This window comes from Camellia sinensis, chromosome 4 (genome assembly GCF_055761805.1).
Source record: "Camellia sinensis isolate YWXY chromosome 4, ASM5576180v1, whole genome shotgun sequence".
In the NCBI taxonomy this organism is placed as follows: domain Eukaryota; kingdom Viridiplantae; phylum Streptophyta; class Magnoliopsida; order Ericales; family Theaceae; genus Camellia; species Camellia sinensis.
In genome coordinates, this window is record NC_138964.1 from 55,981,355 (window position 1) to 56,053,443 (window position 72,089).

The 72,089-nt window shown below is 34.5% G+C and overlaps 2 protein-coding genes, 2 long non-coding RNA genes, 1 other non-coding gene and 1 pseudogene across 10 annotated transcripts in view; 5 read left to right on the plus strand and 1 right to left on the minus strand.

The window, feature by feature from the left end:
• Positions 1–11,256: 11,256 nt before the first annotated feature.
• On the plus strand, positions 11,257–38,693 carry LOC114293376 (Cytochrome c oxidase, subunit Vib family protein). Of its 6 annotated transcripts, XR_003640038.2 has the most exons (6): positions 11,257–11,406; positions 11,540–11,677; positions 11,784–11,859; positions 12,646–12,732; positions 18,266–18,370; positions 34,794–34,902. XR_003640038.2 is itself a non-coding variant. In XM_028237438.2 (5 exons), exons 1-5 carry the CDS (start codon positions 11,317–11,319, stop codon positions 18,271–18,273), a joined length of 399 nt encoding a protein of 132 aa, XP_028093239.1. In that variant the 5' UTR covers positions 11,257–11,316; the 3' UTR covers positions 18,274–18,569. The 6 variants fall into 6 exon arrangements, 5 of the variants coding, with proteins under 5 accessions (XP_028093239.1, XP_028093234.2, XP_028093236.2 ...); XM_028237438.2 differs by lacking the exon at positions 34,794–34,902 and having other exon boundaries at positions 18,266–18,569; XM_028237433.2 differs by lacking the exons at positions 12,646–12,732; positions 18,266–18,370; positions 34,794–34,902 and adding an exon at positions 38,220–38,693.
• LOC114293400 (U6 spliceosomal RNA) lies at positions 13,843–13,945 on the plus strand. Its single transcript, XR_003640046.2, has one exon. It is a non-coding gene; the product is annotated as a U6 spliceosomal RNA (small nuclear RNA).
• On the minus strand, positions 24,080–24,814 carry LOC114262175 (3-dehydroquinate synthase, chloroplastic pseudogene; annotated as a pseudogene).
• A 23,582-nt stretch (positions 38,694–62,275) lies between the features above and the next one.
• On the plus strand, positions 62,276–63,708 carry LOC145823337 (uncharacterized). The gene is made up of 3 exons (XR_014365617.1): positions 62,276–62,400; positions 62,696–62,822; positions 63,551–63,708. It is a non-coding gene; the product is annotated as an uncharacterized LOC145823337 (long non-coding RNA).
• A 270-nt stretch (positions 63,709–63,978) lies between these two features.
• LOC145823339 (uncharacterized) lies at positions 63,979–66,209 on the plus strand. The gene is made up of 2 exons (XR_014365618.1): positions 63,979–64,064; positions 65,962–66,209. It is a non-coding gene; the product is annotated as an uncharacterized LOC145823339 (long non-coding RNA).
• Positions 66,210–70,640: 4,431 nt separating this feature from the next.
• LOC114293388 (uncharacterized) overlaps positions 70,641–72,089 on the plus strand; it is a 1,883-nt gene continuing 434 nt past the window's right edge. The window contains exons 1-2 of the mRNA XM_082922902.1: positions 70,641–71,448; positions 71,529–72,089. The exon at positions 71,529–72,089 is cut by the window's right edge and continues 434 nt beyond it. Of these exons, the coding sequence (XP_082779028.1) occupies positions 70,975–71,448; positions 71,529–71,888 (834 nt within the window). The 5' untranslated portion in view covers positions 70,641–70,974 and the 3' untranslated portion in view covers positions 71,889–72,089. The remainder of the gene's footprint in view (positions 71,449–71,528) is intronic.

Here is a 72,089-nt window from a genome sequence, read left to right on the forward strand (position 1 = left end):
TATTGTAGTGAGTTGGTTGGTTGTGTTGTTGATTGTCTAATTTAAGATAAAGGATTATCAAAGACAAAATTAAAGAGAATCATTTTTTTTTCCTGTATAAATAAATAAATATAGTAGAAATAAAATGATAGCATAAGATATCTCATACATCATGCATGCCATGGCCTAATAAGTAATCTATAGATGCCACATGAATCTAAACATTTGAAATTGAAGCACCCATGTTCTTTCTATATCAGAAATATAATAGAAGAGTGTCATCATTGTCATGTGCAATGTCGGTGAACTGTAATACATCTGTGATTAATATTATGAGTAATGTTAGAGATACTAAATTTTTTATTAAATAAATAATTAAATGTTTTATATGGGTGTAGGGTTCATAAAAATGTGGGGTCCACAAAAATATAGGATTCACACTCATGTGAGACATTTGATCATTTATTTAATAAAAAATTTGGAACATGTAGCATTTTCTTAGTGTTATGGTATATCATTTTATCTCCCACCCCCTTTCTCTAAACAAGTCTTTTTTTTTCTTTTTTTTTTATTAAGAAAATTACAAAAAAATTTAAAATTTGACCCTTATAATAAAATAAAATTTTAATTTTTAATTTTATTAATTTAAATTTTAAACTTTGCTTTGTTTTCAATCTAAAATATTTGTTTATTTTCATTAAGTACAATCGATGATAAAATATGTATTTTAGTCATTAAACTCAATAAAAATGATATTTTAGATTTTTTTTTATACATATTTACATTAAATTTAATAACTAAAATATTTTTTCCCGTCGATTTTACTTAACAAAAATATATAAATTGTTTACATTGAAAACAAATCAAAATAAAATTTTAAAATTTGTTTTGTTAGAAGACTCAAACTCTAGGGGTTTTTTTTTTTTTTTGTAACTGCCCATTTTTTTCTTTTTACTCAAAATTTTAAATTATTGATAAAGTGAAACGCTAAAACTCAAATTCAAGAGGCTGTTTAGAATGTTCTAAAAAGGTCAACTTTTTTAAGCTAATAAACTAAAACTTCAAAGAGTAAAAAAGTTAAAAATATATTCAATGAATTAGTTTTTGAACACTAATTTATTTGTGAGCTTATTTTAAACCAATAAAAATTAACCTATAAGATGAGTACCAAAAAAAATCACTGAAAAATATTAAAGTAGTTTTAATTTTTAAAGACAAATGGCTTTTAGACATTAAAAAAAACAAAGGGTACAAAGAGTTTGAAAAAGAAACTTTGTTTAGTATCAAAAAAAAAAAAAAAAAAAGAGGAAACATCACAACGGATGTTGGTAGTGGATAATAGCATAGATTGGACCAGTCATTCAAATTCTAAAATACACACATATATATATATATATATATATATTGAAATGTTTAAATTTGAATTTTTTCTTTTTTTTGATAATTACTTCCCAGTGGGACAAAAAGTTTTTTACATAAATATGGACGAGTACAAGTCATACTTGCATCCACACAACATTTCACTTACACCCTACATATTTTTTGATAATTTTTTTTTCTTTTTTCTATCCTACTATATACTGTAATTCCCTTCTTCTTCTTTTTTTTTTTATTTTTTTATTACCGCAATGTGAAGAAAATTGAAAATTTGACCAAACGTCTCACATGGTTGTGGGGTCCACAAAAATGTGGGGTCCACACTTTGATCGTTTATTTGATAGAAAATTTAGGACCTATTGCATTTTCCTAATGTTATTGTATATCATTTTACCTCCCATCCTCTTTCTCTAAACAACTCTTCTTCTTTTTTTCTTTTTCTTTTTTTGAGAAAATCACAAAAAAAAATTATAATTTGACCCTTATAATAAAATAAATCATGAATTTTTAATTTTATCAATTTAAATTTTAAACTTTTGCTTTTTTTTTCAATCTAAAATATTTGTCTATTTTCGTTAAGTAAAATCGATGAAAAAATATGTACTTTAGTCATTACACTCAATGAAAATGGTATTTTAGATATTTTATATATATATATATATATATTTACATTAAATTTAATAACTAAAATACTTTTCCCCGTTGATTTTACTTAACAAAAATAAACAAATTGTTTACATTGAAAACAAATCAAAATATTATATTTAAATTGACAAAATTAAAATTACATCAATAAACATAATCATTACTTTATTTAATATAAGTAAGAGTCACAAAATAGGAAAGCAATAAACATCTAAAGAAATACAACAGGATAAATAATAAATAATCAACATTTGTATTTAATAATGATTAATTACCTAATCTCTCAATGAAGAATATGTAAGAGCCAACTAAACTGTCCCAACTAATTAAAAACTTCAAGTACCAAATAACATAATTAGTTCTTAAAATTATAACAATGTAATATGCAAAGTTTACTACAATAATATAAAGATTTAAAAATAAAATTTTTAAAAAAATACTAAAAATTACTATAAGTAAAAGATCTATACAATGTTCGATTGCTTAAATTGATACTAATAATTAACTAATTAGAATAGTTCAATAATCATTCCTATATATTTCCAATTGAAAGGTCAGAAAGTTAGTTATTATCAAACACAAAATTAATTATTTCTTACTTATTAAAATGTTACTCTTTGTATCAATATTGTAGTGAGTTGTTTGGTTGTATTGGTGATGGTCTAATTTAAGATAAAGGATAATAAAAGACAAAATTAAAGAGAATCACCATTTTTTTTTCCTGTATAAATAAATATATATATATATAATAGAAACAAAATGATAGGATAAGATATCTCATACATCATGCATGCCATGGCCTAATAACATGAGTAATCTATAGATGCCTCGTGAATCTAAACATTTGAAATTGAAGCCCCCAATGTTCTTTCTATATCATATACACAATAGGAGAGTGCCATCATTGTCATGCGCAATGTCCGTGAACTGTAATACATCTGTGATTAATGTTATGATACTAAATTTTTTCCTAAATAAATGATCAAATGTCTTATATAGGTGTGAGGTCCACAAAAATGTGAGATCCACATTCATATGAGATATTTGATCATTTATTTAATAGAAAATTTAAAACCTATACCATATTCCTAATGTTATTGTATATCATTTTATCTCCCACCCTCTTTCTCTAAACAACTCTTTCTTTTTTCTTTTTTCTTTTTCTTTTTTTTTGAGTAAATTACAAACAAAAAAAAAATTAAAAATTTGACCCTTATAATAAAATAAATTCTAAATTTTTAATTATATCAATTTAAATTTTAAACTTTTGCTTTGTTTTCAATCTAAAATATTTGTCTATTTTCGTTAAGTAAAATCAATTAAAAAAAATGTACTTTAGTCATTACACTCAATGAAAATGGTATTTTAGATATTTATATATATATATTTACATTAAATTTAATAATTAAAATATTTTTTTCCCGTCCATTTTACTTAAAAAAAATTAAAAAATTGTTTACATTGAAAACAAATCAAAATATTAAGTTTAAATTGACAAAATTAAAATTACATCAATAAACATAATCACTACTTTATTTTATATAAGTTAGAGTCCCATAATAGAAAAGCAATACACATCTAAAGAAATACAACAGGATAAAGAATAAATGATCAACATTTGTATTTAATAATGATTAATTCCCTAATCTCTCAATGAAGAATATGCAAGAGTGGCCAACTAAACTATCCAACTAATTAAAAACTTCAAGCACCAAATAACATTAGTTCTTAAAATTATAACAATGTAATATGCAAAGTTTTGTACAATACTATAAAGATATAAAAAATAAAATAAAAAATACTAAAAATTACTATAAGTAAAAGATCTATACAATGTTCGATTGCTTAAATTGATACTAATAATTAACTAATTAGAACAATTCAATAGTCACTTCTGTATATTTTCAATTGAAAGGTCAGAAGATCAATTATTATCAAACGTAAAATTAATTATTTCTTAGTTATTAAAATGCTACTCTTTGTATCAATAGTGTAGTGAGTTGGTTGGTTGTATTGTTGATTGTCTAATTTAAGATAAAGGATTATCAAAGACAAAATTAAAGAGAATCATTTTTTTTTTCTGTATAAATAAATAAATATATATAGTAGAAATAAAATGATAGCATAATATACCTCATACATCATGCATGCCATGGCCTAACAACATAAGTAATATGCCTCATGAATCTAAACATTTGAACTTGAAGCCCCCATTGTTCTTTCCATATCATAAATATAAGGAAAATGATTGGTGGCCCTAAAAAAATTGCCCCTAATACCCCTAATTTCCATTTTTGGAAACTGTTTTTTTTTTCTTTCTTTTTTCCTTTTTTTTTTTTTTTTTTTTTACTTGAAATGGAATTTCGGGGCATTCGAGCCCCGAAATCTCGGGCCCTCAAGCATGACCGTAAATATAATGGATGAGTGTCATCATTGTCATGTGCAATGTCAGTGAACTGTAATACATCTGTGCTTACTGTTATGGGTAATGTTAGAGATATTAAATTTTTTACTAAATAAATGACTAAATATTCCATATGAATGTGAGGTCTACAAAAATGTAAGGTTTACATTCATGTGAGACATTTAATCATTTATTTAATAGCAAAATTTAGGAGTTATAGCATTTTCCTAGTGTAATTGTATATCATTTTATCTCCCACCCCCTTTATCTAAACAACTTCTTTTTTTTTTTAGAAAACTACCAAAAAAAATTTAAAATTTGACTCTTATAATAAAATAAATCATGAATTTTAAATTTTATCAATTTAAATTTTAAACTTTTGCTTTGTTTTTAATCTAACATATTTGTCTATTTTCGTTAAGTAAAATCAACGAAAAAATATGTATTTTTGTCATTAAACTCAATGAAAATGGTATTTTAAATATTATATATATATATATTTACATTAAATTTAATAACTAAATACTTTTTTTCCATCGATTTTACTTAACAAAAATAAACAAATTGTTTACATTGAAAACAAATCAAAATATTAGGTTTAAATTGACAATTAAAATTTTAAAATTTATTTTGTTAGAAGACTCAAACTCTAGGATTTTTTTTTTTTTTTTTGTAATCGTCCATTTTTTTTCTTTTTACTCAAAATTTTATGTTATTGATAAAGTGAAACACTGAAACTCAAATTTGAGAGGTTTTTTGGAATGTTGTAGAAAAGTCAACTTTTTTAGCTAAATAAACTAAAACTTCAAAGAGTAAAAAAGTAAAAAATATATTCAATGAATTAGTTTTTGAAATACTGATTTATTTGCGAGCTTATTTTAAACCAATAAAAATTAGCCTATAAGATGAGTACCAAAAAAAATGGCTGAAAAATATTAGAGTAGTTTTAGTTTTTAAAGATAGCAGGCTTTTAGAAATTAAAAAAAAAGGTGCACAGAGTTTCAAAAAGAAACTTTGTTTAGGTCTCCTTTAGCAATATTACTTTTTAGTTTAAAAGTTAAAAAGTTACTAAAAAAATTAAAAAGTCAACAATTTATATCAAAAAATTAAAGATTCTATTTTCTCTCTACTTTTTACATATATTTTCGTAAAAAATTAAAAAGTTATCTCAAATATACTAATTTTTTTACATCATATTTTAGTCAAAAATTTAAAAAATTATTAATAAAGTCTATTCCCAAACGAGATTTTAGTATCCAAAAAAAGGAAGAAAAAAAAACATCACAAGGGATGTTGGTAGTGGATAATAGTATAGATTGGACCACTCATTCAAATTCTAAATATATATATATTGGAATGTTTAAATTTGAATTTTTTCTCCTTTTTTTTGAGAACTACTTCCCAGTGGGACAAAAAGTTCTTTTTACATAAACATCACAGCATATTCTTTCATACTTTTTTTTTTTCCCTATCCCACTGTAACTCCCTCTTTTTTTTTTCTTTCTTTTTTTTCCAATGTAAAGAAAATTGAAAATTTGACTCTTTATTGGGTATTGTTATTTATCATCGGTATTATTTCATCACTTTATTTCATTTCTTAAATTTATTGATCCATTAAAAGATTTTGTTAGTTATGGTGAACTATTCTCGTAATATATACAACACTCTCCTTTATGTTGTGTTTGAATTTTAAATTTGTAAAAGAAAAATAGAAGAAAGAAATTATTTTAAAAAAATTATGTATCATTCAGTTATTTCTCTACAAACCTCTCTATAAATTGAATCCAAATTAGGAATGTAAGAAAAATCAAAAAAATTGATCAAACTAATTGAATCGGATCGAACCCGCCATGTTTGGTTTGATTTTTAACAAAAATTGATTTGTGCGATTTTTCAATTTGATTTTTTCGGTTTGATATTAGTTTTTAAGTATCTTATGTACCAAACTAAAACGAAACCGATTGGTTCAATATATATTGCATTTACAATATATAATTTAATAATATAATGATATTAATAACTATAATAAATTATTAATCTCAATTAATTAACCTTATCATCCCTTTAACGTAGGTTATACCCTCATTATATATAATTTTAACTAACTTGCTATTCTTGAAGCCTTAGTATTTATTAATATTTTTTGTCTATATTTTTGTTAATATAGAAATTGTAAAGCATTTATTAAACAGATGTATTAGATATGTCTAAAATGGTTGACAAATGGCTAATTCAATATTTTTACATAAATGAGTAACTATACTAAAAAATGGCTTAAATTTGAAATATCCAAAATTGAACCATTTCAATTGGTGCAGTTCAATGCGGTTTGATGGGAAAAACAATTTAGTGTGTTTGGTTTGAGTTTTCTGGATTAAGTTTTTTGAAAATTGAGTTTTTTGGTATTCGTATTTTTTTGTTTTTAGTAAATATTTTTAAAATTTCAAACATTTTTTTTTACTTGTTTAGATGTACCTTACTTAGATGTATCTAAAAAGTAAAAAAAATGTGAAAAAATATTTTAAAAAATTAAGAAATAAATAAAAATACAAAAAATATACTGAATTCTTGTATTTTTTATATTTTTGGTATTTAGTGAATTTTTAAAAGATTTTTTTTACAATTTTTTTACTTTTAAGGTGTATTTATGTTAGATGTGTCTAAAAAGTAAAAAAATTACATAAAATATTAAAAAAATTCAGTAAAAACAAAAAAACACGAAAAATAAGATAGTAGAATTTTCTGAAAACTGTTTTTAGAAAAATGGAACCAAACATAGCCATTGTACCAGTACTGAAAATAATAAAACCGACATTATTAATTTGATAAAATTTTTATCTAAATACTGACTATATCGAACCGATTACATTCTTAATCCAAACACAGCCTATTTAGAAAGATATATGGTAGAGAATTCAAAAAAGGGATATGGGCTTTGTAAGATTGGGTCGGGCTTTTGTTGTCAAGAATCCGACGCACCTAAACTAAAAATTGATTGATTTTTCTTTTATTTCATTATGATTTGGGAAGCCAAAAGAATTCACTTTTTTTTTTTATAATTATTTTGTCTCTAATGAAATATTTTTAAATTTTGGTCAATATTATTTATTTTTTAAAGAAGACCCAAAAAGTAAAAAAAAAAAAATCAAAAAATAAACTTACTAAAGATTAAAAAAAAAAAGTTCAAAGAAAGTTGATTTTTTAAGCTCTTTTTAGCTCATTTTTTTCAGTGATTTTTTTTATTATTTTAATTATTATTTGTCAATCCATAGAATCTATAAATGTAGAGTTTTTAAAAATTTTAATAAAAATTCAGTAAAACTTTTATTAAAAATATCCAACAAAAAAGCTAATAAAAAGATAATTCCCAAACTCTACTCATCAACTCAAACGACGGGCTTATTTTATGTTATAGTAACAAGTTTACGTTAAATTAAAGAAAAAAGTTTAGGCACACAAAAATCAATAAGAGAATTGGATATAATCCTATCACATAAGGTCGGTCTTATCTTTTTGTGTATCCTACACCTATGTGAGAAAATTACATCTAATTTTGTAATTATTAGTTTACAAATAGAAGAGTTGTAAATTAAATTAAATTCAACCGCGAGTAAAATTAAATTAAGGGTGTGCAATTTATCCACTAATCTATCAACCCATCCTGACCTAACCCGATCTGCTACTCACGGTTTGAGAGAGGTGATGGGTTTGGATTGGATGGACTATAAGATGAAAATACATCGGTTAATTTGTTTGTAGTTTATAATTTTTCAACTCCCTTATTTTGACCCAACCCACATAGTTAGGTAGCATACTAATATAATAGAGCTTACCCACATTATATCCATAACTCAGGTGATGTTTGAGATGATTTAAATAAGTATATTTTTTAATTTTTTATAAAAAAATATATAGAAAAATAAAGAGATGATATGAGTCAAATAAGTGTACTTATCCACTAAATAAATGTACTTATTTAATTTATGCTAAATAATACCTCAGTACTTATATCTATTTAACCATAGTCATTAACAGTGTTATTTATATATGTTACTTTATTTCATTTATTTATTTAGTAGTTGTGATTTGATATTTGGATAATGATATGGTATACACAAAAGGTTGTGTACCATATGCAAGTTAAGTCATTTGTGGGTTTAATTTAATATTATGAAAGTCATAACTTAAAAAAAAAAAAAAATTATAATCAAACACCATATAAGATATAACAAATAACTCTTGGATCATAACAAAAATAGTATCATAATCAACATCACAATAAGTCATAACTAACAATGTAATATGTCATAATTAAAGATACAAAAATCATAACTAAGAGTGCATATAGTAAAGATGTGTATCATAGAATTTCTCAATTAAATTTTTAGTTTATATATTTAAAACTTGCAAGGTCAACTCGCTAATTCAAAAAAACCTGTTGGTTCAAAACTACCATAAATGTCAATCAATCCATCAGTTTTGAATATAAGTGGGTTGGTTACGGGTTAAAAATTTGTCAATCCACTAAGAATGATTTGATTGAGATTATTTCTCCTAAACCGCCCAACTCAACCCCTACAAACCCCTAAATTAAATTCCAAGACACTGGCCTACTTCACAAAAGAGTTGGCAATATTAAATTATAGAAAAGCCCACCATCAAGTCTTCGTGCATGCCAGAAATTAGAGTGTGGTCTAATAATCTAATAGTCATACCTTTTGAATCAGGACCGGTCCTGAACTTTTCGAGGCCCAAAGTGAATTTTCAAGTTGAAACCCTTGATATAACCCCCAAAAAAAAAAAAATTGTTAATGAAATAGTAAATATTCACAATTTTTTTTCTTCTAGTATCTACACAAAATTTGTTGAATATAATTTACAAAATTTAAAATTTGATTTTGTTGGTTTATTATTTAGCAAAATTTAATTTACAAAAAATTAAAAGTAAAACAAAATATAAAGCTATAATACCAAAAATAATTTATCCAAATGCAGCAAAGTGATTTCTCATTTCACGACAAAGCACAAAGAGAAGAATTTTGGAATGTTATTACTGATGTTGTTTGCTGATAGTGGGCCCTCTCTTATTGCTTTCAGTTGCTCAGAAGACGAAAAATTTCGGCCTTTGCTTATGGTTTGGGCCCTTTTGCCTTTAGTTTGGGCCTTTCTTGTCATATTTTAATTTTGTACTATGTATAAGTGCTGCAAATATTTGGGACCCTAATTTTGGGCTATTTTCTGGCGGCCCAAAACAGTTGCTTTGTCGACTTATGCCTACAGTCGGCCATGCTTCGAATGTAGTAAGTAGGAGGTCAAAAGTTTAAACTGATAGAGCAGTGACAAACCGTTCAATTATAATCTATTGTACTAATGCTATTTTTGACACACAAAAAAAGAAAAAGAAAAAAGAGAAAGTCTTCATGGATGCCAATGTGGCTCATGCACAAGTTTGATGGAGTGAGACGAATACTTCTTTTTAGATTTCTATTTCTGCAAATGTTTATAATTTTTTGAGGACGTGCATTTAACACTTTTGATCATGAAATTTGATCAAAAAATTTGGGTGATCGCAAGTTTTATTAAAGGGTTTGGCTTCTCTCAAGTTGTCATCTCAATTTTAGAAAATATTTGGATTTAGTAAGCCTATTTTTTGACCAATTTTAATAATTTGAATTGTTCACTTTTTAAAACTCATTAAAATGTCTTCTTAACTTTTCAAGACGTTTAATGAACTTTTGATGATTGTAAAAAATTTATTCAAAATTGCCCAAACACTTTCATAAACCCAATGGTTGGGTATTTCTCTAATTATACATGGTTGCTTGTTATTTTATTTTATTTTTTTTTATAAAAAAAAAAGCCCCTCAACCGTCTTTCCAACTAAACTCTAGTGTCTAGAAACATCTAAAATTTTAAATATTATTGAATTTTGAGTTTGAGTAAGAGTAAGTAGAAAGAAAGGAGATAGGGAAAGGAATTAAACTTAAACTTTTCTTTCATCAACAACTCCCTTCTCAAAGGATGTTGCTAAATGTCTTAGTCTTTTTCTTTGGTCCTTCATATTATAATATATATACATATACATATATATATTATTTTTCCTTCATTCCTAACTTTCCAAACCTTAACCTTTATCCTACTCCACCACCCATCACCACCAACTTCGGCTACAACCACCAGCTCTATGCGACCCGTCAACCCTTCCCCAACTACCTTGCTTCTTTCCAGCCTTGCACAACCTCTCTTTGCTCTTTTCTAGCCTGTTTACCTTTTGTTGTGATCACTACACTTACATCTCCTTACCCCCTAACAACTATCATCGCAACCTCTACACTCTTTACAATCTCTTTTTCTCCTGTCTCTCTTTGTTACGATCTCTATTTGTTCCGTTCTTTGTTAGTAGTGTCTAAGTGGTTAAAAGGGATTGGGCTAGTTATGGAAAGGAGTAGGGGAGTTACCAGTGGAAGATGGGGGCTAGAGGAGGCTAATCGGAGGTACGGATGAGGGTTACCTAAGGAAGGTTCGGATGATGGTGGATGCTTATAGAAAAAAAGAAAAAGAAAAAGAAAAAGAAAGGAAAGGGAAACTTTTTTGCATGTGCGAGTCAAAAGAAAAAGTGTGACGATACTTAGCAATATCTTTTTAAATTCATAACCCGAATATAGCCGCTTTTCAAATTCATGACCCAAACATAGCTGGTTAAGAGGATCATATTGCCACATTGGGTAAGGGTAGATTTATGATCTTGAAGAAGGAATGACAATGCATTCAATTCAGCCCAAGGATCACATTAAACCGTCAGGCCCAACAAGCTAAGTGGGCCACCAGCCCAATTAACAGACCTAGTTCATCACGCCATTCCTGTTTCTCATTTTCAAACAATTCTGAACACCTGAGCGCTCTCTCTCTCCATGGTGATGGCACTAGAACCCCACGCATCACAGAACCCTGATAAAATTCACACAGACGTCCTCTTAGAAGCAAGACAAGCTTGCTACAAGGTATTCACTCAATTTTCTTCAACAATTTATATATATATACACATATTTGTGTGTACATGTATGCATATGTGAATGTGCATTCTTAAACAAACTTCCAAGGCTTAATAATCTTTGAATGTTCCAAACCCACAAGGCTCGTGATGCATTCTATGCATGTTTGGAGATGGAATCGAACAAGAAACCAACCGAAATCGCTTCAGTTGGACTACTGTACCCTATTGAATGCAAGAAATCTAGGGATCAATTTGTGAAACAATGTCGACCCACTTGGGTAATTTATTTAATTTTGAATTAATATTTGTGGGTTTGCATTTTGTTTCATTGTTATGTTTTGGGTTTTGATTTTTGAGAGTGGTGTGTTGTGAATTTTTGTACAGGTGAAGCATTTTGATAGGCAGTACGCTTCGAAGAAGAGGCTTCAAAGGCTTTTGGATGACAGTGAGTCCAGGAGAGGTCCGTTGTCACTTCCACAGCCTTACACTTTCAAGCCCACTAATTGATTTTTCACATATATAGGTCATCTTGAAAATTTGTTTTTATGGTTGAGAGTGATGAATTTGCAATTGTATAGCGATTACTTTACAGTCAAGGATTTTGGGTTGAATGGGTCTTCTTATAATAGAATTTTCATTGCCTGTCTTACTGAGTAGTTATTATGGTTTCATGTGTACTTGGTGAAAGCAATTGTGGGGTTTTGTTATTGCTGAACTCACCATTATGCAAATATAAGTTTCAAAATTTGAGCAATCATGGTAATGACTTATTTTTGAACTGTTTGGGAAGTGGGATTTTAGCCCAATTTAGGCTAAAATCCACAAAAAGATAAAATAGGTTAAAATAGCTAATAAGACAAACTGTCACATCAAATCTATAATCATTTCATTTTTTTTCTCACAAACATTACATCAAACTATAAAAAAATCTAATCTTCCCAAATACAAAAATTTTAGCCTATTAAAATAGCCTATTAAAATAGTAACTTTCCAAACACCCACTTTGTATTTTGATTGCTCTTACTATTTCAATTCCAAGTGAATGTTTGGAGATATACATTTTCTTGTTGAATGTAACTCACTCAGTTTTGGCGATCAGTTTTTTGTTTTGTTTTTTAAAATTTTTAAAGGAGTAATTGAGTAAATTATGGCCTCATTGGGCTGGGTTGATCCATTTTGGCAGGGGTGTGAAGCTTGGCCCCTGTGGAAGAGGGAATTGAAATCTTTTTGTTGGTTACCCTTGTAGTGTATTGGGTGACTCTTGCTTTGATTCTTCCACAATCTTTGGGTTCTAGCAAAAAGAGTTATTATGTGATTCAGACTGCAGAATCAGGCAATTTACTTATTCCATGGATTTTGTTACTTTTGCATTTATGGTTAGATTCATTTCATGTATTTGGACTTGGTAAAATGTACTTCTAGAATCAACATAATTTTAACCTCGATGGTATTGTGCTTACTTGAATGATCAAGTGTTTTTTTTTATTAGCAACAAAGAAATTTAATTAAAAAATGAGAGAGAGAAAATGCAGAGAGTATAATAGGGAAAAAAGTTCCACGAAGAAAAAAATTTGCATATTACACACTATAGGTCTCCAATATCTACTAATTAAAAACACAGGATCAAGTTGTTTTTTTATTTTTATTTTTTATGTATGTTTTCAGATTTTTGTATAGTTTTAGGTTGATTTGTGTGTCTGTGCATATGCCTTGTGAACAGAAAGGTATATGCATTTTTATGGAAGTGGATTTCCTCCATATGCCTTTTAATATATATATATATATATACAAATTATATTAAATTACAAATTTGAGCACATACCAACCCTGTTCTGACCCTTATATGGCTGGGGTATTCAAACCAATAATAACACATTGGGATAGTGAAGGATGTAAGATAGGTGAGTAATAGTATGTTCTCACAAAAATGCAATGAGATGACAACTATATTGAAGAGCTTTGTGATAGTACTTTCTTGCATGAACTGTGGCACTTAAGATTTGATTATTAATAAGTTAACGCATTGGGAAAAGGTAATCAACAAGTGGTGTTATGATGAGGAATGGGAACAATGAAAGGACAAATTTAGAATTTCACAAGGACTACTTTTTGGATGTTTTATAAACTACTTTGAAGTTAAATTGAGTTTTATTTAAATATTTTATAGGTTAGAATGTTTCTAGGTGGATTCTTTTAATTAGGTTTTAGCTATGAAGCACGGGTACAAGTATGGGTACCGATGTTGGTACTGGTAGGTCATTAGCAAATCGGTATGGCCAAACCTTAAAAAAAAAGGATACGATTAAGTAAGGGGTACGTCCATAATTTTATTTTTATCTTTAATAATACTTAGTATTGCATGATATATAACAATTAGAAAATCAAATGCAAAAAGCAGTTAAAACAAGGTACAAAGTTTAATGACAAAATCAGTTTAGATTGAGTCCCTTTGGGGACATTCGTTAAGATTGGAAGGATATAGAGAAGATTAGCATGGCTCCTGCGTAAGGATGGCATGCACAAATGGAGAAATCAATTTAGATTGAATCTACAAATCAAAGTTTACTTCCAAAACCAAAAGCAAGGTTGATGTAACTAGTTTAATCAATGCCAATACATAAGAAAACTACAAACCAAAGTATAATTCTAAAAAGAAAACTAAGCATAAATAAATGGAAGTCCTACAAAACTAAGAATCTACACTTCCATCAACTTCATCACTTAATAATATAGCTTCCATTTATGGCTCATCAAGTGAAATATTTGCGAGAGAGATAGATGCTCGGTAATTGCAAAAGAATGACCTTAAAGTATTTCTCAAATTTGTGGTAATTGAATAAATACCCTTTATTTTATGAGTTCTAAACATAGACATAACATATTTATTTTGGTACCCCCTTATATTTAAAAAAAGGATATTTATGCATCAATGTGTCCACAAAAGTGCCCCATACCTACCCATGCTATACTCAAGCCAGACTCAATACCAAACCAAACCAAACCAAACCAAATCAAGCCTTAAGTCCCATCAAATGGGGTCGGCTACATGAATCCTTCTTCTCCACGCGGCCCTATCAAAGGCCATTTCGTTAGTCAAATTAAGTAGATCCATATCTCTATTTACAACGTTAGCCAACGTTAATCTAGGCCTACCCTGTCCCCTAACACTCCTCTCTACCGTTACAGTATCGCATCTCTTCACTACTGTCTCTGTTGGTCTCTGTTGAATGTGACCAAACCATCTCAATCGATTCTCTCTCAACTTATCTTTTAGCGGTGCTACTCCTACCCATTCCCGAATACACTCATTTCTAATTCTGTCTTGTCTAGTCTTGCCACACATCCACCTTAGCATCCTCATCTCAGCCACACTCATCTTATCTACATGTTGTTTCTTGGTTGCTCAACACTCCGTCCCATATAACATTGCTGGTCTAATAGCCATTCTATAGAACTTACCTTTTAGTCTAGTGGGTATTCGTTTATCGTACAATACCCCAGACGCATTTCTCCACTTACACCATCCCGCCTTAATCCTATGGGCCACATTCACATCAATCTTCCCTGCTGTTGTAATAATTGACCCTAAATAACGAAAATGTTGACTCTTAGGCAATTCTTGGCTCTCAGTCTTCACTTCTCCTCTGTTTTCATTGTTACTGTTACTAAATTTGCACTCCATGTATTCTGTCTTATTTCTGCTTATCCGGAAACCTTTAGATTCATGAGCTTTTTTTCAAATCTCCAACTTTGTATTAACTCCTCTCTAGTCTCATCCACTAGTACGATATCGTCTGTAAAAAGTATACACCATGGCACGTCATCCTGAATTTTTCTCGTCAACTCATCCATAACTAAAACAAAAAGATAAGGGTTTAAGGTAGATCCTTGGTGTAACCCAACAGTGATAGGAAATTCATTTGTCTCTCTGGCAGGCGATCTTATAGTGGTCACCACCCCTTCATACATGTCCCTAATCATATCAATGTAACATTTTGTCACCTCTTTCTTCTCTAACACCAACCATATTATATCTCGGGACACTCTGTCATATGCTTTCTCAAGGTTGATAAACACTATATGAATGTCTCTTGTCTTTTCTCTATACTTTTCTAGTACTCTCCTCAAAAGATAAATCGCTTCCATTGTTGACCTGCCGGGCATAAACCCAAATTGATTCTCTGACACCTCTGTTATATCTCGTAATCGGCGTTCAATCACCCTCTTCCACACTTTCATTATATGGCACATTAGCTTGATTCCTCTATAGTTACAATTCTGGACATCTCCTTTATTCTTATATATTGGCACTAAAATACTCTTCCTCCACTCATCTGGCATGTTTCTAGTCAATAAAATTTTGCTAAACAACCTAGTCAACCAAACAATCCCTTTTTTACCCAAGCACTTCCAAGCTTCAATAGGGATATCATCGGGTCCTAAAGTCTTATTTGATTTCATCTTCTTAAGTGCAATCTCCACTTCAAAGTTCCTAATCTTACGATAAAACCTATAGTCTTGGTTTATCGTATTATTAGCCATTTCTTCCTCTATTTCCGTACCTCCATATTCCTCATTTAATAGTTTCTCAAAATAGTTCTTTCATCTTTCCTTAATCTCTTCATCCTTCACTAATACCTTAGAATCCTCACTCTTGATGTACTTAACTTGATTAAAATCTCTTGTTTTCCTCTCTCGTATCTTAGCAAAGTTGTATACCCTCTTCTCTCCTTTTTTACTATCTAGTCTAGTGTATAGGTCATTATAAGCTTTCAACTTGGCCTCTTTCACTACTTTTTTGACCTCCTTATTAGTCAATCTATAGCTCTTAAGGTTTCCTTAGTTTTATCCTTCTGTCTCTTTTTAAAACACTCTTTCTTTGCCTTAACTACCACTTGAACCTCTTCCCTCCACCACCAAGTTTCCCTAGCGTTGGGTCCCGTCCCTTTCGACTCTCCAAGCACTTCCCTTGAGATTCTCCTCATACAATTGGCCATCGAGTTCCATATAGCGTTAGTATCATCTTCCAAGTCTCAAGTACCTTCCTTATTCATTCTATTCTTAAATATTTCTAGTTTATCTCCTTTTAGGTCCCGCCATCTCGTCCTACGACGCCCACCATCTTTCCTAGCTCGGTATTGCCCTCTAAAACATAAATCTAGTACCAAAATTCTATGTTGAGAGGCCAGGCTCTCTCCAGAAATCACCTTACAATCATTGCATTTTAGGCGGTCCACTTTTTTCACTAAGAAGTAATCTATTTGGCTCTTAACTGACCCACTCTTAAAAGTTATCAAATGCTCCTCCCTTTTCTTATATATAGTATTGGCCACCACAAGGTCAGAAGCCAACGCAAAATCTAAGATACTCTCTCCAGTCTCATTTTTGCCACCAAAACTGTATCCACCATGCACCCTTTCATAGCCTAGTTTATCTATGCAGCCTACACGGCCATTAAAATCTCCACATATAACCAGGTCCTCTCCTACGGGCATCTCCTGTAAGATCTCATCCATTTGCTCCCAAAAAACCCTCTTAGTCTGATCATCTAATCCTACTTGAGGGGCGTATGCACTAATAACGTTCACTATATTCCCTCCAATAACTAGTTTAACTAACATAATCCTATCCCTTTTCCTAATGACTGTCACTACATTCTCCACCAGACCCTTTCCTGCATCTGTTCTTACCACTATAATACAGTTTAAAACCGGTATCTTCAATTTCCCTAACTTTCTCACCCGTCCACTTAGTTTCTTGTACGTAAGCTATACTAACTCTCCTCCTAATCAGAACATTTACTAATTCCATCGTCTTACCAGTCAAGCCAGACCCAATATTCAAAAAATTAATAAAATAAACCAAATGTCTTTCACATAACGAGTACACATGCTGTTGTACCGGTACACCTACCCATATTGGATAAGTACCCGGTACTTATATGATAAGAATTTTTGGAGTATCATGCTTTATAGGGTTTTAGCAGGTAGGGCTATTTTGTTAACTATACAAATTGCTAAACATAGCTATTGGGAGTTGCTGATGAATTGTATTACGTGTTAAATATTATTTGGGTCTCATATGAAGACTATATTTAGAAAATTTTAGTTCAAATTATTTTAGTTTCCTGATGTTGGAGTCATAGTGAGGGAAAATGTGGAGGCTTAATATTCAACTCGCTCACAATAACTTTCCACCATATGGAGACTTAAATGATAATTTTATTAATAAATGTCAATTAGTATTTAATATTTAATTTCTTATTATTACCGTATTACTACCTCAGTCTCAAATTGTTTGTCTGGCATAGAAAATGAGAACTTAAAAATAATATATTCTTGTGCCAAAATTTTCAATTTTTTTTTTTTTGCCCCACAATATAAAAGTACTTACAAAATCTTTTAGTTGGTGGTTTTTTTTTTAAAAACATCACTATGCGAATATATTATTATTTTTAAGTTCTCGTTTTTTGTGTTTTTAGTATCTTATTTTTAGTTTGCGATTGAAAAATAACATTAGTTTAGGGTCAGGGATTATGGGATGTTGGGTAATCTTAAAATTAAGTTTTCATTGCCTTCCTTACTGTGTAGTTATTATGGGTTCATCTGTAAAAAAATGAAAGAAATTGTGGGTTTTTTATTGGTGAACTCATCACTTTACAAATATAAGTTCTGAATTTGAACAGTTGTGATAGATACTTATTTTGTATTTTGGTTACTCTTTAATTCCAAATGTTTGTTTAGATATACATTTTTCTTCTTGAATGTTGCTCACTGGGTTCTTGGGGGGTTGAACATTTTATTTTTGTGGGAGTAGTACCTTAGTAAACTGTGGCCTCATTGGGCTGGGTTGATTCATTTTGGCAGGGGTGTGAAGCTTGGCCCTTGTGGAAGAGAGAAGTGAAATCTTTTTTTTGGTTATCCTCATAACCTATTGGGTGGTTCTTGCTTTGAATCTTATACAATCTTTGGGTGAGAGAAAATAGTTCTTATCTGATTTGGTCTGTGGCATCAGACAATTTACTTAATCAATGGAGTCTGTTACTTTTGGCATTTCTGGTTCGATTTATTTCAGAGTATTTGGTCTCAATAAAATATACTTATGGAATGAACATGTGCTTATCCTTGATGGTGTTGTGCTTGCTTGAATGATCAAGTGGTAGTTTTGCTATGTGTGTTATGAGTTTCTTCTATAATTTTAAATCGATTGTGGATGTGTGTCATGGATTTCTATAGAAATGGATTTCCTCTAATACTATTTAATGTTCTTTTTATTTTTACAAACTAATATTTGGTTGGGAACTTGAGCAAGTACCACCTCAGTTGTCAACTTTTTACCCTTAATTTTTTCGTTGTTAGTTAGGGTATTCAACCCAATAACTTATTCGAAGATTGAAGTAAGTAAGATGAGTGATGATATCTTTCACAAAAGGGCAAAGAGATGACAACAATATTGAAGAACTATATGATACTAGAAGTACTCTCCAATGTAGCTTTCTTTTGTGGACCATGGCACTTAAGATTTGATTACCAATAAGTTAGCTCTCATAGTGAAAAGGTACTTCACAAGTGGTGTTATGATGACGAGTGGGAAGAATAAACCAACTATTAGAATCCTAAATAGCTTCTATTTAGGTATCCTCTAAAACAGTAACATGTTGATTCTCAATCAACCCTAACACCCTTCCTTACATTGTGACCTTCTTTTCAACCATTAAAACCCTAAATAGCCACTACATAGGCCAATTTAGTCCTTTTAGTTGTGCCAATTTTGAAAACCCATCAAGCTTCTATTATTGAAACCACACTAATTAGATTTTATTTTAATTTTTATTTGCAAGTCCTAGAACATATCTTTTATCTTTTAGCTTTTAGAATCTCAATCCTAACAACTTTTCATAGCCAAAAACCCACCACAGAATTCAATTGTAGGCTGTATTAAGCCTAGTTTCTTAATCTTCCCTACATCGTGCTACTTACATAAAAGAGGTGGTGCAGTATAATTAAGATTATGGAATTTTTTTCATGCAAATTGCAAAGGATTATATCTATTGGGCCTCAAAGAAAAGAAAACTAAACAGTGTGTTTGGTTTGAGTGTTTTGGATTAAGTTTTTTGAAAATTGAGTTTTTTGATTTCGTGTTTTTTTTGTTTTTAGTGAATATTTTTAAAGTTTTAAACATTTTTTTTTTACTTTTTTAGATGCACTTTACTTAGATATATCTAAAAAGTAAAAAGGTTGTGAAAAAATATTTTAAAAAATTAATAAATACATACAAATACAGAAAATGTACTCAATTCTTGTTTTTTTTTTGTTTTTTGTTTTGTTTTGTTTTGTTTTGTTTTGTTTTTTTTTTGGGTATTTAGTGAATTTTTAAAAGGTTTTTTTTTTTTTCCACAATTTTTTTACTTTTTAGGTATATTTATGTTAGGTATGTCTAAAAAGTAAAAAAAAATTACTTAAAATATTAAAAAAATTCAATAAAAACAAAAAAACACGGGAAACAAGAAAGTAGAATTTTCTGAGAAGTGTTTTTGGAAAAATGGAACCAAGCAAAGTAAAAACAATTTGATCTGTTTTTGTAGTTCAAGATTTGTCTTTTATATATTATTTGAAATGTATGAAAAGAAAACTTCATTTAGTTTTGGTTCTTAATTTATTCTTAATATGTAATGGTTGTTGTGATTCTTAGTTTCCTAGTCTCAAAGTCTCTATACAAAAAAAAAAAAAAAAAAAAAAAAAAAACACACTTGGGCTTAAGGTAAACCTCACAAAGGCTCTGTTTGGTAGAGCTGTGGGAAAGTGCTTATAGCTTATGCCTTAACAGCTTATAGCTTATAACTATGAACATAAACTGATTTCTGACTTATAAATTAAGCATCCCCTGCCCCACTCAAAGAATAAGCTGATTTCTGACTTACAAAAAGTTATAAGCTGCATTGTTAAGTTAAATCAAACACATCAAAATAGCTTAAATTAAGCTGAAAGCTGAAATAAGCAGCTTTTAAGCTGCACCAAACAGGCACAAAGTGGCTTCTTGTAGATTTTTTCATCCTCAAGTACTTCACTAGCTCTTATCAGGTATCCTATTTCTATGGTGGCATACACTTTTTTGTGGGGATGGCTTTTAGAAAATGAAAACTTAAATTTGGTTTTGGGCCCATAGGTTTTGTAATTTGGGACTTCCTTTTTCTTGGAAATCTCATAAGTTTCTCAAGAATCAGATGTTTCAAAATCCTCATTCTTGATATGAGTTTTATAAGGGTTCTACTTTACAGCTATTGATGTCTTTGTTTGGTATGTAAGCAACCAAGTGTTGTCTCAGTATCATGTTCAAAAGAAATTGATTCATCATTTGTGACATCTACCTATGCGGGTTACAAAAGAATAATAGTTGGTAATCACATTTGAATAGCTTACATGATGTTCAAATGTAATCATCTTAACATTACATGTTAATATGTGTGCATACCGCAACCAATGGATGGTTGATACCTAAATAGTAGTATGTCTAAAGCCAAAATATTCCAAGATACGTATTAAAAATCAAAAGAAATAAGCAAACATATTAATTAGTAAAAAAAAAAAAAAAAAATCAGTTAAAGATACAATTATAATGGTTGTAGAAGACTTGATTCTACTTTTGTTGTTTAGAATTTAGAGGCTTGAGACAACTTTTTTTATGTCATTCTCTTAGTTTATATTTCACCATCTTTTGCAACCTTGTAGAACCAGGAAACACTCACCAGTTGCAATCCTAGTACCTATCATGACTTTGCACTTTCTTTTCAATTTGTGGTGTAGCTTGTGTGGTATTATGGTAAACTGCAGGTACTCTTAAGTTGACTATCATAATGTGACAAGTGGGCATGGCCCTAGAGGATTTTTGTTCAGAATACTCTATTTGGTTTTTAACTTGTAAAAAAGAAGCCTGTTTCAGAAAATTGTTGCAATTTTTAGCTATAAAGGCTTGGTTACTAGCTATGGTGCTTAAAGGTATCCGTAACATGGAAAAAGAGAGGAAAGAAACTAAAACACTCAAATTCTAAAAATTGTTGTCCCAAAAACATACCTCTATTCTTGCTATATATATTGTTAAAATTCAATGTATAAAGAGAAATAGAGAATTGTATTATTGATTGATGTATTGATAATTGTCAATTTATTGAATGTTACAATGATTCCTATATATAGAAGAGTAGGTGGTAGTAGGTGGTAGATGGAGTAGGTAAAGTGGAGGTGGTAGGTGGAGTAGGTGAAGTGGAGGTGGTAGTGGTGTAGGTGAATTTTAACAGCCCCCCGCAAACTCAAGGGGGATAGGAACTAACCAACTTGAGTTTGGAGAGAGTAACAAAACAAGAAAATACATAAAAATAAAAGAGGATAGGAGACACTGTATGGTCGTGTCAGACCATTGGTGAAGACACTGGATGGTGGTGTCATAACGTTGTAGAGGACACTGTATGGTGGTGTCATAACGTTGTAGAGGACAACACTGTATGGGGGTGTCATAACGTTGTAGAGGACACTGTATAGTGGTGTCATAACGGTGTAGAGGACACTGGAGGGCGGTGTCAGACCGATGTAGAAGACAGTTTATGGGGTCATGTCGGACCGTTGTAGCAGACAATGTTGTGACAGTTGTTGTAACAGTTTACGGAGTCTTGCTGGACCCTTGTAGAAACTAACCGGAATCAATGTTGGGACAGTTTACAGAGTCTTGTCGGACCCATGAAGGAGCTAACCGAAATTGTCGGGACAGTATACAGAGTCTTGTCGGACCCATGAAGGAGCTAACCGGAATCAATGTCGGGACAGTTTACAGAGTCTTGTCGGACCCTTAAAAAGTCACACCCTCAAAAGGTGTGCCCAATCTGTCAAAAGGCGTGCCATCAAAAGGCGTGCCCAATCTATAAAAAGGCGTGCCATCAAAAGGCGTGCCTATCAAAAGGAGCGCCCATGTTGTCGGCGAGCGCCGAGGGGTGCATGATGCGTGTGCCTGCCTCGGCTATTTAACCAAGGTTGAGGCGGAGGCTGTGCAAACCAGTCTGAAACCGCCGAAAATCCTTTGAAAAAACTCTTCCGTTTCTGAGAAAGAGATTCTGGAACACTCTGTTGCCATTCTGTAACCAACCTTTCTCTGAAGCACTCAGCAACCCATAACATGGTCTCGTCTTCCCGTTCAGCTACCCAGAATATGGCCTCTTCGTCCCGTGGTCTGCTCACTCTCTTTCCCGACCTCAACGAGTCAACAAGAGAGATAACTGGTGCGGTGGCCAGTGAACCTCAACCAAGCGCCTCTGGTTTTGCTCCGTTGAACTTCCCTATGCGGTCGGTGGAGCAAAAAATGGCAGTGCAAACAGATATTGAGGCCAATCAGTATACTTTGAAGTCATGTGTGGAGACCATGACGGCGGTCACAAACCTGTCGCACCGGCTGCAGAGTAGGACAAATGAGGTGCAGTAGTTAAACGCCCAACTGGCTCTGCTCCAGCGCATGTATAAGGATGCGCGAGCAGAGATAAGTGTGCTAAAGGCGGAAAATAAGGAGCTGAAGCGGAAGGCCACCGTTATGTTCCGATTTGGAGGTCCGCCATATGCTGCAGTGGAGGAGTAGGGAGTAGTGATCATGCCCAGTGGAGTGGGAAACACGGAGGCAGCACCGTCAAGGGCTGCCCAGGACGGAGGCAAGAAGAAGAGACCGGCGGCAGAGTAGAGAAGAAAAATCCGGCCTATGGATGTAGTTGTTTTGTGTGTGTTGTTTTGTTTTGTTTTTTTTTTGTTTTTTTGTTTTTTTGTTTTTTTTTTGTGTTTTTGTGTAAGTGTGATCGGGGTTGATCCCTGAGAGGAATAAAAGAAGGTAAGGTTTGGTGTGCAAATCTTTATCACACGGATTTGTGAAAAACAGCAATGGTGTTTGGAATTATATTTTTTTTTTGTTTTTTTAAGAATAAGAATAAGAATAATAATAATAATAATATAGGAAGGTAGAAAGCATAGGCTGCAAAAGTTGACAGAGGGGGAACTTTGGGTAAGAGAGTATAAAAAAAATATATATATATATATTAAAATAAGAGAAAGTGGAGTGGGGTTGGGAGGTGAAAAAGAGTATAATCAACAATTGGGGTTTTTGGAAAAGCATCAGTGCCGATCAGGCGCCTGGGGACTTGACTAGTGATGGCCACGACGGGGTTTGTGGGTGGTTCGGTTTTGTAATTTTTTTTTTTTTTTTTGAAATGAAAGAAGGAAGATAAAATAAAATAAATAAAAGAGATAGTGGGATCAGACGGTGTGGTGTGAAAGTGGAGTGTTTGGGTAATAATGGTCCCTTTTGGGGAATCCAACTTTTTTTGGTAGTACAATTATTATACTTTTAAAAAGTTGGTTTTCCAAAATTACCCTTTGATAGTACACTTTTTTGAGAATATCAATGTCATAATTGTACTTTTTATATTATTTATGAATTTAAAAGAAGGGCAAAATGGGAAATTTATATTATTTTTGTACTTGATTTTTGAAGAGGGACTAATATTTTGGGACAATGAAAAATGGAATAAGGGACTAATATTATGGGACGGAGGGAGTATAATAAAAAGAGATATATATATATATATATATATAAAATAAAGAAAGTGGGGGAGAGTGGGAAGCATAATAATGAGTATGTGGTGTGTTGTGTATGGGAATCTTTCTTGGCTATGTGTTCAATGTATCAGTATCTATAAGCACACAGTCAGGTTGATAGAATGCACCAATCAAATTTTGCCCAAGACGATGGTTGATTCCAGTTTTTGTTTTCCCTTACAGAAGAATCCACTTGTGCCATGGCAGCCGTAGGAATCTGAATGAAATTAACTCCACGAAGGAAGGCGGCAGCAGCAAATCCACACATGTCACCAATGACATCACCACCAAGGGCAACAAATGTACAACGTCGATCCAACTGTGACTCAATTGCCTTGTCAAAGACTTTCATGAGAGTGTCCATGTTCTTGTACTTTTCACCATCTGGTAAAATAACACTCTCAACAGAAACATTTGGGTTCCCATGTGTTAAAGCACTAACAACTTTATCCAAGTAGATTGGTGCAAGTGTGGTGTTAGTGACCACAAGGACTCTCTTGCCATGAACATGCTGTTGAAGAAGATGAGGCTGATCAAGTAGTCCAGATCCGATGTAGATCGGGTAGCTCCGGTCGCCCAAATCGACATCGACGATGGTAGGAACGGCGGAAGTGGCAGTACTAGGCGGCTGGGCCACAACCTGAGCTGCTGAAGTCGCCGACACCTGCATTCGACAAGCAGGAGCACCGTTCCGGTTCAATTGCGAGGACAGAGAAGAGCATCGAAGAGATACAGAATCGGAGTTTCGGAACCGGAGGAAGAAATCGGTGGCGGTGGAGGGGGGTTTGGAGAGAGAGGTGAATGGTGTGTTGTTGGGAAATAGATGGAGGTGTGTTTTGTTTGGAGATTTAGGAGGTGAGGAAGTTGGAGCTGTCACGGGAGCCGCCGGAGTTTTGGTCGGAGAAGAAGCCCGAGACTGAGCTCCGACGCCGGACACTATGAAGAACAGAAATGCAAAAGCGAACGCAGGGTTTCGAGCCATGGCTTGTTCTAGAAAGAGAAAGTAGAGAGAGAAAGTGTGAGAGAGGTCCTGCGAGGTCTCAAATTGGTTGAGGTCCGGCGGGCGGTTAAGGCAAAGTTGCCGCCCGCCGGAAGGCGAAGAATATCAAGAGCTTAACCTATAGCTCTGATACCATGTTAAAATTCAATGTATAAAGAGAAATAGAGAATTGTATTATTAATTGATGTATTGATAATTGTCAATTTATTGAATGTTACAATGATTTCTATATATAGAAGAGTAGGTGGTAGTAGGTGGTAGATGGAGTAGGTAAAGTGGAGGTGGTAGGTGGAGTAGGTGAAGTGGAGGTGGTAGTGGTGTAGGTGAATTTTAACATATATATATATATATCTGAGAGAACAAGAAGAAAAAGAAACCTATATTCTTAATTGGAACACACAAAGTTAACTTACTTTGCCCCAAGTATTGTACATTTGAAAATAAATCGGTGGTTAAATAAAACCCATGACTAGGTAATAATTAAAAAAAAAAAAAAAAAAAGGAACAAAAGAACAAAGAATTCATTAAAATAAAACCATAAATATGAACCAATTTAGACTTGATCAAAACAATTAGATATCACAAAGCTCTAATTATCTATGTTAGAAAAAAAGTCACATTCCTTTTTTCCCTTTTTGTGAAGCATATTCAACTAGGCTTGGCTCCCAAAATAGTATCAAGCCTTCATCGTGTCACATTCCTCCAATTGGCGAATAATCTACCTCAAGCTCTATAGCAATGACGTGCAATGACGTGCAATGACTTCCTTCCAACCTTCAAACTTGAACTGTTGTGGGTGTTGAAATTTCTAGTCAATAAAATATTGCTTTCTTGATTGGAAGAAATAACAATGACTATAGTAATACGATCAGCAAGGCCTGATTTGGCCACTCTAAGAGCAAAACCTGCATGGGCCCATCAAGCAGCCATGGTACTAGGAGATTGCCGCCATTCATGGCCATTATGGGGTGAAAAACCTATGTGATTCGTAATAGATTTAATTGCACCAAATCCCAAACAATTAAAACTGACAATCTCAATCATTTAGCACGTATGAAAGAGATTTAGATTGTTGTTTCACAATTAATAAATCAATACAAACGACTATAACGTGGAAAAAAACCATAGTTGGAGCACCTCCAATTGTGATAAAAAATCACGAGCGAAACGCCACTAATCAATCCACTATGAAGAATGAAAGAATACAAATTTACCAAACAATTTATCTAAACTCTGTAAAATTGTCTTCAACAACTTGTTCCTCTTTCACCAATGTCTTCGTCTTAGAATTGATCAGCTTGATGTCGAATCCATGACCACGAGCATTCTTGAACTCCTTCAAAGACACATGTTGAAATCCTCGGAATCCACCGACGAATAACTCTTTTGTATTGAATGATCAAAACACAATCCCTTTGATATAATTCACTCGATTCATGATATAAACTCTCATAGATATCAAAGGAAAACCAGCAAAGAAGCTCTGGATGAGAATGCTAATACCTAAGAAGATCCGGAAGCCGTGTCTTAGAAACAGACTTGATCGCAACTTTATAGCAGGCAAAATCGCGATCACCGCTCGAGCCATGGAATGGTCGCTCGAGCGGTGTGACTTAAACACGTGTTTTTGCATAAGTGTCTTCGCTTGAGCAATGGAAAGTTCGCTTGAGCGTGAAAACTCAAGTCCCAATATTGTTGCAGTCAGTTCAAACTTCTGTGAGGCTTGCATCTTCGCTCGAGCGATGCTTTCACCGCTCGAGCGATGAAGTTAAAATCCAAGGAATAAAAACAATGCAATAAGACATGTTTGTTCGCAAAATTGGCAACAAGTAGGGATCTAACAATTTCCCTTTTTGTCAATTCCCGGACAAAACATTATGACAAATTTTCCTATCAAACACACGCACTAGACACAAAAACTAACTAAACAAACCACTACAAAACTAGTCTAAATCAACCCTAACTATATAACTAGCCTTGAAGAAACCACCTGCGAAGATAAAACATAATCGAAAGCACTGGAGATAGATGACTAATCAGAAGTGTATCAAATCAAAATCCACAATCCAAAACTCATAATTAGAACTATTAACAAAATGAGGATTATCCAAAAGCAATAACAATTCTGAATTAATCAATCTAAAGTTCCAAGTCTAGTAGTCTAGTTCAAGTCACCATCCCAAACTAAAGTCACAATTAGTCAACCCACCCATAAAACTCCAAATCAAAAAATATACTCCCCTTTTTGCTCGGGAGAGACAAAGTAGACAGTGGGAGCTATCCAATAGATACAGGCCAAAGAGATCAAAATAGGAATAAACAAAAGAAACTGTCCAAGAAAGGAGGAAAAAAACAAAAAATGTCCAGAAGATAAGAAAAAGAACTGTCTAAATAGAATAAATCACCACCAATCACTAAGAAGGAGGTGGCTGCTGCATTTGCAAAAGAGATAGTATCTGGGCAAGTTGCGTGGATGTCTGATCAACTGTCTGCTCGATGTGACCGAGTCGGCCATCAAAAGCATCAAGACGAGCATCCATGCAATCAAGTTGCTGGGTCATGGAATGTTCAAGCCGTCGTAGCTGGCCGCGAATGGTCCTTGGACGGACAGCCCGCTCCACCTCACCAGCCGCTGCAGCATCAAGCTCAGCCTCCGTAGCGAACTGGTCTTCACCTGTATCAGAATGACTCGCCTGGCGATCCAATTCCGGGGCGTGCCACACAATTCAGTGGCTACCATGTCAAAGTCTGCAAATACATTTAGCAAGAAACGGAAAGTGACAATTCTGAACTTCAGAAAGGTTAAGAAACTTTCGAATAACCTCCTGATCAATGAAATTTTCTTTATTTCGAACCCAAGAAAAGCGAGTGTAATCATCAATAGTTAAAAAAATATACCTTTAACCTCCAATGCTTTCAGTATGAGTGGGTCCCATAAGATTTATATGAACAAGTTCAAGAGGGTGCTTGGTTGTCAAGCTGTTCACCTTTTTATGAGGGGCACGAGTTTGCTTTCTTAATTGACATGACCCGCACACATGGTTCACATTCTTACTCATTTTGGGCACTCCTCTCACAATCTCTTTGTTGGCTATCTTAGGCCTCGTTTGGCAACAAGCCGGTTTAGCCAAAAAGCCAAAAAGTTACTAAAAAACTCAAAAAGCCAACAACTCATACCAAAAAGTTAAAGATTCTCTTTTCTTTCTACTTTTTGCACATCTTTTCGTAAAAAGCCAAAAAGTCATCCCAAACATATTAGTTTTTTTTAGTTCATATTTTAGCCAAATAGCCAAAAAATTACTAAATTAGCCTGCTCCTAAACGAGGCCTTAGTTAGGTCTTTAAAGTTCATGTGACTTAATCTTTGATGCCACAAGTCAAGATTGCTTATGATGGCCGAGTGACAAGTGAGATCATTAGTGGTAACAATCCCATAGTAGTTATTAGATGTGCGAACTCCATGCATAATAGTATTTCCCTTTTTATCCAAAATTTCACATTTATTTTTTGAAAATAATACTTCGTGATGAGAATCAAACATTTGACTGATGCTCAAAAGATTAGTTTTAAGGCCATCAACGAGCAAAATATTTTCCAGCTTAGGTAGACCGACCACACTTGTAGAATCCTTACCAATGACTCTAGAAGTGCCACCATCTCCAAAGGTAACAATTCCTCTTTCATATTTCTCAAGAGATGTGAAGTAGGATTTGTCACCTGTCATGTGTGAGTCACATGCTTTCAGTGCAGTGTGAACAACAAAACAAGGTCACTCTTTCTCACCCATATCTTTTTGGCCTTCATAGAAGCGGGACTGGCAGTCTTGGTAAAAGTCTTAGCGTTGTGAACGCCATTATGTATCTTGGTATTTCGCTTAGACATGTAAGATTGTCTCCTAACCCATGAAGTATTAGAATTTCTATATTTTTAAGACACATTACCAAACAAGTCATGACAATAAGGGCGAATGTGGCCATACCTACCACAATGATGACAAATGAAAACAGGTTTTACCTCCCTTTTATTGATCATACCCCCCTTTAGGTTGGAGAGATTTATCATTTTGTTGAATTTTCAGCTTTCCCTTTTCTTGAGTCTTGATGTCATGAGATGTAGAGGCCTTCCCCCTTTTGCAGTGCTGCGTCACCATAGCCTAGCCCACTTTTGTCACAACTTATCTGTTGTGATCCGATGATGTCTTCCAGTGACATTGACCCTCTATTCCACATGTCAATTGTGGCTCTAGTGATTTTGATTTCTTCCTCTTTATGACTTACTAGCTCTTCCAAGGCAACTTGCGTCAACTCAAGAGATTCAATCTTCTCTTCATATGTGGCATAGATTTTGAGAAGTTCATTTTTTTCGGTCTCAAAAGTCAGAAGCTTTGCACAAAGATCTTGTCTATCACTTTGAGATCTTGATGACATCCTTTCTAGCTGTTGAAATCTCTTCCTTTAGCTTGACATTCTCACTTTCACATGCTTTGAATTTGATAGTGAGTTTGTCATTAATCTCGGATATGTTTAGAGATTCACTGTATAGTTTTTCATAGGCTTGTTGAAGTTTGTCACCATCAATCTCATCATTGTCTTCCAAGGTTTAATCATCTTCTTTTTGTTTTCCTCTCTCCTCGAGCGCATCCGGTCGAGCAACTAAGGCATGAAGATTACTAGATGGTTGTGAAGATGACTTTCCTTTTTCATGGAATTGCATAAGAACCTCCCATGCTTTTTTGGCATTCTTGCAGTGAGCAATCCGTTGTTCTTCTTCTTCAGAAATTGCTTCACGGATGGTGTTCAGAATTCTTTCACTGCTCTCCATATCAGCTCTTTCAATAGCATTCCATTCCCCTGTCGACTTGGCAACCTATTGATTGGTGATCGGATCGATCACAAATGGTACTTCAACATTCTCCTCAATTGTGTGCCAACCTTTAGGATCCCAAGCTCTGAGATAGACTCTCATTCTACACTTTCAATATAGATAATTGCTCCCATCGAAAATAGGAACACGATGCACACTATGGCCATGAGCAAACTCAACCGGCTTTGGAGTTGGTTGAGTGAAGCAGGAGTAGAATGCCGTGTATGTACTATCTCCATCTTCACCGGATTCGGTTCCTTTTGCTTCCTGCTCTGACCTGGTTTCATCATCCCAAGTCACTGTGTAGACTTTCTTTTGATTCTTTTTCGAAGGGCATTCGAGTGCAATATGCCCAGACCCTTGGCATTCATAGCACTTGACTCCTTGTCCTCTCAAATTCTTCTTCTCAGCTTTCAGAGCAACTTTGGGTGGAGCAGTTTTGAATTTTTCATTACCCTTATTTTTAGAACTGGGGGCCTTGAAATTAAGCTTCTTTTTCTTTAAATTTTTTTAAAATTGATTGGTAAACATAGCCATCATTTCGGACTCTAGATCAATTTCTATCTCAGGGTTCTTAGCAGTCTCATAAGCACTAGTAAAGGCCACACTATCTTTTTGTTTTTTCTTAGAAATCTGATGGGCTTCATAAGTCTGCTGGTTTCCAACCAACTGATCAAGCTTGAGGTTCTCAACATCCTGAGCCTTCTCTATAGCTGTCATTTTTTATTGGAACCTATCAGGTAAGGACCTCAAAATTTTACCATCAACTTTAGATTTAAGAATTTTTTTACCGATTGTGAAACATGAATTCATAATGTCACTAAGTTTGGCATAAAAATCATCAAATGTCTCATCATCTCGCATAAAAAGAGTTTCAAAAGAAGAGGTGAGATGTTGAAGTTTTGATCTTTTAACAGCAGTAGTACCCCCGTGAATAGTTTCAAGAATGTCCCAAACCTTTTTTGCTACCTCACACATACAAATACAACATAACTCTTCTGTTGTGACGGAGCAAAAGAGAGAATTGAGCGATTTACTGTTCCAACTCAAATTTTGATAATCAATTACGTCCCACTTATCAATTGGTTTGGGGATATCAATACCATCGATGGTAATAATAGGTTCACTCCACCCATAGATAACAGAGTACTAAACTTTCTCATCAATAGATTTTAAAAATGCCCTCATACGAGTTTTTCAATAAGAATAGTTTGTCTTATCAAGTAAAGGAGGTCTATGGGTCGAGCTACCTTTGCGAATTGAATCCATGACACGAATCACACAAAATTACACTCCTATAGTTTTATTTAAAAACAAAGAGTAACCCGCTCTGATACCAATTAAAAAACCTACGTGATTCGTAATAGATTTAATTGCTCTAAATCCCAAACAATTAAAACTGACAATCTAAATCGTCTAGCACGTATGAAAGAGATTTAGATTGTTGTTTCACAATTAATAAATCAACACAAACAACTTTAACGTGGAAAAAATTACAGTTGGAGCACCTCCAATTGTGATAAAAAATCACGGGCGAAATGTCACAAATCAATCCACTATGAAGAACGAAAGAATACAAATTTACCAAACAATTTATCCAAACTTTGTAAAATTGTTTTCAACAATTTGTTCCTCTTTCACCAACGCCTTCATCTCGGAATTGATCAGCTTGATGTCGAATCCACAACATCCACCTCGAATCCACGACCACGAGCAGTTTTGAATTCTTTCAAAGACTTCACGCTCAAATCCTCGGATTCCACTGACGAATAACTCTTTTGTATTAAATGATCAAAACACAAACCCTTTGATATAATCCACTCAATTCATGATATAAACTCTCACAAATATCAAAGGAAAACCAACAAAGAAGCTCTAGATGAGAACCCTAATATCCAAGAAAAAGATCTGGAAGTCGTGCCCTAGAAACGGACTTGATCGCAACTTCATAGAAGGCAAAATCGCGATCACTGCTCGAGCCATGGAATGGTTGCTCGAGCGATGTGACTTAAACGCATGTTTTTGCATAAGTGTCTTTGCTCGAGCGATGGAAAGTTCGCTCGAGCGTGAAAACTCAAGTCCCAGTATTTTTGCAGTCAGTTCAAACTTCTATGAGGCTTGCATCTTCACTCTAGCGATGCTTTCACTACTCGAGCGATCAAGTTAAATGCAAGGAATAAAAACAACGCAATAAGACATGCTTGTTCGCGGAATTGGCAACAAAGTAGGGACCTAACATGGGGAATTAAAGGAGTATTGTGGGAATTTGTCCTTCAACGTGTACAACTGTATTTTCCTACTAGATGAATTCAACATGTGGACCAATGGTGATTTAATTACATTCTTGATTTGCATTGGAAACAATAAGGAGCCCTGTAACATCCATAATTTCAACATCCTTATTTTTTACAGTGGTCATTTCATTTGGTATTGGTTTGCATTGGGAACAGTAAGAAGCCCTATAACATCCTTAGTTTTGATAGTGTGCTCATTTCATTTGGCTTTGGTTTGCATTGTAAACATTAAGAAGCCCTCTAACATCCATAATTTTAACATTCTTAGTTTTGACTCTGCTCATTTCATTTGGTGTTGTGGGCTCATCTCATTTTGTTTTTACTTTTCTCAAGCAATGAATTATGCCTGTCACTTTATTTTATTTTATTTTATTTTTTCAATTTATCTTTTGAAGTCTAGATGATGATCTTCTTCATGATCTTGAAGTAATTATCCATTTAACAAAAAAATATAACATGATCTTCAGTATGCCAAAGGCACACCAATTTTAAATTTTTTTTTTTTTTGAACTTTTTGGAATCCTAAATTATGTTTGAGATGTCTGATCTTCTCACATTGCTTTTGGATATTTGCATTATGGTAAAAGTTGGCCACAGTGTTGAAGAAGATAATCATACCTGAACATGGTTCTATGTTCCTTTTCTACAAAAGAAGAAGAAGACGTGGTTTGTGTAGGAATCTTGATAACTGCAATAAAATGTGACTGTCATAAAACTTATATTAGGGTAACACTTGCAATTTTGAATTTTGGAGTAGATTCTTTAGTAGTTTTTAGGAACCGGAACTTCGTTCCCACAAGCTATCAGTCTGAGTAAGTAAAGCTAACAAGAAGAAAGAGATAAATGAAATAAAATACTTCAAAATTTTGCTATTCAAAATGCTTGTCTGAATCCTCTAGACAATGAAAATAAACTACGGTTTTGGTTTTTGTCTCTGTTAAGCACAATAAATCACCTTTGACAGCGTGAAAATTAATCTGAAACCCTTGATTACATTATTTTGTGAGGGGTTTCAAGAATAAATCGACCTCCTTCCTCTTTATTGCGGAATTGCTAGGGAGTTGTCGACTCTGTTGTTCAGTTTTTCATTAGTGATTGGACTTTCCAAAGGTAAGTGGTGGGGATGTTTGATAAACAGGTGGCCAAATGGGTGGTGTTCCAGCTTTTTGTTTGGTTGGAATTGGGTTTCCAGATTGGGGGAGTTGTCTGATAGCCCCCTTCATTTTACTTTGTTATTTTAATTGAGTGATTCTTTATCTTTTATTTATTTATTTTTTCTTGCCCTTGTTAGTGCACAGATGAATTTGGCTGACTACATTATTGAATAGTGTTTAAGGGGTGCTGAGACATATACGTTGATGATAATAACAAAAGTAAATTACTTAATTAGTCATTTGTGAACAATATGAGAACGCAAATTCCTTGCATTTTGCTTCCAAGTTGATTGGAGATTGTCAAGCTGAAGAATGTAGCAGAAATGATGTTTGCTTCAGGAAAGTAAATATCGAATATGATGTATGGAATTTAAACTTAATATTAAAGGTAGTGGCCTATTGTATAGATAGAAAACTGCAGGTTGTGTAGCTGTTTAGCTGTAGTAATATGCTAGAAACCCAATTGAAGGATAGAGTTTGATTTGATATAGGGTTTTGTTCTTTGAATGAGAAATTTTTTTCAGTGGGCACTTATCAATCTAGAATCCTAGGGCCATTTGTATTGAATATCAGAGAGACTAAATGCTACTTAGATCCATATCTTTTTTAATTATGTCAGTGTTTAAGAAAGATCTGTTCATTCTGTTTCATGGTAGGGTAGACTGACTATTCTTTTTAGTTGCTATAGTGGGACTGGAAGTTGGGAGATTGAGTTACTAAATTATTGGTTACATGGTTCGAGATGCAAATAGGCTTTCTAGAAATGAGGACTTTATTTATATGATTAGATACAAATGAGTGTGTTCTACCCCATGTTAAATGGGTACTTCAAAACACATGAAGGATCTGTGCTGGACTTGATAACGGGTGTGAGATGTGTTGGACACGTTCCCAGCTGTTGTGTCATAGAAAAGAAAGGCTAGATATTTCGAGCCTGCTTAAAATTCAGAAAAATACTTTCTTAATCAAACCATGATAGCCAAGGGTGCTCAACTTGTCAGAGCAATACCTAATCTGCTTTAACCTTATGTGCCAAAACAAACACTGCACCCTGCTCAAATCCCTACATTAAACCCATTAATTTGCATCCTGTTGGAACTGTTATGTAAATAAGTTTGACCCGAGGATGTTAAAAGAGTGTGTAAACAAATTTGAGTCTTGATTATCAGATGTTCGTATCATATTTCCTTGATTTAGAGCAATTTATAATTTCTAAATGAGACTCGGTTACGTTTAACTGCACTACTCAAGAAAGGGAAGAAAAGGGCCCGAGTGCAACATGATTTATAGGTTGTGGTTTTGTCTATTATTGAGTCCTCTCTGTTACCTTGGAAAATGCTGTAGTGATGGTTCTTGGCAAACCCTGTTCCTAGTGATCAGTTCTAACTTCTATCTTGACATCTATATTAAGTAAAAGTTTATTTGAGTCATTTTCCAACAAATGTGTGCATGTGGATACAGGGATTTTATCTGCAACCAACTACACACAACTGCGGGGAACCATAGCTGAAAAGCCTTTTGGAGTTGTCTTTGGCTCCCAACTTTTAGTACGTGCTTGAAGCACAGTTGCACGAAGCTTCACTTCTAGCATTAAAATTTTGGTTCCTTCCTTTTCTTGACCTTTAATTTCAATTTTTCCTTTTATGTGCAATATGTTGGCTCAGGAAGATTTCCAATTTTATCAAATCTGCAACTACTTTCATGTTCATTTTTCTATTTGAGTGATGAAATGCATAATTTGCTTACATTTGCTTGTTGGGATTTATGCATGTGTAGAAGGATATACTATCTACTCTAAAAAATTGCAATCATGAATCTTGATGCTTTATTGAGTTGACCTGTTCTTTTTATAACACAGTAGTGGACTTCATGTCTCTCAATATTCCCATGTGCCTATTATATTTGATACCAGTGGAATTTGGTGAGGTCTTTAGAGTACAATTAAAAAAAATTTAAAGTCGAATTCATTTAATGGAGTCGGGGCATGTTTTCTCTTTTTGTGTATGTGTGTATCTCTTTGGATGTATGTGTGTATAAAGTTTTTAAAGGACTTAGTGCTCATGATGTGCTATGCTATATCAACATTTACAAGTCTTGGGGACTTGATATCTTAGTTTACTCGGGGATATTCCTTTTAAGTTCTTTCTGATGTGGTTTTACAATTTTCAGTAAGTGACAATCTACACTTACTTTGGTTTGCCTTCAACATTCTTGTCTTTGAATTAGATCTCTACAAATTCGCTTCTTATTGGATGTGTTTGGTAGATTAAGTACCCTGTGTCCTTGTCTTTTGAACTTTGTTTTTTGAAGAAAATATAATAACCATATGATGCTTAGTTTTGCTGCTAGACTATTCATTGTTGGGTTTTGTAAATCTTACAGAGTTCAGAAGACAAGGACACAGGGTACTCGACACAAACTGTCAACCTTTCTTGCTAAGTTCATTTCCTACCTTTTTCTGGGATTGCTTTCGCAGCAGAATAACCATGGGGTTGTGTCTAGTGTCAAATTCATTGGTTGTTCCTTTAGTAAAGGAAAGCTATTTTCGCTTCCTGTTTCTACTATTATCCTAGGTTTTGTTGGCTTCAAAGAAGTTGGAAATTTCCAAGTCCTGAAGTTACTAGTTATGTGAAGAATTAAGAAAGATAAATTAGATACATAATTAACCTTTTGAGATTTTTTTGCTCTTCTTTACTTTTTGGGTTTGTGTAGTTCCTTAGTTTATTTTAGTTAAGATATTGCTGTAAGAAAGGGGAATAGTACCGGTTGAATCTGTTCCACCTCAAACACTAGCCACCCATCATCAAAATTCAATTTCTACCTTTCTTTACACCATGGCTACGCTCCTCGACTCTTCTACCATCTTTGCACTCCTTCACCTAATTCATCCATATAATGAGCCTAGAAACATGCTCCTTCCAAATAGATCAAATTATTGAAGAAATGGATGAAACTTCTGTCCAAGAATATGCATTTCATGATAATGGTGCATAAAATATGGGAGATGGTCTTCGGCAGTGAGATGGACTTATTTACCTTTTGATTTGAACATCATAGGCTTCAAGGTTTATTGTAGTACAAATGTCGGGCTATAAAGAAGTTGAGTCAAGTAAGGTAGTAGGTTGTTTAAGCTTGATTTGAAAATGTACCGAGTTTCAAAATATGTTCAAGTTTGGTTTGATTACATAATGAATCTATCTCAAATGAGCTTTTAATGAGCCTAATACGAGTTGATCTCGAGTAACTTGATTTTTTTATAGTGCATGTAAACTTTTCGAGCCAAGTAGTAGATTGTTCAAATTTGGCTTGAAAACTTTACAAGCTTAAAATTATGGTCAAACTTGGCTTGTTTACATACTATGAGCTTTTAACAACCAAACACGAGTCAAGTTCAAATAGCTTGATTCGTTTAACGTCATACACAAATGGGATCTGCAAGTAAAACAAGCCGGCATATCCTTTGCAAAAGATGCACAATGGCGGGGGTCTCATGCGTTGGACTGGCAAATTTGATTCGCATATGCTTTCTATGAGCAAAGAAAATGTTTTCGGAGTGTAAACTGGGCATGTCATAACCACTTGGGGTGGTAGTTCAGTGGAAATCCGGGTTGTCCCCACACAAGGCATCTTGGGTTCGATTCATGGGGGTTGCAAACTATGGTCTACTTTGCTCCTTTGTCGCACGCCTTGAAATTTTGATATAGGGTTTGTTTAGGCTCCATTGTTGTACTAGTGGGGGGTCCCTTCCTTTGAATTAGGTTAAATCTGACTATTAACTTGTAACCTCGAGGTCAGGGACTTAAGAACCTTCCTTTGAATTAGGTTAAATCTGACTATTAACTTGTAACCTTGAGGTCAGGGACTTAAGAAGCTATGATGATCGCATGGAGGTTGTTGTTGTTGTTTTTTTTTTTTTTTTTCTCAGTTATAAATGAAAAAATAAACAAAAGAAAATAAAATTAGGCATGTCATGTGGGACTTATGTGATTGGAAGGTGTCGCTCAAGAAGCTTTGACTGAGAATTAGAGTTAATATTAGCTACATCCACCTATTGTCCTTGGTTGCTTCCAGCTCACCATTCTCAATCCTCTCCTAACTCCAATATTATATGCAACGTCACCTAACATGAGAAATTGATCACAACAAAGAGGAAATCAGTCAATATATTCTTCCAATAAATTAAAATAAAATAAAATAATTGAATAATTTAAAATTTAATTATGATTTCTATTTCTTTTATTGGGAAGTTTGTTTAAATAAAGATTTGTTGTGTACTGGCCTTCTTTGATCTTGTCGTGCAACAAATAAACACTTGCCAAAACACTGCTTATATTTTGCAGGTAAGGACCTTTTCTTTAATTAAAACATATGATAGTGTGTTGACTATTCTCTCTCTCTCTCTCTCTCTCTCTCTCTCTCATACACAGTTAGAAATATGGTGTAGTGGTTTCATTTGTTTTGTATATGCAAGTTGAAGTGTGGTCAAAGCTGCCTTTGGGGTCACATTCATCCATCAAAGGTTTTAAAACTAGCCACCACCCAAACTCATGGTCAATTGGATTGAAATTGCCGACTTAGCCTAGGGCCCCATGATTCAATATTTGGCACCTAAATAAAAAGCTGAAGAAATACCAAACTTTTAAAAAAAAAAAAATGGAAAGTGCGTTATAACACACAGATATACATGTGTATATTAATGCAATGTAGCAAAGACGACAGTTGGGCAATGATCCCTCGTGTTCGTTATGTTCTCATTACGATAACACAACCTTACATGTTCTTAGGGATTGACAACAGTCCAAGAAATTTTGGCATGAACTTATTCCCCCATCACATTGGATGCTCTTTTTCTCATTGTCTAACGTCGATGGGGCTGTGTCTCGACAGAATGGCCAAGTGGGGGGCTAATTTGCTCGGATCAAGGTGCTTGGGTTTGTGGATTCAGGTATCATGTGGGTCTTTCATCTATCCTTGTTTGGTACTGGTTTCAGCTGGCTTGGTCTCAAGGTTATCACAGCATTATCATTGAATCGGACTTTGTGGAAGCAATCCAAGCTGTTCAGAAAATCAATTCTGCGCACCCTAATTTCAACCTTTGTCAAGACATTTGGGACTTTTTGAATAGGGAGTGGCAATGCAAGCTTCAACAAATCTGGCGTGAAGCAAGTGTTTGTGCAGACCTTTTGGCGTGAACTATAATGGCTGCTCTTGATATGTTAGCAATGTTTCTTGATAGTGATAAATAGAGGGTTGGTTCCTCCAGGATTGTTAGCCTGTAATTTATCTTTTTTGGACTTCGGCCCAACTTTAACCCATAATAATAATAATAATAATAATAATAATATGAATGTGAAAGGAAAATAATTGTACCATCAAGGTGGAAGAAAAGACTTAAAAATTGGTAATCATAGTGCAAAATTCAGATAAGGTACATGATTAAAAAAATTCTTGTAAAACAAAAAGAAAATTCAAACTATAAGGTTTGAATGTGATTTTTTTCTTTGATTAAATAAAAAAAATAAGAAGATAGGAGAGAATGACCAATCATAGCAATTCACATTGGTGTGACCAAAGGAACTCTTATCTGTTGGGGAACTGAATAGGAGTAGGAGGGTCTTAGATAGGTCTGATAAAGTATGGTATTATATATAAGGAACTGCAAGAGTCTTTAAGATGGACTTAAAACATAGCATGATACAAGTCCAATAAAGTGGAAGTATTGTACATAAGGAAATTATAAAAGCAGGGTAGTAGGAACTGCAAGGGTCTTGTACACAAAAAAAAAAAAAAATTATAAAAGCCTTCAAGATGGAGTTAAGACATAAGTTGATTTCAGCTTTCACTAAGGGCCTAGCAAGTAGAAGTAGAGAATATAAGGTGGACAGAAACTGCATCGCCTCCAAACCTGTGGGAATACTCTTAGCTCCAGCTCATAAGAATGATCTCTCATGTGATGTGTTATGCCAGCTTGAAAGGTGAACGACCACTTTTAGTAAAGGAACTGAAAGGCAAGTACACAGCTGGCCATGTGTTGAGCCAGTTGTGCTCTCTAGTTTCCTCCATTTTGGTGTATAAATGGAGAGGCTGAGAGGAGAGAAAATGAGAAACAAACACAGAGAGAACACCAAGAGTGAGAATGTATGTGAGTACTGTAATCTTTCTCCGGATAATATATCGCTCTCCGTGGACGTAGGCAATTGCTGAACCACGTAAATATTCTTGTGTTATTGTGTGGAATTGATTTCTGGTGTCCCAATAGTCCTAACAAGTGGTATCAGAGCCTCGTCGGTCGCGTTTCGGAACAAAAACAGAGTGTTATTCGAAACTGCCTAGAAATCAAGTTGCTTGAAATCCAGTTTTGAGCATACCAGGAGCAAGGCCTCAACGAGAGGAGTCCATAACTGCAAAGTAGAGCTCCAGAAGACCTCACACGCGCCCGCACGTGCCTCCTAAATAAAGCGCGTCAGTCACACGCGCCACACGCGCCTCCATGCGCCGAACAGCAGACGGAGCATCGCTCTACTTGTACGCACGCGCCCCACGCGCAGCTTAAGGAAAAAGACGACCGTGTGGCAGCCACGCCATCGCTACGTCTTCTCACGTCAACGCCACGTGTGCCACGTGGCTGACACGTCATCAGCATTGACCAAGCCGCTGACTGAGCCGATGCCGAACCGTGCGCCGAGCCGCTGAGCTGCGCCGAAGCCGAGCTGCCAAGCCAGATTCGCGCCGCTGACCAGCCGCATTGACCGAGCCGTTGACGCGTTGACCAAGCTGCTGACATCAGCCTGACGCCAGCCGCACAGGAGGAATTATCTGGTGCTTCTCAGCTGTACCAGATTCGACAAATCTAAACTGTCCAAACTATTTTGGCCTGATCTGAGCCATTCTGAGTCCGTTTTTGACGATCCAATAGTGGTTTTCAACTATTTGGAGTATTCTGGACACATCTGTACGGTCAGATTTTTCATTCAGAGTTTTTTGTAAAAGAAAAGTATACGATGGAGGATTCCACATCAACTTCAAAATCTATGTTCAAGTTAACTTCTTCCAATTATGCAATTTGGAAGTCACGGATAGAAGACATTCTGTTTTTAAAAGACTTGTTTGACTCCATTTTTATAAAGGGGGTTACACCTGAAGAAGTGAAAGATAATTACTGGATAAAGATGAACCGCAAGACTATCGGTTGTATCAGACAATGGATAGACCACTGTGTGTTCCATCATGTTGCTGAAGAGACAAATGCCTATGCACTTTGGACAATGTTAAACGACATGTACCAGTCAAAGACCGCCCGAAACAAAGCCTTGGTGATGAGAAGGCTAGTAAATCTGAAGTTGAAGAATGGTGTGTCTATCGCCGAGCACACCAGTGAATTCAAAAATTTGGTGAATCAGCTTGCAACCATCAAGATGCGCTTGGACGATGAAATGCAAGCCGGACTACTACTCAGTTCTTTACCGGACAGTTGGGAGACATTGGTGGTTTCTCTCAGCACCTCTGCACTAGAAGGGAAACTGGTCATGAGTATGGTCGCAGACGCCATGTACAATGAAGAAACAAGAAGGAATGACATGGGAGGTAATCAGTCTCATAATTAGTCCCATGCTCTTGTCATAGAAGATAGAGGCAGAGACAGAGGTAAAGGAAGAGGTAGAGGAAGAAGCAAGAGTAGAGGCAGCTGGAACAACAGGAGTAAATCCAGAGACAATAAAGGTCAAGGTAACTCCAGCTTCGCTTGCTTCCACTGTGGCCAGGAGGGTCACATAAAGAGAAACTGCCCAAGCCGGAAAGACAAAGGCCAAAGCAATAAGTCAAAAGAAGATGAGAACACAACAGCCACAACAACTGATAAAATACTTCTTGCAGTTAGTGAAGAGGAAGATTGCCTTCACGTGGTTGACCACAGCTACACAGAATGGACGATAGACATAGCTGCATTCTATCACGTCACTTCCCACAGAGAACTCTTCAGCTCGTACAACGCTGGAGATTTTGGCACTGTTCGAATGAGGAATTCTAGTTATTCGAAGATTGTGGATATTGGAGACATTAGTATTCAAACTAATGTCGGGAACAAGCTGGTTCTCAAAGATGTGAGGCATATTCCAGATTTGCGCCTCAATCTTATCTCCGGAAGCGCCCTGGACCGACAGGGCTATACAAGTGCATTCGGAAATAGCCGTTGGAAGCTGACAGGAGGAGCTTTGACAATCGCCAGAGGAGAGATGTCTTCAATACTGTATAAGACTTAAACGAAGATCTGTTTGGAAAGTCTTAATGCAACAGAAGACAAGGTGTCACCAGACTTATGGTACAGAAGACTGGCTCACATGAGTGAGAAAGGATTGTATCTATTAATCTAGAATACCTTTATCCAAAGGGAGTGCTTTGAAGCCGTGTGGTCATTGCCTTTACGGCAAGTAATATCGAGTATCATTCAGTTCAATGAGTAAGAGGAAAACAGAAGTGCTCAATATGGTATACTCGGATGTTTGTGGCCCAATCAAAGTAGAGTCACATGGCGGTCGCAAGTATTTTCTAACTTTCATTGATGATGCATCAAGGAAGTTGTGGGTGTATTTCCTGAAAACAAAGGATGAGGTATTTCAACACTTTGAGGAGTTCCATGCAATGGTAGAAAGAGAGATTGAGAAGAAATTGAAGTGTCTTCGCACAGACAATGGAGGGGAGTACACTTCTAATGCTTTTGCAGCATACTGTGCCAGCAGAGGTATCCGGCATGAGACAACAGTTCCCGGCACCCCACAACACAATGGTGTGGCAGAAAGGATGAACCGCACTATTATGGAAAGAGTCAGATGTATGCTCAAAATGGCAAAGTTGCCAAAGTCATTCTGGGCTGAAGCCGCCCGTATAGCCTGTTATCTCATCAACAGGTCACCTTCAGTCCCGTTGAATTTGCGATACCTGATGAAGTCTGGTCCAAAAGAGAGGTATCATATTCTCACTTGACAGTCTTTGGGTGTAAGGCCTTTGCACACATCTCCAAGGAAAACAGACAGAAGCTTGATGACAAATCCACTCTATGCATATTTGTGGGCTATTCAGATGCAGCATTTGGGTACAAGGTGTGGGACCCAGTGAACAAGAAGATATTCAGGAGCAGAGACGTTGTGTTCCAAGAAGACCAGACAGTAGCAAATTTTGAGAAATCTGCAAAGTCTAGAGATGTCATCACTCCAGACTTGTTTCCATCTCCTGAGCCATCACAAAATGCTAGATGTGATGATGTGCAACAAGAAATGCCAAAGTTGCAGGATCCTATGCCAGAAATTGAGGATCAGGAGGAAAGAGATGAAGACTCGGATGAAGAGGGTGTTGAGCAGGGGCTGCAACCCCCTCAAATAGAGGCAACTGGGCCTCAGTTGCGGAGATCTGGAAGAGCTGCCGTGCTATCAACCAAATATTCTGCTTTTCAGTATATTCTGATTACTGATGAGGGGGAGCCCGAGAGTTTTTCGGAAGCCAAGAGTCATACAGAGAAAGACTGTTGGATGCAAGCCATGAAGGAGGAGATGAGTTCTTTGCAGAAGAACCACACTTATGAGTTTGTTCCACTTCCAAGAGACAGGAGAGCCTTGAATAACAAATGGGTGTATAAGTTAAAGAAAGATGGAAACGGTAAACTATTGCAGCATAAAGCTCGTTTGGTGGTCAAAGGCTTTGGGCAGAAGAAAGGAATTGATTTTGATGAGATCTTCTCCCCAGTTGTGAAAACGACTTCTATTCAAGTAGCTCTAGGATTAGCAGCTCGCTTGAATCTGGAAGTAGAATAAATGGATGTCAAGATTGCCTTTCTCCATGGTGAGTTGGAGGAAGAGATCTACATGGAGCAACCAGAAGGATTTGAAGTTAAAGGAAAACAGAAACTAGTTTGCAAACTGAAGAAGAGTCTCTACGGCCTAAAACAGGTGCCGAGACAATGGTATAAGAAGTTTGATTCATTTATGGTGGATAACGAGTACACAAGAACGGTAGCAGATCAGTGTGTATATTTCCAAAGGTTTTCGGATAGAAACTTTATTATCCTACTATTGTATGTCGATGATATGCTGATCATCGGACAAGATACTACTATGATCAACAAGTTGAAAAAGGACTTGTCGCAGTATTTTGACATGAAGAATTTAGGCCCAGCACAACAAATTTTGGGCATGAAGATTGTTCGTGACAGGAAAGCCAAGAAGATATGGCTGTCACAGGAGAAATATGTTGAATGGGTGATTGAAAGGTTTAACATGAAAGATTCCAAGCCAGTCAGCGCACCACTGGCCAACCATTTCAATATGACAAAGTGTTCGTGCCCCACGACCAGCTCTGAAAGGAAAGAAATGGAGGCAATCCCTTATTCTTCCGCAGTAGGAAGTTTGATGTATGCAATGGTGTGTACCCGGCCAGATATAGCTCAAGCAGTTGGTGTTATGAGCAGATTCCTCGCCAATCCAGGAAAGGAGCATTGGGAGGTCGTCAAATGGATTCTTCGGTACTTGAAGGGAACTTCAAAGATGTGTTTATGTTTCGGGGAAGCTGAACCAATTTTGGAGGGTTTTACAGATGCCGATATGGCAGGTGATCTTGATGGTAGAAAGTCTACATCAGGATTTCTGTTCACCTTTGTAGGGGGAGCTGTTTCATGGCAGTTCAAACTACAAAAGTATATTGCTTTATCTACAACAAAGACAGAGTATATTGCTGCCGCAGATGCTGGAAAAGAAATGTTGTGGTTAAAGCGATTTTTCTAAGAATTGGGTCTACAGCAAGAAGAATACAAGGTACATTATGATAGTCAAAGTGCAATTGATTTGAGCTAGAATTCCATGTACCATTCACATACAAAACACATTGATGTCCGATATCATTGGATACGAGAAGTGATGGAAAAGTAGCTAATGATGCTAGTGAAGATTCACACAGACAAGAATCCTTCTGACATGATGACCAAGGGTGTCACCAGAGACAAACTGGAAGTTTACAAGAAACTGACCGGAATGGACTTCAAGTGAGAAGTCAGTTATCCTTATGGGCGTGGAGGGGGAGAATTGTTAGCTCCAGCTCATAAGAATGATCTCTCATGTGATGTGTTATGCCAGCTTGAAAGGTGAACGACCACCTTTAGTAAAGGAACCGAAAGGCAAGTACACAGCTGGCCATGTGTTGAGCCAGCTGTGCTCTCTAGCTTCCTCCATTTTGGTATATAAATGGAGAGGCTGAGAGGAGAAAAAATGAGCAGCAAACACAGAGGGAACACCAGGAGTGAGAGTGTATGTGAGTAAGTACTGTAATCTTTCTCCGGATAATATATCGCTCTCCGTGGATGTAAGCAATTACCGAACCACGTAAATATTCTTGTGTTATTGTGTGAAATTGATTTCTAGTGTCCCAATAGTCCTAACAAATACCTCCCACCCGCTAGGCTACCATTTTGAAATGTGGTAAAAACCCAACAACAAACATGTGTTTACAAGGAAAAATATCAAATTAAAGTAAACCCTTACAATGAAGTTTTGAAATGAATATTAGATGCACATGGGTTATTATTAAGGGGTATCCTAATTGGTAAGGGAGTATACTATTCTCCTTGTTGATTAAGGTTCGAATCTTCTACTATTCAAGTGAAAGTCCGACGGTTTAGGTGGATTAACTAATTTCTTCCAATTTGGCTTGTATGGGTGAATCCCAAAAGTTCTGCTTTGAGGGTGTCCTGGGTATCATTTTAAAAAAATTAAAAAAAAAAAAAATGCACATGGGTTTGCTTTGCTTGCACAATATATTTTAATATGCTAGAAGCATTTTCTAGTTGTTATTTTTTCACTTATAAATCGAGTGGACGTGCTGCTGCCCTAATATGTGTCAACAGCGCGATCTGTCTCAAATTTTTAAAAAAAAAACATTTCAAAAGTTTGATCCTTCTAATAAAATAAATTTTGAATTTTTATTTTTATCAATTTAAATTTAAAATTTTTAATTTGTTTTCAATCTATACAATTTACTTATTTTTCTTAAGTAAAATGGACCGAAAATAGTATCATTGAATTTAATGCCTAATATTGATTTTGCGTAACAAAAATATGTGAATGATTTAAATTGAAAACAAATTAAAATATTAGAGTTTAAATTAATAAAATTAAAAATATTTTGTTAAATGGCTCAAACCTTCGGAGGTTTTTTTTTTTTTTTTTTTTTTTTTTTTTTTTTGTAATTGTCCCTAGAATTTTTTTTCGGAATTTTTTTTTGTTGAAAAAATAAAAAATAATAAAAATAAATTTCAAAAATATTATTGGCCTCCCAAAAGATAAAAATAAAAGAGAAAATTGGTCTAACATCCCCTCCAATTTTTAGTAATTGGAGATGTCTGCAATATATTTTTGTAGCCTAAGGTCTCTCACACATATCCATATATATATATATATATATATCTATATAGATATACATATACCAATTTTCCATCTCCATATTTTCTATTTAAAATTTCAATAAAGAAAGGGGACCAATTACTACAATTATTAGAAATCACTTGAATTTGATTGATGCACTGTGCCTTTGGTTCATGGGTGACACATAAATTTTAGATTGCAGTTGGATTTGGGTTTGGGTTTGGGTTTGGGTTTGGGTTTGGGCGGAGGAAGGGGTTTTTTGAGCTGAATTTTTTCTGGCATTTGAATTTTTCCTAACCCATCAAATTGTGTTGCTTGTTTGATTTTCACTGGTTAATTGTCCCCTTGTATGTAATTTTTCCCTTGAGATGAATTTTCTCTGTCATCACAATTTCTCTAAACACATTGGATTCACTTTACTTTATATGATTGTTTGATCTTGTTGAAGCTAATAGTTTGGTTGAGATGAATTTCTCTACAATTTATTTGTCATTAGTGCCTTGATTGATGTCAGAAAAATTGTTTGTGATAGCCTACTTTTCTTTGGTTTGTTCAAAATACAGAGAAAATTGTGAGCAAATCAGACAAAATTAGTCAAAATACAGAGAAATTTGTGAGCAAACCAGATAAATTTAAAAATAGAGAGAAATTTTGAGAACATTGAGAAATTGAACAAAGAGAAATTTCAAACCAGATAAATTTCAAAACACAGAGAAATTTAGATCGAATTTTTTCTGTAAAAATTTGAGGGATCTCAACTACTATGAAAATATTTCATATCCTTTGTACTATAAAATCTTAATATGAGGAACTTTAAAAAAAAATTCCCAAGATAAAATTATATAAAAATAATAAGTGTTTTTTTATTTTTGTGGGTAAATTACATTTACCTCCCATGAGATTTTTGACAAATACTGGGATCTCCATTGTGGTTTGAATAATTACAGTAATCTCTCCTGTTTTACCTGACAATTTCAAGATTCCCCCTTCTGTCAAATTGTTCTGTCAAATTGTTCCAAACAGTGTTACCTTTTGCTATAGTAAATTACCTTATTGCCCTTCCTTTTAAAATATTAAAAAATATTTTTGGATTGGAGGACAGGTTTAGAAGAAACAAACAGTGTTTGGAACAGTATTTTTTGATTTATTTTTTTAAAATATTAAAAAATGTTTAAATGTTTATTTTAAATATATTATTTTTATTTAAATATTTTATTTTATTTTGTAAATATTTTATTTTTTTTAATTTTAATATTTTAAACTCAAAACACAATTTTATACAAATCATAACCAAGCACATAACTCAAAACTCAATTCAAAAATTATTTTCAAACTTCATAACCAAACATATAACTCGATACTCCACACTATTTTCAAAACCCTAAACTCAAATCGCAACCACACACATAACAAGAAAATTAAAATATTTAAAAATATATTTATAAAATTAAATAAAATATTTGAAATAAAAATTATATATATATTTAAAATAAAAAAAATAATTTTTTTTAATTTTTTTAATATTTAAAAAATATATTTAACATAAGTTTGTATTTTTTTAAGTTTGTGTTTGGTTATGAGTTTTGAAAATAATTTTTGAATTGAGTTTTGAGTTGTATATTTGGTTAAGACTCTATGAGTTTTGAAAAGATTTTTGAAAATTTCTAATTAGAATTGTGATTCTAAAAGAGAACCAAACATGTTTTTAAAAAAAATCTTTTTTCGGAACATCTTTTTACTCAAAACTCAATTCAAAAATTATTTTCAAAACTCATAACCAAACACAAACTTAAAACCCAATTCAAAATTATTTTCAAAACACAAAACTCTTTTCAAAACTCAAAATCAAACTTTTTCAAAAACTCTATTTTAAAAGAAAAAAAAATTCAAAAAAAATTTATTTTATTTTTTGAAAATTATTTTTAAAATCATGATTTGAGTGTTGAGTTGTATTTTGAGTTATAAGTTTTGAAAAGAAAAAATTTGTTTGGGTATAAATTTTGAAATTTTTTGAAATTATTTTTTTAGGGTAAATATTTTATATTTTAAATATTTATTTATTTATTTTAATATGCATTATATTTCATACATCTATGTGTTGTATTTTTTTAATATTTTAAATATTAAAAAATTTAAAAATTTTAATTTTTTATTTTAAATATGTAGTTTTTATTTTAAATATTTTATTTTATTTTATTTTATAAATATATTTTTAAATATTTTAATTTTTTTGTTATGCGTTTGGTTACGATTTGAGTGTAGAGTTTTGAAAGTAGTGTGGAGTGTCAAGTTATGTGTTTGGTTACAATTTGGAGTGTAAAGTTGTGTTTTGAGTTTAAAATATTAAAATTAAAAAAATTAAAATATTTACAAATAAAATAAAATATCTAAAAATATTTAAATAAAAATTATATATTTTAAAAAATAATTTATTTAAACATTTTTTAATATTTTAAAAAAATAAATCAAAGAATACTGTTCCAAACACTATTTGTTTCTTTCAAACCTGTTCTCCAATCCAAAAACATTTTTTAATATTTTAAAAGGAAGGATAATAAGGTAATTTACTATAGCAAAAAGTAATACCGTTTGGAACAATTTGACAGAAGGAGGAATCTTGACATTATCAGGTAAACAGGGGAAGTTAATGTAATTATTCAAACCACAGGAAAAGTCTCTGTATTTGTCAGAAACCTCAGGGGAGGTAAATATAATTTACCCTTATTTTTTTTATTTATTTCTTTCACCAAATTAATTTTTACTTTTTAATTTTTTTTTTATTTCTTTCACCAAATTAATTTTTACTTTAAAAAAAAAATTGTGAAACAAGTTTATAAAAACCAAACCAAACCAAATATGGCCAAAATTCCTAATTATTTTTCTACGCAATGATAAAAGTATTTGAATTATTAATTAAAATAAAAATTTGACATTATTAAAAACAGTTAATTGACTTTTAATTGATAATTTATTAACAAAAAGAGTCATCTGTAATGAAATTATTTTTTTTAAAAAATATGATATAATTTTTAAAATTACAAAGAATAAATCATAGTTAAAATAAAATATGAATCGTATTTGTAATTTATTTTATTTATTTATTTTTTGCTGAAAACACAATTTTTGGTGAATTGGTCAAAATTTTCAGCTGATCATTATCTCCACTATAGTTGTCTTTTAGCCCATATGATTGACTAACAATGTGACCCAATTCGACCGAATCACAAAAAATCAAATATGACTTCCTAAACAGGTTACAATCTAATCCCACGGTTGAACTTGGGCTTCCATTAATTGCTAAGGTCAATTACCAAACATGGGTTAGTGGGCGATTGGACCCTTTGAAATCATTGCTTTTCATACTTGCATAGCTAAACCCACCTATGTTTTTGATGTGATGAAATTTCATTTCTCTCTTAAATTATCTTTTAAGAATCAATTCAATTCAATTCTTATTCTTTTAATTATATTAATTTTATATTTAAATTAATTTTATTTTGTCATTAGTTATCGTCTAAATCAAACAGACTTTACATCGAAACTTCATATGAAACTGCATGTTATTCCTCAAACTATACTCAAATATCAAATAGACATGTGGATTTTTTTTGGGGAGGGGGAAACACCAAATTTAAAAATCTAATAATATTTTTTCATTAAAAAAAGAAGAAGCAAGAAACATAAATTTTAAATAATAATATTAAGGTGCCGCTTTGGTAACACTTACGTTTTTTGTTTTCTGTTTATATTTACAAAAATTTAAAAAACTCAAATAAAAACTTGTTTGGTAAAATTTTTGATTTATAAATCAGTGGTCTCAGTTTATAAATTTGGCCAAAAAATGAAAACACAAAAAATGTGTTTCTATTTTGAGTTTTCAATTTTTTTTTTTTTTACCACCCAACACTAGCTACCACCCGTCACAATTTTCCACCACCGTCTTCCGCCACCATCACCCACCCCCCACCACTACCACCTGCCACCACCACTCACCACCCACCTGCCACCACCATCCACCACCACCCACCTTCCACCCACTCGTCACCACCATCCACCCCTTGTCACCACCATCCACCCTCGCCACCACCACCACCTACCACCCACCTGCCATCCACCCGCCACCACCCGCCATTATCATCCACCGCCCGCCGCCACCACCACCACTTGCCACCTACTTGCCACCACCACTCACCACCCACCTGCCATCCACCTGCTACCACTCACTACTACTACCACCATCACCCACTCGCTACCACCTACCACCCGCCACCGTCACCCACCCACCCACCCACCACTACTCGCCACCACCCACCACCACCCGCCACTTGCCACCACCACCCACCACCCGTCGCCACCACCACCACCACCACCCACTTGCTACCACCTATCACTCGCTACTGTCACCCATCCGCCACCACCCACTACCACCATCCGCTACCCACCTGCCACCCCCACCCACCACCGGCCACCACCGCCCACTCGCTACCACCTGCCACCGTCACCCACCCACCCGCCACCGTCACCCACCCACCCGTTACCTACCCGCCGCCGCCACCACCACCACCACCACCCACTCGCTACCACCCACCACTCACCACCGTCAACCACCCACCCACACCACCAGCTACCCACCATCCACCGTCATCACTTTCCACCACCGTCTTCCGCCGCCACTTGCTATTTCTCACTCTTTTTATATTTTTAAATTTTTTTAAACATTTTGTCAATTACCAAACGCGTTTGCAATTTATGTTTTTTTAAAAATAAACAAAAATAAACAAAAATCAGTTTATAAAATTTTTGTAAATATAAACTGAAAACGTAAACGTTACCAAACACACATTAAGTATTTGAGCTATTGAATATTCTCTAGAGAGTTTCTAATTTTAGCATCGGAGTGCCTTTGGGTCGATGATATGATTGGTTGAGTACTAACTACGATTTTGTAGACTGAGATCTTAGGATATTCATTTTTGACGTTTAATATCATTTTCAAAATCTTGAAAAGAAATGTTTCTCTCAGAACACTTGTTACATAGTTTTCAACTTATTATCAGTATATCAATCTTATTGAAATGAGTAATGTTAGGAATCATGAAAAAAAAATTATGAAATGTATCATGAAGATTTTTTATCCATTGAGTAGTGTGTGATGCTTTATTATATGTATAATCTAAACGTGGAAAATATTTTATGATCATTTTTATGATAATTTTTTCATAACTACTAACATTACTCTATTGAAATTTATCAAAGGATAAACTAGTGGCAATGGTTGTGCGTGTGTGAGAGAGAATTAGGAATTTTGGGCTTGATTTGTTTTCTTACGGCCGGCTCGAGGTAATTTGAGGCTTAGAATGATATTTGCTTAAAATGAGACTTTGGATTAATTACATTTTTAACTCTAATAGTTTGATCTAAATTTTATTTTAGTTCTTATAGTTTCAAATTGAATAATTCGGTTATACATTTTAAATGTAATTTTAATTTTTTTAGATGGTTAAAATTAACAATTTTGAGATATTTGTCAATTTTCTAAGGTTTAGACATAAACAAAACTAACATAAATTTAAACTGAATGGCCAAATTAAAACTAAATTTAAAATCTAGAAAGCAAATTGTTTAAATTGAAATAATAGGGATTAAAGTGAAATTTAGCCAAACTATAAACGTGAAACGTGTAATTAATGGATTTGTAATGTTTATTATTTAAAATTTATTCTTCTAGATAAAAATTTATTCATTAAATATTTAAATTAAATTTTCTAATATATTCAAGGATCTAATTGATATTTGGAGATAGTTTAGGAGGTAAAATAAAATTTTAGTTAAAGTTTCCATGCCACACAACAAATTTTGTCCGATTTAGATAGAAGTTAATGGCATGGATCAAATTGATTCAAAATTAAATAGTTTAAGTGTAAATTGGATATAATTAAAAAGATAGGGTTTAAATTGATTATGAAGTGACAAGAGCAAAATGAAATTTTCTCTTTAGATGACTGAATTGTAGAGTGAAAATGAAATCTCTTTATTAAAAAGATAGAGCTCCCCTTTTAATCTACAATCTAAATTGGAGGGTGCTTTCTGAACCTGTAAGACCCACCACTTGTCTCATTTTGATTATTTATTTATTATTTTAGGTATTTCGGAAACGAAACAAAGGGAAAAAGGCTAAGCCCTCTCCCTCGAAATGCCTAACATATCAGCTACCAAAAGGCCCCGTATCTCCATCGGGGGATCATTTACAACAAGCAAATCTTCTGATTGCTCTGCTCCAAATTTCGCAAGAGCATCTGCACATGTGTTTACTTCTCTCATGATATGTTTGATTTCACACCCGCAGCCTTTCATGATGATCCTTGCATCTTCTACTAATCCCCGGAATTGGAAATTGTCTCCTGAACCCTCTGTCAATAGTTGGACAACTTGTTCCGCATCCGTTTCGACAATGACTTTGGTAAGGCCTCATTTTAATTATTCAAGCTGCTTATTTTTTAATAAATTTTTTTGTAAGATCCTACTGGTCCTACCGGACAGCACTCTAGATCCTACCGGACAGCACTCTAGATCTAGACTAAAGGGAGTCCTCATTAAAAATCTACTATTCAGTAATATAATAGTTGAGATAATCGCATTCAAATGTTTGAATAATTTAAGGATTTCATCCAAATATTAAGATAAAAGGCATTCAAGTGCTTGCTTTAGCCTTTGGTAGCCTTGAATGGACATGGTCGTCCATAGCCATGTGGAGAAATACAGTTTTCTCTACATTACTCTCGTCTCTTCTGAGCCAAATCCATCTCTCTACCAACCACTAGGTCATTATGTTCTATTTCTATGGTTGTTGATTTGACGATAGTCATTTATTTAACAAAATTAAAAAATTAAAAAACTGAATGTGATACCAATCCCTCATATTGATTGCCATGTAGGGTTATCAAAGGGAAAGCTATCTGCCATGGAAAGCAAACAAGGTATTAGGTCCACCAGTTGACTCAAACAAATCCTCCAAACATTAGTTATATGAATCTGATGATGATCATACAATTCTTTTGTGCAATGAGTCAAAAGACCAATTAGATAACAAAAAACAAAAAGAGATTTTAATATGCAAATAACTAAACAAAAAGGATAGTGAAAGTTTAATATACATATAACTAAACAAAAAGTATGAAGAACAGAAAACAAATATAAAAAAAGAGAAGAAAAGATAAAAATTCAAACAAACCTTCCGAAACCTTCCAAGGGCTCCAGACCATTTCTCCATTTCCTTTCTCTTTTTAAGTGTGAATCTTATACTACTACAAAATTATAAATAGATCACACTTTTTATATGTGATATATATTATTTAATCACATGTTAAGTTTATCAAAGTGTAGGTTTTGAGTGTCATTACAAGATGATTCTATCACATGTTTTGCGTGTGATATTAAATATTTAGATCACATCTTTTAAGTGTAATTAATAACATTTAAATCACATATTTTAAGTGTGATTAATAACTAATAAACATATGGTAATAAATATTTAGATCACATATTTTAAGTATGATTAATATCTAATAAAACTTGTGATTAATAATGAGAAAAGATCACACGTTATATGCATTTCTCATCATAGTTAATGCGTGTGATAAAAAAAAGGATTCGACATACTTGAAGAATAAGCAATATTATTTTTGTAGGTGCATTTGAAAAATATAATACACACTATATATTATCCTTTGAATCACAACCACATATTGAATGGAATAACGTCATATATTTCATAAATGAAAATTGAATGTTCAAAAGTATGTACAAAAGAATTAATAAAAAGTTTTTAACTGTGATTACATATATTAAAAAATGAAAAAACTTGAAGCACAAAGTTCTTGAATTCTTTGACCATATTTTGCATCTCTCCAAACACTTTCTGACCTGAAAAATGAAAACATAAATTAATTTAGAGACCGTGGAAAGTATATGAATAAACTTATTATTTATAGGGATTGTTCTAGTCTTAGAAAAAATAAAGTTGGACCTTTTCTCATTACATTGACTCTTCATCTCATATATCAACAAAAAGGAAGAACCACTTTGACTTTTTTTTTTTTGATCAGCAAAGAAAAATTTCATTTAACAGCATGAAATTAAAAGTACAGGAAGATGACATGCATCGAGAGAGATTCGGCAGTATAAAAATACCCTTACTACTGCTACTCGCAGCCATACAACTAACCCCTAAGCCTCTCGATTTTTTTTTTTAAAAAAAAAAAGTTAAGAAGAACTTAACCAGAAAAATTAAAATACATGAATCTCCACATAATCAACCAAACTAAAATAACAAAACCAACACCCAAAGCAGCCCGAACTAAAAACCCATCTAATCAACATCCACGCCTCTGCCAAGGCCCACATGCTATTTTGAAAACTAAATCATTACACCTAAGCTGCTAACAACTCCCAACGCCACCCTTCTTCACACCCGACGCCTGACAACACTATACGATGCCCATCCCACGCTTGCTGCACGCCAGCTGCACGCTCTGCTGCTCCACGCCTGCTGCACGCTGGCCGGAAAACTCCATAGCCACCCGCTCGAAGGTTGAGAAAACTCCCTTGACTGGAGAAGATCAATCCCTTGACCAACTTCCCAACCACCCCTAAGCTGCTGCAACACCTACACACCCACTGAACCAACATACCCCTGCAGTAACACCCCTGTTGAAGACTCCGAGTTGCTGCAACTCCCCTGCACAACACCCACAGATCCACAGATCACAACACTCGCAAACACACCCAACAGATCATCTCCCACCAGCTTTTCTTCTTAGCTCACACCTAGTACCCACTCCAAAGCCTCTGCTGCAGCCCACTCCAAAGCCAACAGGACTTCTACCTCACAGGTCTTCTAACTCACACCGCGGATCCACACACCCACCGAACACCGACCACCCGCTGGGACAGAGGTTTTCACCTCTCAAACTCTTATTCGAGGAGGAGCGCTAGAGTGAAAACCGGAAAGAACTGAATCGCCTACGAACCAGAGTGCACCCCTCAAGCTCCTACTCGCCAAAAGCGCTCGAATGAAATTCCTAGACTCCCTTGATGAATCAGCTATAACGGCAAAGTTGAAACACAAGAAGACATCCGATGACAACCTGGACAGCAACAAAAAACACACCTAGGTGGGGAAGATGGAAGACTCAAGTTTATTGAAAGAGAAAACTAACAAGACAGTCGCCGAAACGAGCTAGGCCAGCCGACCGCCATAGCCAAAGGCGACGGCCGGCCAGCCCAAAAAAGAGGCCGGGGAAGGAGGTTTTTCGAGAGAGAAGAGCGAGTAACACAGTATTTGCAAAAATAAGAACCACTTTGACTGTTACTAGTATAAAACTAAAAAATAGCAATAATATGGATAAAGCTTTGCTGCCATTTCAATATATTGACTAAATTTAAACAAACATTGCATGATTATTTTAAACCAAAACCAAAAACCAACCAAAAAATAAAAGGAAAAAATATTTTATCATAGTTTGTTATTTGATTTGCAACTGATCCTTATTCATTTTAATTGGGATTGGAGTTCTTATTTGTGAGATATTATGCTCTCATAATTTGTGTATTTTTTTTTTGTCTTAAATAAACTGTAGGTGAATTTGTGAGGTGGTGTTCCTTCTTGCCTTGAAAATAGATGCTATCTAGTTGTGGGGAATGTATATAGATACTGTTTCACAAGGAATAAGTTCTGCATCGACTAATAGCAAAAGACTAGAATGAGCACTACAATCGAACTACCTCAATTGGATTTAACATATTAGGTTATTGGGTTTCCCCTAATGCTTTCTAGCCCATTAATTCACGTCCAAATATTTGACACAAATCAGATACCATAAATGATGTAATGCCATGAAATAATTATAATGATCCAACCCAAGATAACTAATACGAGGTAACATAAATGTAACAATAAGCTTTCATTAATCAGAGTTAATGTACAAAAGGTGACACATGCGATACACATTTATAAATAGCTCATCCCGAGTCTACAACACGTGTTACAAGTGGTAAAATGAATGAAAACTAAACAGATATTCATATACCCTCAAGGTTTACATCTTTTAAAGTCACTGCTTAGTTACAACAAAAATGAGTCTAGCTCAACACAATTAAAGCCCTTGGCTATACAAAATATATACAACAAAAGAGAAGCTCTTTCTCCAAATCTCTCCAAGTTACTGTCTTGGCGGAGGTATATCACTGACATCTGAAAATAGTTTTTCTCAAATAGGATGAGCCAAAGCTCAATAGAAACAATCTAACACAATGTATGAATCCTAACAAAGATATAAGTATGATATGCATATCCAATACCCATGATAAAATCATTTAAAACTCTTTTACAATACCAAATCATGCCATGCCAAGCTTTATATCTCAATTCATTTTAACTCAATTCACAAGTCATTCATTATTTTATTCAAACAACCAAACTGAGGGTACAACTCAATGGGTCTCTAACCAGCACAACCATTATACAGACACTTCCACTTTTCATTTTATGGATATTTCGTTCGCGGGAATTGAGACCTATGTATACGCGCGGTTTTCGGGACTTTCACACTGGACACACAGGCCAACTTAATTCAATGGAGTCCATCCATTTTCGTCTTCCAAATATGGAGAACATCTTCTTTCTTCTTCCAAACATCATACATTTACAATGTATCAAAGACATAGTCATATTCAATGACAACGGATAAGAAATTAGTTTCAATTCACTTAATCCTTATGCAATTTCTACAACAATCATAGCTATCCTCCACCAATAGCCCAAAATAGATATGTCTAAATAGATATGCAATCTCCAAGACAGATAAATTATTCAAATTTCCATACGTGAGTGGTAATACATATCCAACTCCACCATTTATATAAACATCCATCCAATTTCATATTCCCAATACCAATTTTATACAAATAACTATTTGAGATATTTTAGGGTAAAATTTTATTTTCTTCCAAAATCCATCCCGAGTATCAAAATTAACAAATTTATCACAATATAACCTCACATCTACTTCCATAACCATCTTTAATACATACATTTGAAAATCCCTCTTTTGATTTTAAACCACCTTAGGTTTGTTCAAAATCATCCCAAATTCGGATATTCTTTACACATCAACAAATAACTAAGTTAAAACTCATAGAAGAGTATAGAAAGTCCCTGCCTCAAAGCTAGAAGACGAGCAAGCAAGGAAGAAACTCGGATGAAGCCGAAACTCAACTCTATTCGGATGAAAACGTAGCCCTCGAGGCGTTCTACATTTTTAACAAAGGCACACGGGTAGACAAACCACCAAATCTAGGTGAAAATGTAGAGAAAGAGTGAGTTTAGAGAGAGAGGCTCTAGATCTAGGGTTTTGAGAGAAAAAGATGTGAAAAAGTGATGTAGAAAAATACTGCTGTGAACTGATATATGCACAGTTTGCTCGAGCGCAAGAAATGGCGCTCGAGTGTTAGACACAATAAGTTGTTTTGCTCGAGTACAAGAAGTCTCGCTCGAGTGCAGAATACACACTCCCAGTAGTTTTGTAGACAGCAGACCAATGCTCAAGCGCAAGAACGGCCGCTCGAGCCAAGACCGCTCGAGCATAGGAAACACCGCTCGAGTGTAGAGTACACTCTCCCAGTAGTTTTGCAGGCCTACAAAAGTACTAAGAGTTCACAAATCTTGCTTGAGCGTAGGAAGTGACGCTCGAGCGGAGGAGCAAAATTCTGGACGACAAAAGTTTGAAAACCAAACTACCAACCTGTTTCAAACGCAACCGATACAACCCAATAGCCAAAATCAAGGAAGTATGAGGGAAAAAAAGACATGAACAACACTACAAAACCATGAAACCGAGTCCAAGATACAAAAGGGTCGCGTTAAAACCGGAATTGCTATAAATGAACAACTTCATATACATGTACACTACAAGAAAATACACAATTGGCGACCACTTTTGCCGACTAAAAATATTTTGGTTGCCAAAAGTAGTGGAATTGGCAACCAAAAATTATGTTAGTCGGTAAAAGTACAATATTTAGCTACTAAATTTTTTTAGTCGGGGTATATTAATTTTTGGCGACTAAAAAAAAAATTAGTTGCTAAAAAACTCACAATTGGCAACTAAAAAAAATTTAGTCGCTAAATTTGTCACAATTGGCGACTAAAAAAATATTTTGGTCGCGGTATATATAGTTTTGGCAACTAAAATATTTTAGTCGCTGAAAGAAAAATAAAAAATTATTTTTTATCTTTCGCGACCAAAAGTTTGGTCGGCAAAACTTTAATTTCAGCGACTAAAAATTATTTTGGTCGCAGTATGTATAGTTTTTGCAACTAAAATATTTTAGTCGCTGAAAGAAAAATAAAAAACTATTTTTTATCTTTCGCGACCAAAAGTTTGGTCGGCAAAACTTTAATTTCAGCGACTAAAAATTATTTTGGTCGCGGTATATATAGTTTTGGCAACTAAAATATTTTAGTCGCTGAAAGAAAAATAAAAAACTATTTTTTATCTTTCGCGACCAAAAGTTTTGTTGGCAAAACTTTAATTTCAGCGACTAAAAATTATTTTGGTCGCGGTATATATAGTTTTTGCAACTAAAATATTTTAGTCGCTGAAAGAAAAATAAAAAACTATTTTTTATCTTTCGCGACCAAAAGTTTGGTCGGCAAAACCTTAATTTCAGCGACTAAAAATTATTTTGGTCGCGGTATATATAGTTTTTGCAACTAAAATATTTTAGTCGCTGAAAGAAAAATAAAAAACTATTTTTTATCTTTCGCGACCAAAAGTTTGGTCGGCAAAACCTTAATTTCAACGACTAAAAATTATTTTGGTCGCGGTATATATAGTTTTGGCAACTAAAATATTTTAGTCGCAGAAAGAAAAATAAAAAATTATTTTTTATCTTTCGCAACCAAAAGTTTGATCGGCAAAACCTTAATTTCAGCGACTAAAAATTATTTTGGTCGCGATATATATAGTTTTGGCAACTAAAATATTTTCGTCGCTGAAAGAAATATAAAAAATTATTTTTTATCTTTCGCGACCAAAAGTTTGGTCGGCAAAACCTTAATTTCAGCGACTAAAAATTATTTTGGTCGCGGTATATATAGTTTTGACATAAAAAATATTTTCTTCGCTGAAAGAAAAATAAAAATTTACTTTCACTCATCACTCTTTCTCTCTCTTTCTATCTATCTGTCTCTCTTTTTCTCTCTGTATCTCTATCTCTGTCTCTCTTCTCTTTCTCTCTCTTTCACTCATCACTTTTCTCGGTCTGTCTGTCTCTCTCTGTGTCTCTATTTTTGTCTCTGTCTCACTCATCACTCTTCTATGTCTCTCCCTCTGTGTCTCTCGCTCATCTCTCTTTTCTCTATCTCTCTCATCTCTCGTCTCTCTTCTCTTTATCTCTCTCGCTCATCTCTCCCTGTATCTCTCTCGTTTATCTTTTTCACTTTTTTTTTTCTCTCTCTCTTTGTCTCTCTTTTAACCCATTTTTTCATCTTCCTCTCTCTATTCTCTTTCTCTCTCTTACTCATCACTCTTCTCTCTCTGTCTGTTTGTCTATCTGTCTGTCTCTCTCTTTCTGTGTCTCTCACTCATCTATCTCTTCTCTCCTTTCTGTATCTCTCTCTGTCTCTTTCGTTCATCTCTCTTGTCTCTATCTCTCTTGTTCTTCTCTCTTCTCTCGCTCTCTCTCATCTCTCTTTTCTCTCTGTCTCTATTGCTCATCTCTCTCTTATTTCTATCTCTCTCTCTCGTTCATCTCTCTTCTCTCTATGTCTCTCTCACTCATCTCTCTTATCTCTATCTCTCTCTCTGTCTATCTCGTTCATCTCTCCTCTCTCTCTGTCTCTTTTTATGACTCTCACTCTCTATCCCTTTCTCTCTTTGTCTCTCTCTCTTTGTCTCTCTTCTTTTTCTCTCTCTCACTCATCACTCTTCTCTATCTGTCTGTCTTTGTCTCTTTTTCTCCTTGTCTCTCGTTCATCTCTCTTCTCTCTATCTCCCTCATCTTTTTTCTTTCTTTATCTCTCTCACTCATCTCCCTTCTCTTTATCTCTCTCTCTGTCTCTCTCACTCATCTTTCTTCTCTCTCTATCTCTCTCTTTTTCTATGTTTTTCTCTCGATCATCTCTTTTCGCTCTCCTTCTCTTTCTTTCTTTGTCTATTTGTTACTCATCTTTTGTTTCTCTCTATCTCTGTCTCTATCTCTTTCTTTTCATGTCTCTCTCTCTCTCTCTTTCTCTCTATGTCTCTCTCTCACTCATCACTCTTCTCTCTCTCTTTCTCTCTCTATTATTTATTATTATAATTTTACTTTTTATTTATTATTATTTTCGAGGGATTTTTAAATTAATTTGGCGAGGAACTCTAGAGGGATTTCAAACACACTAAAATGAGTTAGGGCTTAAACACGTCTCTCTCTCTGCCATCGATTCTCTCGCGCCTCTATCTCTCTCATTCCATCACTCTCTCTTTCTTTTCACCCATTTTGTCATCTTCCTCTCTCTCTTCTATTTCTCTCTCTTACTCATCACTCTTCTCTGTCTGTCTGTCTGTCTGTCTCTCTCCCTGTGTCTCTCACTTATCTATGTCTTTTCTCATATATTTTCTCTCTCTGTCTGTTTTGTTCATCTCTCTTCTCTCTATCTCTCTTGTTCATCTCTCTCCTCTCGCTTTCTCTTATCTCTCTTTCTCTCTCTGTCTCTCTCGCTCATCTCACTTCTCTCTATCTCTCTCTCTCTTGTTCATCTCTCTTCTTTCTATGTCTCTCTCGCTCATCTCTCTTCTCTCTATCTCTCTATCTGTCTCTCTCGTTCATCTCTCATCTCTCTATGTCTCTCTCGCTCATCTCTCTTCTCTCGATCTCTCTCTCTGTCTCTCTCATTCATCTCTCCTCTCTTTTTGTCTCTTTTTCTGTCTCTCACTCTCTATCTCTTTCTCTCTTTGTCTCTCTATCTCTCTCTCACTCTCTACTACTACTATTACCTCTCATCTACCACCGCCACTCTATCTCCTTTACCACTACCACAACTTTACCACTAATCTCCTTCGCCATCACCACCACCACCACCAGCACCTCATATCCACCACCTTCACCACTACTGTCGCTTTCTCTCATCTACTACAAAAAATTAGTTCTTGATTTTTAGTATAAAAAAAAAATCGGCCACAAAAAAATATTTTTAATTGACCATAAAAAATAATTTTATTTTAACAAAAAATATTTTTCATTGAAATATTATCCCTACTTCTACCAAATAAAAAAAAATTCATTAAAAAAAATGAAAAAAAATTTCCCCCTATTTTTCACTGACCCGCCTGCCCAAACTAATTTCCCCCCTTTTTACCGTCTTTCCCCCCCTTTTTTCATTTCCTTTCAGGTTTGCAGAGCCCCTGTTTCGAAACAACACGTCTCTCTCTCTCTCTCTCTCTCTCTCTCTCTCACGGAGGCGAGCGACGAGCAGCGAATTTTGGTTCGAGTTATGAGCTCCGAAGCTGCTTCTTCAAAGCTTCTTCACCAATTGCTGGGACCAGAAAATGTGCAACGTTGGTGTCTGGGTTTCCTCTGTTACTTCACCAACGATTTCATCGTTCAACGAGGTTCCAATCAGCTCAATCTCTGTTTTTCTTTGTTAAAAAATGGTTTTGATTTTTCTGTTTTTGTTTTTTTGTGCGATTCTAATTTCTATCTATGTGGGTTTTGACTGTTACTTTGTTGGGTATGGTTGGGTTTGGCTGATCATCACTGGCCGAGCTCCTGCTTTGCCTTTGTGGGCTGTGAGTATCATCATCCATTCGATTCGGTTCTATCTTTGCATCTATCTTCTTTCTTTTTTGATGACTTTTTTTTTTGTTCTTCTTTTCACTTTTCACTTCACTTTTTCTATTTGTCTTCTTTCAGATCATGTTAGGTAGAATAGCGATTTGGGTTGTTGCTAGTCTTGCAAGATTCAATATTGTTATTTATTTTTTTATCTGAATCTTCAAAGCACGTTTTGTGATTACTGTGTGGAATATTCATGTTCATGATTCCTAGTTATCCCAACTATTTGGAATTGATCATGGTCTAGTGATCTGTTCTGAATTGAATCAGATTCTGTAATTGATCTTAATTTTTGAATCTATGCATCTGTTGCACAAGTTGCTGTATTTATTGATTCAGATTCCTAGTTATCCCAAAATTGTAATATTGTAGAGAGTTTCACAAATGATTCAACATTAGGGTGAAAAGGGTTTAACAATTTATTGGTAAACTTTTTTCTGTATTTTCTGAGGTGAGCTAGCTTGCCATATCATGAACCTATTGGTTGTTCTGTTGGCTTGTCTATTCATCATGATCTGAACTTGCTGATTGCAAGACTAAGTGAGTTTAATTTGCAGGACCACGTGATTCTGCTATATCAATGTGTTCCACTTGTATATGTATCATTTCTACCTCTTTTGTATTTTTGTGTTAATTCAATATATATATGTAATATGCACCTCAATTAGGAGAACAGATGCGCAAGCTTTTTTTTGTGTGTGTGTGATAGTACTGTACTTACTGTTTTGGATTTTCACTATCAAAAACTCAGATTTTTCCCAAGAGTACTGGATGCAAATATGATATCACAGGTTTGTTTGTTATCTCTCTTGACATTTTGTTCTCAAATTTTTTTTTTTTCGTGCTGGACGAAACTAAAATATTATATATATATATATATATTTTTTTTTTCCTTCTCTCTAGGTCCTAGAAACCCTTCTCACATTGCTTTTACCCTTCCATTGTGTTATGAGAGTGTTTAATTAGGCACTTCATTCTTAATTTTCTTAACATACAGAATCATTCTTGTAATGGTATGATACAAGAGTACTGCAGCTCCCTTGAGATGTTTTTCCGTTAAATAATCCTTTGAATTTGTTATGTCAGTGTGCATCTGCAGTTGATAATTTGGCTACTTATTATTTCAAGCACATAACGGTTGGAGAGTCCCCCTACACCAGCTGCTCTTAATCTTGCTCGGCATGTTGCAGGTCGCCCTGGTGTGTTTCCTGAAGTAAGTTGCTTCTTCTTTTTCTTCTTTTTTTATAAGTAGTTAACTGATTTCTCTTCATTTGAAATGCATATTATCAGCTTAAATATTCTAATGACAATTGAGAACCATAGGGTTTGGTTTGTCATAATGCCGACAGTGAATGGTGTCATATCAAATATAATTATGATAAATGATAATAAATTGGAGGTGATGCAATATTGTTTACATTGGTGACATTTTATTTATAATTTTCAATACCTTTGTATAATGTGCTTGGCTCACTTTATGCGAGATGATCCTTTGTGAAATGAGAAATTGTTCTTATTTTTCCTTCTCTTTTTCTTGGCACAATAATTTTCAGAACAATATCATGAGGGATTACACACATCATTTTGACCTTTGGTAGAATGCATTAGATGGGCATTCTTTATGGAGGAACGATATTTTATGGTTTTTAAATGTAACAAAAAACCATTGATTCATCTCATCTGATCACACAAATTTCTTTCATAAATGTGTGATTTGGATCCAAATTTCCTTTGATTCATCTCATCTGATCACACAAAAATTTAGAAGCACTTCATTTTGTTCACTGATGAGTGAAAAATTGTATGTGTCTTGCTTTTAATATTTTTTGTTCTTCTTTGTTAATATTCATGCCATATTTATCTAAATTCTTGATATACATGCCATCTCTCTCTCTCTCTCCTTTTTGTTATTGCTGATTATTTATTTTGTTACTTAACTAGATATTGAAAACCCTCTTTGAGATTGTCCTATTTGAGGACTGTGGCAACCAGTGGAGCCTTAGCAGACCAATGTTGAGCTTGATACTTATAAGTGAAGAGGTAATAGTTGAAACTGCAAATTTTGAACAAACTAAACAGTAGTCTTAAAAGGGGTTGGAATCTAAATTGTTGGATTTGTCAAACTGCAAATTTTGGAGCTGATTTTATGTGAGTTTGAAATATAGAATGAGATCATGTAGAAGCAAGATGAACCTGACATCATCAATTGAGTATATTGGAAGCACACCCATTTGACTGGCACAGCAACTATGTGTGACTAAATATATGCTCTCAGGTAGTATTAATTGTTCTATTCTCATATTGTATGATGGAGTACTTGTGTTATGATATAACTGCTTAATGGAATTTGAAATATTTGCTGATTTCTTAGCTCTACGCGCCAACAACTTTGGCACCTGCTCGTGATTTCTGCTTGTTACGCTATACTTCTGTTATGGAGGATGGCAGTCTCGTGGTAAGTGGTTCTTCAAGTTTATTAATTCAATGTTTATTCAATTGTAGTCCATCTAGCTATTGTTCCTAGTCTGCTGCTTGGGTCTCCAACCAATCACCTTTTTGTTGTTGAATGGCCCTAATGAAATACTCAGGTGTGTGAAAGATCACTTAGTATGGTCTGGTCTATCCCTTGTAGTTTGACGAAACAGGTTTCCCAGAAATTTTAGTTTGACGAACTTATTTCCATTTTATCATGTGCATTATCTTTTACTATGGTCTGGTCTATCCTTTGTAGTTTATCTACTAGTTACATACATTAACCCTGATGCTGAATGGAATCTTAGAATATTATAACTACCGGCTCCATTTCATAAATTTATTGGGAAAAATTCCAAGTACTTGGATTTGTGCACTTATTTTTGATGGGGGGAATAAACTATTATTTTATTGACACATTTTGCCTATAGTATCAAGTTTGATGAAGTCAATAATATTAACAACTTTCATTTTATCATTTTCATTATCTTTTACCATGGTGTGGAATGAGAGTAGTTTTTGTTTTATTACATCAATTGATTGGTCCATGGACATGAGCAGTATAATTTTGTCATCTAAGCTTCTCCACTATCAAAAATTTATTTGTAAATGATATGGAGCATGATTTGTTGTCATCTGGCCTGCTTTGGTATCGCACACTTGTTGAGATATTTCTCTCAATATCAAATCTGTGACAATCTAAATTGAACTGATGGTAAAAACAATAGTAACCAATGTTTTATTGGTCAATACTTCAAGTAAGGATATTGTGGTGCATGGTAAACTAGGAAATCTGCTAATATGCAGTAGCGAGATGGTGCATTTAACACTAAAATTTGCTTCATCAATTTCTGTAAGTCAATGGATAAGTGTGCTTTTGTGACCTAATTTGATGGCAAAATCTTTTTAGGTTGACATTTTTATAGGACCTGCAGATGTGCATGTGATAGCATATTTTTAATAGAAAAAAATTGTATGATAGAACAAATCCACATATACATGGCATAAATATGATTGTCCAACCAACTTTGTTTTTGTTCTGTGCTCTGGGTCAAATATTTTGGATTCTATTGTTAATTCAATAGTAACTTTGCTTATTTATTTATTTATTTATTTATTATTAATTTTTAATACACTCTTCCCCACTGCATGCACACACAACATATAAAAAAGGACAAAAGTCAGCAATCCTAATTGTTGAGAAGGAACTAAAAGGACAGAGTAACATATTAGGGCTTGTTTTTTGTTGGTAAATATGCAATATATTGTTTGAGAAGGAACTAAAAGGACAGAGTAACGTAAAAGGACAGAGTAACGAATCATGTATATTAATTAGGTGGTAGTAAACATATATTGTTGACAAGAAACACATTGAAAACATAATGAGAAACAAGATCTTGAAAACTATATATGTTTCTCATTATGTTTTCAATGTGTTTCTGAATTTGAAGGCAATCACCTAATTAACTGTGATGATTCAAATTTGTTCATTTCAGCTTTAGCTTTCTTTTTATTCCCACTTATTTTTTCCTACTTTTCTTAGGTGTTATATCTTTGTTGGAGGTTATAATAGTAAAGTGATGATATTGTTTTAAGTTGTGTGTAATGTTGGTTATCTCACCAAACAAATCGATGTTCAGTGTCCACAGCATTAAGGGAACAATATGGTGAAGGGTCATGTTGTGCATTTATTTTATATATAGGATCTGAATTGCCTCTAGTTTAGATTTGAATTGGAGGATATTAATTGTGGTATAGTCATCATCAAATGTTTGTAATGTAATCATATAATTTTTTTGCCATATGGTTAATTTTTTTTTATGAGAATACTTCATTTTGGATATGTTTCTAGATTCTAACTTTTCTTATTTTATTTGTAGGTGACTTCCAAAAACGATCAAGCACAAGGCTGATGCTTCAAAACCATATATATTCCTTCCTGTTGTAGAATTTTTTTTGGATTCCTTCATTGATTTTCCTTTTAATTTTTGTTCAATTACTTACTGGTTTTCAATGGATGGATGTTTAAAACTTGTCTCAATTAATGTTTTGAATGGAATGATTGTAAAGTTTGGGATTGAGCAGGAAAATATGATGAATTTTAATGTTATATTTAGGTTGGGTTGAATGAATTTTGTTCAATATTGGATTGAATGTTTATAAACAAAAATTGATTGTTCAAAAAAAAAAATTGGATTGAATGTTGGATTGTGTCGAATGTTAATGATTCAGTTGATTTGTATGATGCTTTAAAATTATAGGTTTATTATGGATTGAATGAATTATTAGGAATTACAGGTGTATTGTTTTCTTGCTTTTGGCGACCAATTTATTAATCGCGACAAATAAATAATTTTTTTTCGTAAAAAATGACAATTGCCGACCAAGAGTTTTGGTCGCAAAAAATACATCTATTGTCGACCAAAACAACACATGGTCGTGGAATCTCACTTTTGCCGACCAAAAGTTTTGGTCGCGAAAAGTAACAAATAGCGACCAAATTTTTTGGTCGTAGAAACTATTATTTAGCGACGAAGAAGTTTTGGTCGTGGAATGTAATTTTTGCCGACCAATTTTGTTGGTAGTTGAAAGTAATTTTTGCCGACCAAATTAGCGACTAACATGTATGGTCGTTGAATGTAATTTTTGCCGACCAAAGTCTTTTCGCGACTAAATAGGTTAGTCGCGATAATTATATGTTTAGCGACCAACAATTTAGTCGCCAAATAGAACGTTTTGCCGACTAAAAATCTTTTTAGTCGCTAATTACTTTCCGCGACCCTCAATTGCCGACCAACTTGGCGACCAAAAAAATTGGTCGGGAATATGTTTTGCCGACCAAAAATGGGCTTTTAGCGACCAATTTTTTGGTCGGCAAATATGTTAATTCTTGTAGTGGTAGCGAATAATTAGCACGAAAATAGATGAAACTATCAAATCCCATTTCAAAAGTTGAACTTTTTATAATTTATCTTCTATTTTTTTCCCAATAGCATTTACTAAAGGTGTGAGCTTTAACAAGATACCAGATGATGACAACTAATACATTCTTACTATCTTATATCAATTTGGAGCAAATGCTAGCACAAGATGATCACCTAAAGTTTGCTTCTTAACTTTTTACAATCAACAAAAGCAATCAAAAACAGACTTTCGAAATAAGACAATGTAAATATCAATGAATTGAGTAAGAGATTAAAAACAGAAATAAAAATAAAATTATTTGAGTATCGATTGAGGAGCACTTGTTCAACCTTCAAAGGTAACAACAGTTGAGTTGTGAGAAAGCAGACAAACGACAATAAAAAAAAATTCTGTAAACCAAACTAAATCAAATCCATTTATGGTAAATTTCTCATCAAAGAAGATGCAAATCATACCTGCAAGACCACAATACAAGAACGATTATATCCAAATAATTGAAGAATCGATAGAGAAGCAGGGATTTTGCCTTCAAAAGTCGCACTGAAGTCAAAGAATGCAAGGCTGAATCATAGTGTTAGAACAGAAATTCCACAAAACTAAAATTAAAAGAGGAAAACAAACACAACAACTGTACAAGAGAGGATTTATAGATAGAAATCACAAAGCATTAGTAGATCTACTCTAAGAAATTGAATCATGACAAATAGAACGAAACCATGGTGCATATTTTGCAAAACTTACAGGAGGTTATGAAATTTGATTTTTTCTAGTTGTAATCTATCAAGTCATATTTTCAACAAATGAATTGATTTTTTCAATAAAAAATAGAAGCACCAACCATAATAATGGAAAAACAAACTCATGAAGCCTAGGTAGAAAAAGAGAAGAAATTGAGTTCTAAATTTTGTCTTATTAAAAATGAGCAAAATCCAGAAAGAGCATATAATAAGACTAATTGATTAACATATGAAAAAATTGTGGCACAGAAAATGAATTTAATTTATTAAGAAAAAAATGCAACGTCAAAACTGCATAGGTATAAAAAAATCGGTGCATATAATAATAAATATTAGCATTCTTCCCTACCACATATCTAAATGCATCAATGCTTGCAAAAAAATATAACTAATAAACTTAAAAAAAGAAAAAAAAAATCCCACAGAAATAAAATTAGAAGAAGAAGATTTAAAAAAAAAAAAAAAAAAAAGCCTCATCTTGAAAAGAACTCTATCAAGAAATCATTTTTTAATAAAAAATAAATTAAATTTGTAAGCATAATTTACTAATTCCTCCATCTCATCAGGGATTGTTCCTCTTAATAATGCATTAGAATTCTCTTTAACCACATTGTGCACTATGAAAATCAATTATTAAAGCAGCTCCAAATATATTGAATTTAATGCTCTATTTGTTTCATTAAAATGAGATAGAATGGAATGATCATTCCTGAAACTCTACAATGGAATGTTCATTCCCTTATTGTGTGGGTAATTTTCCGACTACACTGCTCGCCTAGTAATCAGCTGGAGAGCACCGGCAGAATAGATGGCTTCAGCAAACCTGTAACAGAAAGAAAAGGCTCCGGCGGTGGCTCTTCCACCCGGGGCACTCCGACGATCAAGTCAGTATATCTCTCAAAGATAATCAAGTGCTAAACTCACAAGCTTAAGCATAAAACTGCGTACCTTAGACCCACGGGGGTGCCTCTCTTTTATAGTTTACTTAATTCAAGTCCCACTAGAAGCCTGACTTCTATGGACTCCAATTCAATACTGACTTTGGACTCTTCAAGAGATAAAGATAAACTTCCTAAGAGTTTTATCCTTATCTGGGCTAAGTCTTCTCTTTTCTCTAGGACTCTTGTCCCTTATCCGCTTATCTCGGATTCCGATATCTTTGGAGATCACCTCGACCTCGCCAAAGATAACCTCGGCATAACTACCACGACACGTGGCACCTCGGCTGATACGTCGGCGTCACTATGCCACGTGTTGGTACTCAGAAAATATATCCCCACAACTGCCCCCTAGGTTCTATTACCTCGGCATTCTGAGGTGATAGAACCTATATCGATATCTCTTTCTATACATTGGCCTACAAACTCTTCAGCCGAGATCATTTATTTCAAGCCGACACATTCTCTTCGGAGAACAAGAATTCTAGTGAACTTTCCCACGCGTATGAGCTGTCATGCATCACTTCTCAACCGTTTCTCTTACGCGTCTTTACCTTATTGGTCCGTGTTTGTGACGCGCTTATAAACCACGTTTTTCCTGCATACGCCGCCTGACGTATGCACTGCTCCAGGTGCATTGATTATCTTTTGCCGCCGTTTTTGGTTTTTGACAAAAACTCTTCCTTCTTCTTTCATTTTTTCACTATTGCATTTGCTGTTTCTCTCTCTAAACTCGTTCTTTTGAATCCGCCATTGCTGAAGCTTCCAAGCTCTGTGTTTGTCTTCCTGGTGGAACTTTTGTCGTTCTGCCATATCTGTAACTACCGACTGATTTCGGCGGTCCTCACATCGGCTTCATTTTTTCTGGTAAGCAACTGCTCCTTCTGATTTCAATTCTTGACCATTTCTGGAATCTCCTGTTATTACTGCCTTGCTCAAATATCTATTTTGTGATTCATATATCTGAATGTGTTTAGTCCTTGGTTTGGCCCTTGCCTATATCTTGAACACACGCACCGTTGCACTACTCCACTGTATTTTTGCCACTGATCTTGGTCATTTATTTCTCGTATTCTTCATGTTCTTGATAGCCCATCCTTGTTCCTGTTTCTGAAATTTTGCCTTTGTTTTCTGTTTTTTGTGTCTTTGCCAGATCTCTGCTTTCGATTTTTGCTTTCAATTTTTACCTTCATAGATTTAGGCTTGGGATTTGTCTATAGAATCTATCAATTCTTAGGAAAAAACTGAAATAATCCTTACCAGCATATACCTAGGGTTTCGCTGAGGTCCTGATATCCCCTTAAGAGCATCTTTTTTTTGAAACCTAGCCCTCTGATTTTAGGCCGACGTTATGGGTATGTGGAGACATAGGGTAGACACCCAGACCAAACTTGAGTACTTTAGGCAAGAATTCTCTATTCCTGCCGATGTCCATCTGAGGCTGGCTGAAGATAATGACTCCATCATGCCCACAGATGATTCAATGCCCTTTCCTATAGTAACTTTTATTGAGCGCGGACTCCGGCTCCCACTTAACATTCTCTTTCGCGAAATTCTTCACTTTTACAAGTTGAACCCTATGCAACTTGCCATAAACTCTTATCGAGTGATCAATGGCATCATAGTTTTAGCTAGGCAGGAGAACGCTAGGATCACCCTTGCCGACATTCAGTACTGTTATACCATGTGCCCTCTTAACCTGAAGGAAAAAGGCTTTGTTTATTACCTTAAGCCGAGGTCGACAGAATACAAAATCGTAGCCGACCTCCCAGACTCCAACAAGGGGGTTGGAGATGACTATGTTATTGCTTCAGAAAATTGGGAGTTTGGCGCAGATGAGGACGCCCATCTCTACCCTCTTCCCCGATCAGTTAAAGAGGGCAAGGGTAAGAGCCCAGTGTCAATACTTAGTTGTTTCTGTTCAAGTCTTCAATATTTTATCTGTTTCTAATGTCTGTTTTTTCTTGCAGACGTTCGCAAGCCAGCGAAAGACTTCCGCCAATCTTACGTTCCTAGTAAGGACCTGAAAAAACTCCCGGACTTGCCAGTTCACAAAAGAAAAGCACCTCTTCTTCTCAACTTTATTCCTACATACAAATCGACTTTGCCCGACGTTCCCAAACGAAAGAAGAAAAGCCTTTCTCCTCCTACTGCCACAACTCAAACCGCCTCTACATCACGCACAGATCAAGAGTCAACATCTGACTCAACCAATCAACCATCTACCTCGGCCCCATACTTAATCCCAATACCAGAAAGAAAACGTCGGCGACGACTTGTCAAAACTGCTGAGATGGGTCGCCTGAAGCCTGTTGCTGTAGATCTCTTAGCCGACCTACCTGCCGACGTTGATGCTGTTCAATCCATGCCCCCACCAAAGCCAAAAAGAATAAAAAAGGCCCAGCCCAAGGCCAAAGCTACTGAGGTTGAGGCTGAGGATGCTCTGCCCATCTCACAATTGGCTGAGAGTAAAAAAACTGCTTCTGCTTCTGCAAAAAGGTCTGCTGAGGCCCAGCCATTAGAGTCCACCCAATCAAAGAAGCCAAGGTCATCGTCTGTGACGACCTCGGGTTCCAGAATACCAAAAGTCCCTTGGACACCTGAGATCACTCTAGAGGATAAGCCTGTCCTTGCCAGCGACAACGCCGATGATATAAACGTCGGCGTGGCACTCAGTACTGCTCTACTCCTCCCAGGCGATCTTGAGCGGAATGCCAAGATGAGTGAGTATGAGAACTACGCCTTTATGCTGCAACGCTCTGTCCAAGTAAGTGCCTTTGTGCTGAAATTTGTTTTCTTTCTTACTTTGTAAAATCTTGTAACAATTTGTGCCTTGTGTTCTTTCAGGCCATCCAACATGCCCACTCTCTCTCCATGCAAGCTTTTGAAAATCGGCAAAGATTGGCCGACATGAAGAGGGAGGTTTCTGCCCTGAAAAAGGAGAACAAAACTCTCGAATCAAAGATGAAAAAACTGGAGGACCAAGCTGAGGCCGCCACCAAAGCCCAAAGTCTAGCCGAAGAAAAAGCCGAATCTGCCGAGGCCATTAAGAAGGTTGCTGAGGCCGAGGTAAAAAAGGCCCAAGCCGAAAAAGAGCTTCAGGAGGCCTTAGTTACCAAAGATGCTGAGATTAAGGAGGCTGATGAGAAGGCTTATGCTCAAGGAATGACCGACGTCACTGAGAAGTACAAACTGCAAGTTAGGTAGGCATGCAACAGGGACTTCTCCCTTGGTTGGATGGCCCTTGCCAAAAAGCTCAACATCCCAGATGACTCTCCATTGCACAAGGCTGATGATATCCCTCTACCATTCCCTCCCATTCCTCCTCCAAGTCATCCTGAAGAAGAATCTGAATCTGAGTCTGAAGATGTGGAGGGGGGTGAGGATGAGGGTTTAATAAGAAAATCC

Coding starts and splice junctions, on each gene's coding strand:
- LOC114293376 (XM_028237433.2), top strand. CDS start 11,317: ATGGTGATGGCACTAGAACCCCACGCATCACAGAACCCTGATAAAATT. Junction 11,407..11,539: donor CAAGACAAGCTTGCTACAAG/GTATTCACTCAA, acceptor CAAACCCACAAG/GCTCGTGATGCATTCTATGC. Junction 11,678..11,783: donor AACAATGTCGACCCACTTGG/GTAATTTATTTA, acceptor ATTTTTGTACAG/GTGAAGCATTTTGATAGGCA.